This window comes from Polypterus senegalus, chromosome 12, assembly GCF_016835505.1.
Source record: "Polypterus senegalus isolate Bchr_013 chromosome 12, ASM1683550v1, whole genome shotgun sequence".
Taxonomy (NCBI): Eukaryota; Metazoa; Chordata; class Cladistia; order Polypteriformes; family Polypteridae; genus Polypterus; species Polypterus senegalus.
The window spans coordinates 152,107,814-152,179,902 of NC_053165.1; positions in this window are offsets into that span (position 1 = coordinate 152,107,814).

Below are 72,089 nucleotides of genomic sequence, written 5' to 3' on the forward strand. Positions count from 1 at the left end.
CAGAAAAGAGAGTAGGGGTCAGTACGGATTTTAGAGCCACCATGAATAGTTATAATGATGAACTGAACATACAGAGTATCAGGATTAGGTTAAATTAAGTTAAATTGAAGTTATAGAAAGGCCATGTTAAAGTCATGTGTTTTCAGCAGTGTTTTAAACTGCTCCACCGTATCAGCCTGGCGAATTCCTATTGGCAGGCTATTCCAGATTTTAGGTGCATAGCAGCAGAAGGCCGCCCGCCTCACCACTTCTTTTAAGTTTTGTTCTTGGAATTCTAAGGAGACACTCATTTGAGGATCTGAGGTTACGATTTGGAATATAATTTGGAAGATAGATAGATAGATAGATAGATAGATAGATAGATAGATAGATAGATAGATAGATAGATAGATACTTTAATAATCCCAAGGGGAAATTCACATAATCCAGCAGCAGTATACTGATAAAAGAAACAATATTAAATTAATAATAATAAAAATGCATGTAAAAACAGACAATAACTTTGAATAATGTTAGCATTTACTCCCCCGGGTGGAATTGAAGAGTCGCATAGTGTGGGGTCTCCTCAGTCTGTCACTGAAGCTACTCCTCTGTCTGGAGATGATCCTGTTAAGTGGATGCAGTGAATTCTCCATGATTGACAGGAGTCTGCTCAGTGCCCGTCGTTCTGCTACAGATGTTAAACTGTCCAGCTTTATTCCTACAATAGAGCCTGCCTTCTTAACAAGTTTGTCCAGGCGTGAGACGTCCTTCTTCTTTATGCTGCCTCCCCAGCACACCACCGTGTAGAAGAGGGTAGGTCTTGTAGAAGAATAATTTTAGGGTAACATAGTATTCATCTTAAAGAAATCGCATAAAGGGTTAATAAATGTGGGAAACCAAATAAAGGTCAAGTGAACAACAAAACGTACACTGAAATCTAAGAATTGGTTTGGTAAAAATACTGAGATGGTCAAGTAAATAAAGAATGTACCGGAAGAAAGGCTGATGTAATATACAAAATGTACGGAAGGATGACTAAGAGATGACTGAGAAGTCGGCACATGCCTTCTAAACGAGAATGGACAGTTGTTATATGCAGTGAAATTTCAAGGGTGGTGGCTCATCTCAAAGGTATAAGAAGAACCAGAATATCATATAACAGACTTTTATTTTCTATAAATGATTCATTCATTACTGAGCACAGTCAACTCATTTCAAGGTCATGATGGGTGGCAACAGAATCGAGTACAAGTCACGAGCCATCGCCAGTCTACCTTTAGGCATACATCCACTTGGAGCCAATTCAGACTCACCAGTTAACCTGTCCTGCTTGACACTGAGATGTAAGAAGAAAACCAAATTACATGCAGAAAGTCTATGGAGAGGTGGCACAGTGGTAGAGCTGCTGCCTCACAGCTAGGAGACCCGGGTTCACTTCCCGGGTCCTCCCTCTGTGGAGTTTGCATGTTCTCCCCGTGTCTGCGTGGGTTTCCTCCCACAGTCCAAAGATATGCAGGTTAGGTGGATTGGTGATTCTAAATTGTGCTATGTGTGCCCTGCGTTGGGCTGGCACCCTGCCTGGGGTTTGTTTCCTGCCTTGCACCCTGTGTTTGCTGGGATTGGCTCCCGTGATCCTGTAGTTAGGATATAGTGGGTTGGGTAGTGACTGACTAAATCATTTGGGTGCAAACCAACAAACTAACCAGAGTAAAATGTATCCATTGATTGGCACTGTATTCAAATTCAACAGTTTATAAAATGAACCCTCTATTCTGTGTTTCTCTGACCAGATTTTAATGGACTGCTTTTGATAAATGCTCCCTCCAAGGCATTTTGCTGAGGTGTAATTAAAAGATACAATGAATGGCTTTTCTCCTGCCTGGTTACTGAGGTGTCCTGTTAGAGGATGTTTCTTTCTTTAATAAGATGTTCAATTTCGACCACAGTCTTCATTTTACTAAGTTAATTTTCAGCATAAGTCAGAGAGTGACTACGTATTAACAGGATCATCTATCCATCCATCCATTATCCAACCCGCTATATCCTAACTACAGGGTCACGGGGGTCTGCTGTAGCCAATCCCAGCAAACACAGGGCACAAGGCAGGAAACAAACCCAGGGCAGGGCACGCACACACACCAAACACACACTAAGGACAATTTAGAATCGCCAATCCACCTAACCTGCATGTCTTTGGACTGTGGGAGGAAACCCACGCAGACACGGGAAGAGATCATGCAAACTCCACGCAGGGAGGAACTGGGAAGTAAACCCAGGTCTCCTAACTGTGAGGCAAGGATCATTCATCCATCCATCCATCCATTCTCTAACCTGCTGAATCCGAATACAGGGTCACGGGGGTCTGCTGGAGCCAATTCCAGCCAACACAGGGCACAAGGCAGGAACCAATCCTGGGCAGGGTGCCAACCCACCACAGGACACACACAAACACACCAAGCACACACTAGGGCCAATTTAGAATCGCCAATCCACCTAACCTGCATGTCTTTGGATTGTGGGAGGAAATCGGAGCGCCCGGAGGAAACCCACGCAGACACGGGGAGAACATGCAAACTCCACACAGGGAGGACCCGGGAAGCGAACCCTGATTTGGCTTAGGTAAAAAAATTGGACTGATTTTTGGTTGTGAACTTTAAATTCTGTGGAACAGAGTGACTTGCAAAATCCCAAAATTAGTTGTAGTGCCAGCTGGGCAACCCCGTTTAGTTGCAAATAACAAAAAGTATAGAGCATCCATGAAATAAATGGGCATCCTTGGGCAATCAAAACATAAAGCATGTTGTGAATAAGGAGGGGGGGGTCTAACTCAGAGCTCCAATCTGCAGAGAGTTTGTGTTACAAGTGAGACGCCATCTTCTGGGGTCAGCCAGCTTTATATGCTCCACACCAGAAGAGGCATGACTTGTGGAGATGATGGGGCATAGTCATTCAGTTTAAACGTAGTAAAGAGACAAGACAGTTAGCAACAGTGCCCCCTCTCTTCCTGGGGTGTATAGGATACGAATGGGCATCCCTGCTGGGGAGGAGCATGGCTTGGTACCGGGACAGGAGACCCAATTGCCCATCTGGACAAATAGATATAATACAATAAAATACAATTTATTTTTGTAAAGCCCAAAATCACACAAGAAGTGCTGCAATGGGCTTTAACTGCCCCTGCCTCTTGACAGCCCCCCAGCTCCGACTCTCTAAGAAGACAAGAAAAAACTCCCAAATAAACCTTGTAGGGAAAAAATGGAAGAAAACTTGGAAAAGGCAGTTCAAAGAGAGACCCCTTTCCAGGTAGGTTGGGCGTGCAGTGGGTGTCAAAAAGAAGAGGGTCAATACACAGAACAGAACAAATCCTCAATACAGTATAGAATAAAAAAAATGTACAAGTATGAAGCAGAATTCAACAGTAGATGATATCCCATAATATGATTTGGATTTGTTTAGAGTCCTGGAGTCCTCAGCCATCAAGCTGCCTCCCCCTATTGGCCATTCCACACCTGAGACAGCGCTGGGCCAGCCAATCAATGAAAGGACCCCTCTACCCGACGATTCCTGCGATCCTCCATCAGAGATGACTTTACCTTAGGCAGGCATTACAACTTGGCAGGTGGGCCGTGGCACCAAGTGCCACATTTGAGTACCGAGAAGAGAAACAGAATCAGTGAGGGATAGTAACAAATTAGAACTATCATGTTACTTATGGTCTGCGGTGGGCTGGCTCCCTGCCAAGGGTTTGTTTCCTGCCTTGTGCCGTGTGTTGGCTGGGATTGGCTCCAGTAGACCTCTGTGACCCTGTAGTTAGGATATAGCGGGTTGGATAATGGAAGGATGTTACTTATGTTTTAGTGCTAATTACTAACAATAGAGATGCAGTCTGTACAGTTAATCAGCAGCTCTAGTCAGGGTGTGCTAAATTGAAGTAGCGAGTCTTCAGCAGGGATTTGAATGCTGACCAGGCAAAACAACTTGGCAGGTTGCCCAGCTGGTACAAAATAATAGATCGACCAGAGGAAGAGGGAACTTGGGAACAATTTAATCCCCCATACTGCAGGTGGCAGTGGTCCTCTTACGGTAGTCCGGTCGGGACACCCACAGGGGTACATGGGAGTTGGAGTGCGGAAGTGCAGCCGTGTTGGAGTCCCAGAGTGTCAACAGAGGCTTCACCATGACTGCTCTGTAGGCAAGCATCAGGAATTTGAACTTTACGCATGCTGCTAACCTGAAGAGGGGAGTGACATGTAGCAGTCTCAGCTGGTTAAGTCCATGACAGGCTGCTGAATTCTGGACCATCTGCAGTGGCTTGATAGCACATGTGGGTCCTCCTGCCAGAAACGAGTTGCAGTAGTCCAGACGTGACAAGACCAAAGCCTGGACCAGAAGTTGTGCTGCATACTCTATCAGATCAGGTCTGACCTTTACGTCATTGTACAGCGTGAACCTGCAGTACTGAGAAACAGTAGAAATGTGGTCAGAAAAAGCTGCTGATCGATCACCATCCCAAGGTTGCGAAATGACTTGGCCGGTGTTAGTGACAGTGAGCCAAACTGTACATAGATGGGGAGTTGAATGGACCGGCTTGCCAGAATCGCAGAAAGCTCTGTTTTTGCCAGGTTGAGCTGTCCTTGGTGGTCCATTATCCAGGTTGAGATATCAGTAACACATGCCGAGACCCTGGTTGACTCCATATTGTCCTCAATGTCATCTCTGATCATACAGATTACGTTACTTTTTGTTTGATTTTGAACATATGACACTCCCTTTGAGTCGATGCCCATGTTGCGTTTCTGTGAGCCTGACAGTAGTAAGGGGTCACCTGTGCTTTTTCATGCTTTACCTGTGCAGGGCTTATTTGGCAGCAACTTGCTCCCCATTGAGATTTCTGCTTGCATTTCTGCCGGCTGGAAGGACACATTGGGATTAATTGACAAACTATTAAAGAAGAAATGCGGCAGGATCTTCTTCCCCAGTGCAATTAGATCAAATCTGGTGATGTCACTGCTGGCAGGGCTTCTGGATTAGTTGAAATCCTACAAGAAACAACTGATTTGCTTGAGAGAATCCTGACCAATTAGTCACGTATTAGCTGTGAAGAAAGGGAAAAACAAGAGGAAGGTTTGTTTGCTGCCAGCTGACATCTGTTTGATTAAATGAAGACAAAATCAATGGAACGTTGCATCTTTATTAAAATAATTTTGACATATGTAAAACACAAAACCAACAGCGTTCTTTGTGAATTTGGAAAATTAAATAAATGAATGAATAAATAAATACTTCTCTCCTGATCTTTTCCAAGCATTTTCTGTGAACATCACGACTATCTGCTCATCCATTGATTCTTTTTTAGAACTTTTTTAGTCCTTTCCAGGGTCATGGGGAGCGAGAATCTGTCATTTCAAAGACAAGAATGAAGCCAATACAAAGCAAAGTGTACATGACTTTGTTAGGGCAGCCATTCCACCAACTTTACACATTGAAATGAATGAAAGCAGGATGTGGAGAAAAGCCTCGGTAGTTTTATATTTGGGTTTGTTGTCTTGTGTACATAGATTCATACTTGCAAGTCTTTCACAAAACTGGATTAATGTAAAATAACAGACAAGAACATCATAGGCCCCCGGGCAAAGTAGTGCGCCGGGACCCCAGTTTTGATAGCAAAGCAGAAACATACATGGGCATCAGAAACATTGTGGGTCTCTATGCTCCTGGGGCCCCCAGACAGTGCCTATTGTCACCATACGTTAAGACGGATGGATAGTGCATTGTTAAAAATGTGATGTGCTAGCTATTTTCCACACAAAGACGCCACAGCACCCAGTCATGTTTGGTATTGTGTTTTCAGTCAGTCATGTCCAACCCGCTATATCCTAACACAGGGTCATGTGGGGTCTGCTGGAGTCAGTCCCACCCAGCACAGGGCGCAAGACAGGAACAAATCCCTGGGAAGGGCACCAGCCCACCACAGGGCACACACACACCTACACACCAAGCACACATCTAACCTGCATGTCTTTGGACTGTGGGAGGAAACCCACGCAGACATGGGGAGAACATGCAAACTCCACGCAGGGAGGACCCGGGAAGCAAACCCAGGTGTCCTTATTGTGTGGCAGCAGCGCTATCCCTGTGCCACCGTGCCACCCAATGAATAATTATTGCTAAAATGAAAATGCGGTAATATCTTAGTGAAGTCAAAATCCCTTGGCACGGGACCTGAAATGATCTCTCACGTGAGTTGAAATTATCTCAGAGAAAGTCAGTCAGTGTCCAACCTGCTATATTCTAACACAGGGTCACAGGGGTCTGCTGGAGTCAATCCCAACCAGCACAGGGCACAAGGCAGGAACAAATCCCAGGCAGGGCACCAACCCACCGCAGGGCACACACACACACACACACACTAGGGACAATTTAGGATGGCCAATGCACCGAACCTGCATGTCTTTGGATGGTGGGAGGAATTCCACACAGACACAGGGAGAACATGGAAACTCCACGCAGAGAGCACCTGGGAAGTGAACCACTGCGCCACCGTGCCGCCCTACTGTGTTTTCTCCACAGGGAAATCTCACTACATAGAAATCCACCCACTAAAGCCCCTACCTACCAACCGCTATTTCTTGAATTCTGCCGAAGAGGTTCAGAATAGTGACGGGCATTTCAATTCAATGTACTGAACAGATTCTTTTGGACTACCCATTTAAGTGAATCGATTCTTTTGATTCATTTTTAGAGATAGTTTATACTGTGTGATGGACAGCCGGAACACACCCAGGACGCTAGATTGAGACTTCTCTGTAGCATAATAGTGCCCTGGATTCCCACAGGGCACTATGGGATATGGAGTTCGGCTTCAAAGCCCTGCTGGGTACCGTGGGTGCCGCCAGGTGACGCTGCAGGGAGAAACTGGGATTTCTGCTTCCCATATAGCCCGGAAGTACTCCCAAGTCATGGGGACAGAAGGACAGAAGTACTGCCGGGCCGAAGAGAAATGCAGCTCTCCATCTGACCCGGTAATGCTAACGAGCCACATGGACGAAAGGACAGAAGCACTTCCTGGTCAAGGACTATATAATGAACTGGTGGAGACCCAGCTGGTGAGCCGGAGTTGGGAGGGAGTGTGACAGAGCTTGCTGGGAGGAGTGGAGGAGAGAATTATTGATATTGTGTTTATTGTGGATGTGGTGCTTGGAAGGCACTATTTTTGCAGAAGAAAGAATTAAAAGTCTTTTAATTTGTGTCCAGAGCATCTCTGTGTTGAGTTTCATGGAGCAACAGCACCCCCAAGTGTCCACAACTGTTGTTCAGGGGTGTTCGCACCATCGCATCATAAATATATAATGAAATTTGTACATTTGTACAATCTGGAATAGCCTGCCAATAGGAATTCGCCAGGCAAATACAGTAGAGCACTTTAAAACACTGCTGAAAACACATGACTTTAACATGGCCTTCTCCTAACTTCACTTTAACTTAATCCTGATGCTCTGTATGTTCAATTCTTCATAATAACTATTCATAGTGGCTCCAAAATCCATACTGACCCCTACTCTCTCTTCTGTTTCTTTTCCGGTTTCTTTGTGGTGGCGGCCTGCGCCACCACCTACTCAAAGCATCATGATGCACCAACATTGATGGACTGAAAGCCAGAAGTCTACGTGACCATCATCATCAGGTCCTTCCATGAAAACCCTAAATACAAAGAGGACTGTTTGACTTATGTTAGGTAGATTGCCCAGAGGGGACTGGGGGGTCTCTTGGTCTGGAACCCCCACAGATTTTATTTTTTTCTCCAACCTTTGGAGTTTTTTTTGTTTTTTCTGTCCACCCTGGCCATCGGACCTTACTAATTCTATGTTAATTAATGTTGACTTATGTTTATCTTTTATTGTGTCTTCTATTTCTCTATTCATTTTGTAAAGCACTTTGAGCTACATTTTTTTGTATGAATATGTGCTATATAAAAAAATGTTGATTGATTGATTGATTGATTAGTTTAATTTCTATTTACATATGTACATAAATATACAATTGATATTATTGCTTATTATTGCTTGTTAATTTGTATTTAATTCCTTATTTATAAATGTATGATTGATTAAACATCTTTGTATATAATACGCTACCCTGGCTGTCCATTTGTCTGTCCAGGATTTTAAATCACCCGTAGTTCGCAAACCGTTTGACCGATTGACCTGAAATTTGGTACACATATACTACGTGACGTCTACTATCCACTTTCAGGGTGATGATTGACCTCCAAGGTTATTCCTCTTTTTATTTTTATTTTATTTTATTGTAGAATCAGCTCGCAGCAGTGCGGCACATGTGTACGGGCGCCGTTCTCATCCCTACCCTAACCCTAACACTAGCCCTAACCCTACCACCTTCACCACCACTTCCCCTAACTCTTCATATCTTAACTCATTCTTGAGGCAGATTGAAGACTTAAGTGTCAGCTTAAGTGAAAAATTAAAGAAAGCGTACTAAGTAATTGCAACACAAACACTGACTTAATCAGTTTTAACACTAAGAGATTCCCGACGAAAGAAGAGATGAAGCGAGCCGCTAGGGTGGAGAAAAGAAGAGCTGCTCAGGAAGCAGCAAGAGCATCAGCCTCTGAGCAAACGAATGGTCAACGTACAGAGAAAGAGGAGGAAAACTAGGAACGCTCAAGTCAAGTGTATTCGTGCAGGGCGCCGTTACTGGCAAATATATATTTTATTATAAAATTAAAATGATAATACATAATGCATAATTAAAATAAGATGTTACATTACAGAATCACAAGGAACTGAGTACCATGCATCTCGCAATGATTTGTTCACAAATCAAATGAGCGAGAATCGTCAGAATGATTGTAGGGTAGTGACTTGTTCACAAATCAAATGAGCTCTTCCTCATGCGCCTTACACATCCACTAGCGGGCAGTGGCAGCAAAACAGAAGATGATGACGACGATGTCACGCAGGACATGCATCTGCTTTAGCTCTAGTCCCCCTACGAGTTCCACTGAAGCAATTTGTTCATGCTCATGATTTATTATCATTCAATGAAAAGCGTCGTTCAAAAAGAAAGAATAATTCACAAATCGTCCATCACTAGTTGAGGATATGCACTCTCCAAGTATCACAAAGCTTCAGGATTCTTTTCTGTCTCTGATGCAATCACTAATACTGTCATCATGATAGACGAAGTGGGAATCTTACGATCAGAACAGTTCAACAAATGTCTCCGTGTCACAGGAGTTGTTTCTTCACTAGAGATCTCTATTTAAACACTAAATAACAGGCAGACACATGCAGAATTACTGCAAACACCCCCAGACTGGAACAAAATGCCACTCTTCTGGTGTACACTGAAAGTTTCACAGTTTATTTGTGAAATGAACATTCACTTACAGTGCAACAAACAATTGCCAACATCAGCAGATAGCTGAGCAAACAGGCTGGATGATTATTGTGGCAGACAGCTGGGTCCCATGCCGGTGCCCCACGGCTCTACACAGTCCCCAAAACCACACCAAACTAAAAACACCCAAAACACACTCTTCTTCTCCTTCTCCTTCTTCTTCTTCATCTTCCTCTTCATCTTCCTCTTCATCCTCCTCCTGCCGACTCTGGCGCGCTTCGAGTAGTGGCTACAGGCTCTTCTTATAGCCCACCCGGAAGTGCTTCAGGTGATAACCTAATTAGACTGCACTTCCGGGTGTGGCTGCATTCCTGCCCACAGGGACTCATTAAGCCGTGCAGCTCCACGCGGAGGTGGGCATGGAGCCCAACAGGGATGAGCCATTATGTCGATGAATGTGACCCAGGAGGATTGCCACCACGCATTCAAGGGGACGTAGTGTGCATCTCATGGCTGCTCCCCCAGGTACAGTGCCAAAGGGGGCGTCAAGGCCGGGTCGATGACACTATAAATGAAGAAGAGGGGGCCTCCATCCAATGAATTGCTATAATCAGGTGTGCCAGATGACGTTTTCTGATGCGACGATGCCCACAGCTGCTAACTCATAAGGATGTCTTCAGGTGGTGGTCAGAGGAATGCTCGAGGTGGTCATGTCACCAGTATAGTCTCCAGTGGGACGTGCATGGTATGTTAGTTCAACATCTTGTGTGCATCATTGTGTTCCTCAAGGAGTAGTTGTACAACACTCGGTTCTTTGTGCCACCTGTGTGACTCTGTATGATTATTTAGAGATACTTCTATCGCCAGCAATAAGACTAATAATAATAACCACAGGACCAATACATAGACTCATAGCACTGACTAATCATTCCTCCCTTACCCACTTACCACCTGTTCTATATGCCAGGTTTAATGCAAATTTCCCCACTGCTTCTGGACAAATCACTTTATTGGCACATTTATATATACAGTAATACCTCCGTTAATTAATCCTTTGAGAGTGAAGCTTCTTTTAAACAAAGTCTACAGAAAACTTGCTCTAATGCATGTGCAAATTGAAATACCAGTCCACTAGAGTACTACAGAGCACAAAATGATTGTATGTGAGCGCATGGTTATTGTAATATGTTTAGAAAGTAAGAAATATAATTTGGCCAGTATGTCACAAAAACATAAAGCATTATCTTTAGAAAATAAACTATAGATTATAAAAAGGGTGGCAAATTCATTGGGGCGAACAAGTGGTCATGAAATAAGTTGGTGCAAAATGTGAAAGAAGGGCCATGGATAGAGAGCACTTATCTGTAAGCGCTTTGGAGGTGCTTCTTTGCTGGTGAAGTCCAATAGCCTGGTTACATGGACATTGGCAAGCCTCCTTAAAGATGCTGGCATGGATGGTCACACAGAGTTAGAAGAAGTAAGGCCGATGGTGTTGTAGCTGAGGTGAGAAGCAGAGCCAGCGACGAGAATGTCTAGGCAGAGAACAAGGTCAATGAGAGTATGTGGACCAGCATGGAAGGAGATGCCGGTGTCCACACATGGCACCTGCATTGAAGGCAGACTCCTTGAGATTCACCATATCTGCAAAACAGAAGCACACACCTTCCACCCAGGATTGTTACAAAACATATTCATATTCCTCCTATGCTGTATCCACCTGCAATAATGAAGTTTTTTTTACAACAAACTAACATACCCTGCGGTGGGCTGGCGTCCTGCCCAAGGATTTGTTCCTGCCTTGAGCCCTGTGTTGGCTGGGATTGGCTCCAGCAGACCCCTGTGACCCTGTGTTAGGATATAGCGGGTTGGAAAATGACTGACATATCGGAATCCATCTACTTTATTAACTGAGTTATTACCGCTCATAAGGCATATATCAATATATATACTTTACATGCTTCCACTGGGATCTCTCATTAGGAAACATAATGTTAATTTTCACTCGTACGCAGATGCCACCCAGTTATATCTTTCTTTTAGATCAAATGAAGTTTCTCTGATGTTGTCTTTAATTAGTTGTCTTAGTGAATTAAAGGAGTGGATGGATGAGAACGACTTGTCTTTAAACAGCAATAAAACAGAGATGTTAATTATTGGAGGGGATAACTCTGATCACAACAGTATTCTGTCATCATTTAACTCAGTTGGAATCACCATTTATTTTACTGAATCAGCCCACAATCTAGGAGTTATTTTTGACTCATAGTTGTCTAAATCATGTTTCTTCCATCTGAAAAATGTTGGGAAATTAAGGCGTATTCTAAATAAACAGGATTCTGAGAAATGAATTCATACATTTATTTCCAGTAGGATTGACTAAGGCAGTGCGGTGTTCACTGGATGTTCAAACTGTTCTTTATACAGCGTCCAGTTAATCCAAAATGCTGCCGCAAGAATTATTACAAGAACAAGAAAATACGAACACATAACCCCAGTTCTAGAGTCGTTACACTGGCTACCGGTTAAGTTTAGGGCAGATTTCAAAATCCTCCTTTTAGAAGGAGAAAAGAATTGGAAGCAGACACCCCCCAACTGGAGGGTGGAATGGTGGCGCAGTGGGTAGCGCTGCTCCCTGGCAGTTAGGTTCGCTTCCCGGGTCCTCCCTGTGTGGAGTTTGCATGTTCTCCCCTTGTCCTCCCACAGTCCAAAGACATGCAGGTTAGGTGCATTACCGATTCTAAATTGTCCCTAGTGTGTGTGGGTGTGTGCCCTGCCTGTTTGTTTCCTGCCTTGTGCCCTGTCCTGGCACGGATTAGCTACAGTAGACCCCTGTGACCCTGTAGTTAGGATATAGCGGGTTGGAAAATGACTGACAGACCCCCCACACACACACTGGAATGCCCCGATTTAAGTAATCAAACACAGGCAGGAGAAAGCGCCGATCATTATGCTTTATCTAAATCTCTAAAGAGGCAAAAACTTGTCATATTAGTGTTTCTGCAAAGTAAAAAGTGCCCTCTGTGCTCTTTTTATACAATCCATTGATTAGGTCACTACTCCTAAAAAGGAATTCATTACATAATCAGAAAACTTTTAACATGATTGGTTACGCCTAACTGCTAACGGGACATGACAACGCTGATACCTTAAATGACCACAATTTGATTGATAGTCCCGTTAGCTTAGGATGTACGTGACATTTTAAATGTATTCTTTTTATTCTTATTTTAGGAGACATGTGAGTTCATCCTGTTTTTAAAGAGGAAGAAGATTTAACTTGTTTATGATTCAGCTGGGTTCAAAAACAGGTAACTTAGTACTAAGCAGAAATATAGAAAAATGATTATGCCATTAAATGTCACATTTTTCTCTTAAGAGGCTATATAAAATAACAAGAAATGCATTTATCATAGTGAATAATAAAATTACAGCATCAGCTTTTAAGCACAAGCTCTGAAGGATATGAGACTCAGACGCATCCCAGAATTCAAATTCAACTCTTACAACAGCAACAGACATTTTAATCAAGAGGGCCCACACTTTTGCCTGCCACTGTATATGCAGACAGTAAAACCTTGGATTGCGAGTAACTTGGTCTGCGAGTGTTTTGCAAGATGAGCTGAAATTTGTAATAAATTTTAACGGGTCTTGTTCAGAAAGCGGAGGCCACTTGAGACGGCCTTCCCCTCGCCCTAACACTAACCTTAAGGTCAATAAAATAGGTGCGTGATGTCAAGTCACTATTTTAGGGCTAAAATGATAACAGAACTGTGGTGGGCTGGTGCCATGCCTTGCACCCTGTGTTGGCTGGGATTGGCTCCAGTAGACCCTCGTGACCCAGTGTTAGGATATAGCGGGCTGGATAATGGATGGATGGATGGATGGATGATAACAGAAATGTGAAACCTACTTATATACCTAATCTTAGTTATTGTGAAACAACCAAGTGGCGTCTGCTTTCTGAACAAGAGCCATTTTAACTTGATAAACGAGTGAGCTCTTGCAATACAAGTAGTGCGTATGCGCTTTACCTGCGTCACGTGTCACGTGATCACAGCTGAGCCGACGGTTCTTCTCTCTCGCTGTGGGATTGTGGGTAATCGTCTCCCATGCTCGGTCTCAGTCGGCGTGCCTAACTCATACAGTCAACATCCGTTCGAGCGGATACTGTTTACTAGAGCACAGTGACCACATGTGTGTGTGCACATAAAGCATTTTTTTATTTTGTGTGTGAGCGATGAATCTGTTTAACAATGCAAAGTCACATTTCTACGAAATCCTCAAAAGGAGGCAAAAGCAGATGTCATTGGATTAGTTTCTCGTTAAAAGTCGCCAAAAAAGAAAAAGATTCCAGTGAGCCAACAGACAGCAGGGATTGCTTTAGTTAGAGTGAAAGTCGCCCTACATGATAACCCTAACCCTCCTCCTCCTCCTCTCGTCTCCCTCACATCAGCCACGATTCTTTTCTAAGGTAAAGTGCAGGTTAATTTGTTTTACGTATTTTTACTTTATATTTTGTATTAATCATTTTTATATGAATATTTTTGAGTTGTGGAACAAATCATCTGAGTTTACATTATTTCTTATGGGGAAATTTGCTTTGATGTACGAGTGCTTTGGATTACAAGTACGTTTCCGGAACAAATTATGCTTGCAAACCAAGGTACCACTGCATCTATATATATATATATATATATATATTGTGAACGATTGGGGGCACTCTCGCTCCCTTGAACCCCTGTCCACGACTCCAGACACCAGGTAAAAGTCCTCAAGTTGACTTTATTTTCTTGCCACAGTGCACAAAGCACACTCTCCACCACAATTCTCATTAAACTCACAATAATACAATAATAAACAATCCTCCAGCTCCCAGACGCGTTGCCACCCTTCCACCCAGCTCAGCTCGCCGTCTGGGAGCTCCCACAGTCCTTTTATATCTCCTGACCCGGAAGTGTTCCCAATCCCCAGTCCACAAGTCCTTTTTCCTTCCGGGTCAGGGTAAATAGTCCCTTTCTTCAACCCGGAAGTCCGTCGCTCTTCCTGTGACGAACCTCCGGGTCACAGGGCACGAAGAAGCCCTCGGTCCTCCCTGCAGCTCCCTCCTGTGGCCCCACGGCATCCAGCAGGGCTTTGCATAAAACTCCAATGTCCATGATGCCCTGCTGGTCTTCTGGGGACCTCCATGCTGCAAGGAGGGCTCCACCTGGCGCTTGGGGTATTGGCGGGATAAATGGCGCCATCCATCACATATATATATATATATATATATATATATATATATATATTTATATACTGTATATATATATATATATATATATATATATACACATATATAAATATATATATTGTGGTAGATAGGGGGCACTCTCGCTCCCTTGAACCCCTGTCCACGACTCCAAACACCAGGTAAAAGTCCAACAGTTGACTTTATTAATTCGCCACAGTGCACAAAGCACACTCTCCACCACTATACTCATAAATCACAAATCACTAACAATAAGCAATCCTCCACTCCCAGACGCGTTGCCCTCCTACCACCCAGCTCAGCTCGCCGTCTGGGAGCTCCCACAGTCCTTTTATATTCCCTGACCCGGAAGTGTTCCCAATCCCCAGTCCATGTGATCCTCAATCACTTCCGGGTCAGGTAAAAGTTCTTTTCTTCACCCTGGAAGCCCGTCACTCTTCCCTCGACGAACTTCCAGGTCATAGGGCACAAATAAGTCTTTGGTCCTCCCTGCAGCTCCCTCTTGCAGCCCCTGAGGTATCCAGCAGGGCTGAGGATAAAAACTTCATTGTCCATGATTCCTTGCTGGTCTTCGGGGCACCTCCATACTGCAGGGAGGGCTCCATCTGGCGGCCTGGGGCTATTGGCCGGGATGATAAGCCGGCCAAATATCACAATATATATATATATATATATATAACAACTCTGTGACTGTTCTTGAATGGCCCAGTCAGAGCCCTGACTTAAACCCAATTGAGCATCTCTGGAGAGACCTACAAATGGCTGTCTACCAACGTTTACCATCCAACCTGACAGAACTGGAGAGGATCTGCAAGGAGGAATGGCAGAGGATCCCCAAATCCAGGTGTGAAAAACTTGTTGCATATTTCCCAAGAAGACTCATGGCTGTATTAGCTCAAAAGGGGGCTTCTACTAAATACTGAGCAAAGGGTCTGAATACTTTAGGACCATGTGATATTTCAGTTTTTCTTTTTTAATAAATCTGCAACAATTTAAAAAATTCTTTTTTGTCTGTCAATATGGGGTGCTGTGTGTACATTAATGAGGAAAAAAATTAATTTAAATGATTTTAGCAAATGGCTGCAATATAACAAAGAGTGAAAAATTGACGGGGGTCTGAATACTTTCCGTACCCACTGTAGTATATATGTATATTGTCACAAGAACAGCAAAGAGTCATTGGAAAGGTTTGGGGGAGCCACCTGTATAATATTTCCCAGCTGCAAATTTGATCAAAAAGAACAGACATGTTAACACGACTGAGTCCAAAACAGAACTGACACTTGCTGCCTTAAAATGGCGACCTTTAAATACAAGTAGAGGAAGTGATGTCATCAGGGCCAGAACCGGAAGTGGCGTCGTTGGCAGAGCCTGAGCAGATGTGACGTGATTGGCTGCCACCGGAACCGGGCGGGATTTCACGAGAATGATCTGTAAGGAATTGAGAGAGAGAATCAGTGCACTTCGTCGTCCCCTGGTCAGGTGATGGAATTACTTTTATTCAGGCCCTTTAGTTGTCTCCTAATCGCACGTATGTGTGACAATATATATATATATATATATAGAGAGAGAGAGAGAGCGGGAAAGGACAGGAAGGTGCAGGTCAGGGAGGCCAGACACCGGAAGTGACTTCAGCGATGGCAGGGTCAGCAGTCTTCCAGTTGGCAGAGGAAGAAAAAGAGAAGGCATTAGTACCCAGTGCCGACCCCTTGTTTGCTGAGTAATTAGCCCTTAAGCTGTCTCAATATAAAGGCTGGTGCATGAAAAACTGAACCGTCTCTGACCGGCTGGCGCGAGCTATTATACAGGCGGGTGCCGTCGCAATCACAGAGCCCTATTGTCACGACGGGGTCAGCAGCCCCAACTGAAGCTGTGAGCCAGTGGGTACAGATGTGCGTGAAAGAGATCCAGAAGTTATATTCTCTGCATCAGAGGACTGGAATAATGGAGGCATATGTGTCTATTGGTTCTTTTAAGAAAACGCGGGACATTTTCATACAGAAGTTTCTTGGAATAAACCTACCAGCAAAGAGCAGTATTCACGAGTTGGTGAAGAAGTGATGTAAGATTGGGCCAGCTGCAAACTGCAAAACGAATCGGGCTCCGTCCATTCATACACCTGCAGTCGTAGCAGATATTCAGGAACGTATGGCCAGAAGCCCTAGGAAATCGACACGTAAATTGGCACAAGCAAATGTTTCACGCAGGTCTTGTCAACGTGTGTTGCACTCACTACAAATGAAGCCATACAGAATGACTTGTGTACAAGAACTGAAGGACAACGACAAGGAAAAACGTGTATTTTATTGTACGTGTATCCTTCAAACAATTGCAATTGGATTTTTATATAGCATTTCTTTTGTTTCATGTATGGGCTAAGAAACGTACATCAACATTGGAGTCGGAGATGGTTTGGTTTTTCATGCACCACCCTGAATATACATATATATATATATTGTGAACGCTGGCCCAGACACAGACAGACGGACATCGTAATCTCACCCAACACACGTTTATTTACAAGTATAATTATATTTTTAAAGTTCAGTGCACGTCCCAGTGCCTCTTGCACCGTTCCCCCAAAGTCTAGGCCACACAGTCAAAATGCCTCTCTGGCCGCCTCCAGTCCTCTCTCCAGCTTCGTCTCTCTTCCACCCGACTTCCGCTCCTGAATGAAGGGAGGTGGCCCCTTAAATAGGAACCCGGATGGGCTCCAGCTGCTCCCTGGCACTCCTCCGCAGACACGCCCCAGTGTGGCGGAAGTGCCGGCTGCGCACCCGGAAGCCCTCCGGGTGTCCCTGTCTTCTTCCCCTCAGCACTTCCTGGTGTGGCGGAAGTGCTGGGCTCCAGGGTTGTTCAGGCGCCGGGGCGTCGCCTGGCAGTGGCCACGGGTCCCTACAGGGCTGGGCTTCCAAGCCCTTTACCCATGGCCCCCAACATAACCAGGGCGGTCGCCCCCTCGCAGTCTGGAGGAGGTACAAGCCCTCCTCCGGTCCTCCTGGGCATCCTGGCCGGGGCTATATACATACAGTATACCCCCAAAATTCGCGGGGGTTACGTTCCTAGAGCACCCGCGAATTGTGAAAAACCACGACTTTTGGATGTGGTTAAAAAACGTCTTTTAAATGCCTATTTTTATAGTTTAAACCCTAAATACAGTATGCCCCCAAAGCATTTTAATTTTATTGCAAACTCAGCTTAATACATTCATATATTACCTAAAAAATTACCTTAATACATTACCTAAAAACAGAATGTAAAGGTAAACCCGTATACTGTACAGTACTGTACTGCTATGTCTTCCTCGGTGCTAGAATGTTAAATACCGATGTTAATGCTATACGTACTGTACTGTAATTCATGGAAGCGTGTTTTCTTTGGTATGCGCTGTCGTTTTCTTTGTTTTAAGTAGAGTAAATACACGATAATTTAATTTAATTAAAATACAGTAAAATGTATGGGTACTCACCAATGATGGATGATATTGATGATTATGAAAATGATCCAACCATCCCTTACTGGCTTGAAAATCTTCAGGCTCCGGTACTGTTGATGGTCCTGGTTGCGGTTCTTCGGTATCTTCTACATTGTCTCCTGGAGTAAACTGCTGGTACAATTTCCGTGCTTTCTCACGGATGATGTTACCATCCAAGGGGATGTTCTTCTTCCTGCAGTCGGTGATCTACAATTCCAAGGCAGATTCCCTTCTGACGATATTTTTATTCCATACGGTCTTTACCTTTTTGACGCTATCACAGAAACTTACAGATAAGGTACTCCGGATTGCTGCTTCGTTCTTCTTTATGTAACGTACGGTGCATTCATTAATGCCATAGTGGCGCACTACTGCAGCATAACTTTTTAGTTCCCAGAGCAAATCCAGTAGTCCAACCTTCTCCTGGAGTGTTTTAAACTTCTTCTGGCGCTTAGCCTCAGTGCCAGAAGCCTTAGGAGGTGCAGGGCGATTCAACGACATCTTCTGCGTTTAAGAATAACAAAATGGAAAACACGAGGACACTAAGCTGGAGATGCGTCACAGGGCAGCAGTCAATCAGCAGCAAGGAGAAATGAATAATGCTCTTGGATTGGCTACTTTCACGATCCCAAACTGTGTTTCCTTTAGCGGTTGTTTCCTGTTCTCTTTATAGCACAGTATTGCCACGAAAAAAGCCATAAAAAATTGCAGAGGATATTTGCACTTTCCGCTAACATTTAATAGTTAGGTTCTAAGGAAAAATCCGCGAACGACTGAGTCCACGAACTCTGAACCATGTCTTCACGGGGGTCTACTGTATATCTGTTATTGCACACATGTGAGTAGGTAGCATCGATTTAACACTGTTAAGGTAAGGAGTCACGCCGCAGCATCTGGGGATGAGCCATCAATAACAGCTGCTTTCCTTACGTCTGCAGCCCGGAAAGTCTGCCTCTTCTGCCCTGCAGGCTGCTTTAAAAAATGAAGCCACCAGATGCTGGCGTTCTTTCCTGGACCAGATACTAAATAGCACGACGCTCCTAGAATTGTTGAGGAGAACCCCTGAGAGAAAAAGCATCACCAGACAAGAATATCTGCGATCATTAACTCATTTTCTCTGACATTAATTTTCTTTTCGTTTGCCAGCATTAAACGGGATACAGGCTGGTCTCTAAACTGTTGCCATCTCCTTCATGTTTTTTTATATATTACACCATTCAGCATGCTACATTGTCTCCACTCTCTCGTTCCTACATTTTGATAAATGCAGTCTTCTGCTGTGTCACTCACAATAAAGCAGAACGCCTCTCTTCATGAAGACAGTCCATTTTGTTGTCATCCCTCTGACTGACATATGGTCACTTTTCATTGGCTGCCCCCCGCTTGAATTACTAAGCCATTGGTAGCCACGTTGCTCCAAAATAGGGTGCTCACCAGGCACCTGTCAGAATATTTAGTGCGGTGTCCGTCTTTTCATATCTACCTCCATCTCCAAAGACGTCTCCAAAACGAGGCCTCAAGCAGATGAGTGATGGATCAATCTTGTCTGTTTGCTCTCGTCCAATTTCTTTGTCTCTTAGTGGTCTGATGCCTCTGTCCTTGCGGATGGCTTACATGCTAAATTCAGCTAAGAAAGACCTTGGAGATCTTTTGTCTGCTCTTGGCATATTCATTGAGGTAATTATCCCGTGGATGACTCCCAGTAGAGTCATCACAACAATCCTTGTTATTGAAACTGTCCTACGGTGGGGGATTCTCTGGGGAGGTGATGAAAACTGGGGGTGCTTTTCCTATCTTCTGATTTAATTGTGTCTGCAAAATCACCCTTAACTGACTTCATGATCTTTTGATGGCACATCAGCTCCTGTATACGGGTAGTCCCCAAGTTACAGGCATCCGACATACCAACGGGGCAGCAGCTGCTCCTTCATCCGTCAGGGGGACGCGACGCAGGCTCCTCAGTAATTGCTGCTCCGTCATCTTCAGCCTGCAAGCAGTGGCTTGAGGGGACGATTTCACTGCTCACACTGTGTAGTGTCCTTCAGGTGGCTCCGGTTGATGAATGGGGCGGTGGGAGCCGCACCCATTCATTCTTAGTGGGCAGTAAGTCGTGACCCGGGGCCCATAGTCGCCGCGGCCACAGCTATCGCTCGTGTGCAGGACCGAGGCTTGATGGGGCAGTTCGCTGCCCGCCTACCACGCCACCGCAGCTACTGCTCCTGACTGGGTGGAGGCTGGATGGGGCGAAGGGGGGCATTTCACTGCCCGCCCACCACGCAGTCTTGCAGTGATTCTAGAATCCTAGAACGGCTGCCCTGTTCGTTCTCGGTGGGCAGCTGGTGATGCTGCAAGTGGTGACCCGGTTGTGGCAGAACAGAGGCCATTGAGGGTGAATCGGGCGGTGGGGGGGGTAGCATCGTAGTGTGCCTCGAATGGCTGCCTGTTTAATTGGGGTTGGGCGATTCACTACCCGCCTTTGGCCACACCATGTTCGTTCTCGGTGGGTGGACGCTGCAGGCAGCATATTGTAGTGGAGGTGACTGTGTGGTGGGTGAGTGATGAACCCCCCATCGCCGCCCCCATTCATTCTCAATAGCAAGCCTGCTTGTACCGTTACACACATAGCAGGAAGTTGTGTCTCATCAGTACATCAGACGTGTTGACGACGGGTGCCTTCCTGCTGTGATCGCATGTACAGTGCTGTGCAGAAGAGCTCAACTTAACCTTTTGTCTTCACCCTTCAAGAATGTCTCTGAAACACAAATCTGATGCAAGTGCTGGTTATACAGTAAAGAAGAGAAAAAACATCATCATTGAAAATAAAATAGAAATAATAAAAAAGGTCAGAGAGAGGTGACACTCCATCATTCATTGGCAGAGCACTTGGTTACAGTCGGTCAACAATAGCATTTATTAAAATAATGTATCAGTTTGGACTTACATACAAATTAAACTTAAGTACAAACCTACAGTCCCTATCTCGTATGTAACCCGGGGACTGCTTGTATTGTGAGGAACAGCCAGACGTTAGGGAGGCATATGCCACCATGAACTAAAGATGAAAATACCGTTAACTAGAGAACAGATTAACCAAAGCTTTGATTAGAGTCTGATGCTCATTTTGACTGACGTAACAAATAAACTTGTCTTCATCAGACATTGGACTGAGCCATTGGACAGCATGCTGTGGCACCAGTGTTGGGTAACATTCCTTTTAAAAGTAACAAAAACAAATAACTAAATACTCTATGTTTGATAGTTACTTATTATATAAAGTGCTCCAAAGAGGCAGTTTGAGTGATGCCACATAGGACAGGTGATTTTTACAGGGGTCTGCACTCGGTGGCCTCAGTATATAAGTTTCCACATCGTGGGTGAGCTGTTGTAGTTCCTTAGCACTTCCAATTCCCAATAAACAGGAGCGCCGCAGGGGACTGGACTTTCTCCTGTCCTGTTCAGCCAACATACATCGGACTTCCAATATAACTCGGAGTCCTGCCACGTGCAAATGTTCGCTGACGCCACCGCTATCGTGGGCTCCATCAGGAATGACCAGGAGGAGGAGTATAGGAACCTAATCAAGGACTTTGTTAAATGGTGCGTCTCAACCCACTTACACCTGAACACCAGCAAAACCAAGGAGCTGGTGGTGGATTTTAGGAGGCCCAGGCCTCTCATGGATCCCGTGATCATCAGAGGTGACTGTGTGAAGAGGGTACAGACTTATAAATACCTGGGAATGCAGCTGGATGATAAACTGGACTGGACTGCCAACACTGATGCCCTGTGTAAGAGAAGACAGAGCCGACTATACTTCCTTAGAAGGCTGGCATCTTTCAACATCTACAATAAGATTCTGCAGATGGTCTACCAGACGGTTGTGGCGAGCGCCCTCTTCTACGTGGTGGTGTGCTGGGGAGGCAACACAAAGAAGAGGGACGCCTCACACCTGGACACACTGGTGAGGAAGGCAGGCTCTATTGTAGGCACGGAGCTGGACAGTTTGACATCCGTGGCAGAGCGACGGGCGCTGAGCAGACTCCTGTCAGTCATGGAGAATCCACTGCATCCACTGAACAGGATCATCTCCAGACAGAGGAGCAGCTTCAGAGACAGACTGCTGTCACCATTCTGCTCCACTGACAGACTGAGGAGACCCCACACTATGCGACTCTTTAATTCCACTCGGGGGAGTAAACGTTAATATTATACAAAGTTATTGTCTTATACCTGCATTGTTATCACTCTTTAATTTAATATTGTTCTTTATCAGTATGCTGCTACTGGAGTATGGGAATTTCCCCTTGGGATTAATAAACTATCTATCTATCTATCTATCTATCTATCTATCTATCTATCTATCTATCTATCTATCTATCTATCTATCTATCTATCTATCTATCTATCTATCTATCTATCTATCTATCTATCTATCTAACGACACTTACAGTTGACTAGCAGATCTAGAAGCACTGAAAGTTGACACAAACCTGAACAAAAAGCAATGGGTAGGCTGTAGAGCCATAAAAAAAAAAGGTAAAGATTCTCTGGAGCACGATTAGGTTAGGTAGTGTGATCTCTACATATTAAAGGCAAACCCCTCACTGACTCATCACTAATTCTCCCATTTTCCATTGTGAGAACCGGACTCGACGGGGACAGACACCAAGATATCTTATGTCCAAAATACGTTTTATTGTCCTCTAAGATTACAGTGCGCCAGTCACTCACAGTCCTCCCTTTTCTCTTTTTATTTTCTTGCCGCCTGCACTCCTCTCTCGTAAGCTTCATCTCGCTCCCTCCCAACTCTGGCTCCTCCATCAGGTGTATTTGCCTCCTGGCCTAGCAGCACTCCCTTTTGTTCCGGAAGTGCTGCCATCCATGACTCTGGGAACATCTGGGCAGACCCTGGTGGTGGCCACATGCCCCAACCGGGTGGAGCTTTCCAGGTCCAAATGTGTGGCCCACCTACAAACCAGGGCAGTTGCCCTCTCGTGTCCCGGGGGAGGTATTGGTCCTCTCCCAGTCCTTCCAGCTTCCAGGCATTCCAGGGGTGCAGACACCACATAGGTGGGAAGCTGAAATTTCACATGCTTATTCCTTGCAGTGTACTTACAAAAGTTAAGTATGTTTCATTTCCTATTGCAACACCCAAGGGGGGCAAACGGGTGTACCTCCTAAACTGTATATATGGATAGGGGAAAGCCCTCCTCACTATTTCTGCGCCTTCCAATATACGTAGGAAGCCCAAATTTCTCATGCTCATCCTTTATACTGTACTTACAAACGTTATGTATGTTTCATTTCGTGCTGTGCCCCACAGCAAACTTTCGAAAATAATGTCTTCTTTTCTGGCGGTTCTTCCCATTATGCCATATATGACAACGCGGGTCCGCTCCACGCTCCCATCAGTCTTTACGGGAGCCATTGTACCCGACACCGTCGGTAATGTCACCGAGATGAGCTGACAAGTGAGGACAATTCTCAAACATGAAGCCAGGAGATATATCCAAAAAGTGCTAAGTGCTTTTAATAAATCAATAATCAAAACAAAACAAAGTGCAGTGTCCAAAGTTCCAATAAATATTCCACAAAACCAGTGGAGATTAAAATCAAATAAATCCTTTAAAATCCGAGGTTAAAATAAAATGCAGAAGTTAATGCAGTTTCTCTCATCACTCTCCTCTCCGGCCCACCTCCATCTCTCTTTCTCCCCGGCTCACCCATTGCTTTCTCAGCCGGTGGTGACCCAACAGCCACGAGCTCCTTCAGCCAACTTCCATCCTGGCCCCCTTACGGATGTCACTGCCACACCGACGAGGTCGGCTCTCCTCCCTTCATCCTTCGTGCACCCGTAGTCACTCCTTGGAAGGACACCTGCATTGCTCACCCCGCTCTTTCAAACTTTCAGTGGGGCAAGCTAGCCCCTCGAGTGCAACCGACAAATGCTCCTTCGCGGAGCCCCAGCTCGTTCTGTCTCCTCTTCCTAGGTGGCCAGATCATCCTTCTCGGACTGCTCTTTCCTGTCAATTAACCTCTTTTCTCTCCATTTTTCCATTTCTCCCCCTCAATCGATCTCTCTATTCATCTTCCCCCTTTTTCTGGTGTTAACCCGTATATATATACCCTCATGTGTCTCTGTGGGCGCAACGCCTTAATTACACGCCACAGGAAGCCAATGAGGCAATCAAGAATGACTGCACCCACACGTGTAGGTGCGACTCACTCCCGCTACCTCATTAACTCCCCGCAGTCATGTAATTGCGCCCACGGAGATCAGCATGGCTACATGAATTTAAAACCCGGGCTTTTTATTGAAAGTCACGGACCCGCTATACCACACCGTAAGGAACTTTCGGAACTGATCTTTCATTTTGGCGGTTTCATTCCTTATTTCTGTTAACAGATGATTTATTTCACGGCAGAGACGCACAAGGACCACCCCTGGTCCCCCTTCCTGTCCGCGCCCCTACCACGTGGTTGGCTCCCTGCCTAAATACATTAACGACATCCCGCGCTCATGTGCCTCCTCACTCGCTTCCTTACTTTCCTCAGCTGTTCGTCGTGCTCTCTGCTCTCTTCTTCTTTACTCCACCACCTCAAGCCTGTTATTGTTTGACTTGCTTCACGTCTTCCTGCTGGTGATGCCTGCCTTTTCGTTTAGTTTCTTCACACTCTTAATCCTCCGGGAAGGCCTCTGCAATCTCTCCTTTTGTTACTACCAATTATGTTACTACGAAACTTACAACCACCAAAACTTTGTAATGCCACTAGGCTTCAGATCAAACCTCATTGTGGCAACTGTCTTCACTGGCACTGGCTCAGGGGGCACTGGATTTATTCCTCGCATCCCTCTCATACCCTCTGACCTCCCATTCCAATTCAAACGCCTGCAGTTTCCAGTAAGGGTCTGCTTCGCTATGACAATAAATAAGTCAGAGGGCCAGACTCGACAAAAGGTCACCATCGACTTGACACAATATTGCTTCTCACTTGGCCAACATGCTCAAGAGTGAGCTCAGCAGACAGCCTGGTCATTTTACAGCCTGAGGTCCTAAAAAATGTTCATTTCTCATACACGACATTTACAATCATAAATGAAACTCTTTACAATCATCAAATTCACTCTCATTACTAAAATAAGCCTTCGACAATTACATTGACAATCACGTTACGTTATCTTTAAAATGTTTCCTTTCCTTTTTCATAACTAGCGATACGCGGGTATTTTGCTAATCAGAATATAAGTTTAATATTAAGTCACTGTGCTCTGTGCAAATATTTTAAATCTGCTTTTCTTTTTTTCTCACATGTACAAAGCCAGGGGCTCATCATTTAGAACTGCTAGGCAAGCATCTTAAGACAAAACAAGTTAAGGACAACTGCGAAATGGGCGACGTGTACTATCTCTGTGTGTCAGAGTCCGCATGGCATTGGATCCTCTCTTTGCCCTGCTTGGAATGCCATGATTTACCTAAGTGGGGGGCCTGCACATGGAGAAAGAGTATAAAGCCTTGGAACATTGCCCAGCACACCTTTGAAGACGACGGATGGATGGGAGATAACGTCATCTGATCCTGAAAATCCTTCCAACGCAGCGACAAAAATGGCAGAATGTATACATGGCTTCCTCATCTGTTATGCCGCATAAATCGTCATTAAATAAAGCTAACTTATTTCTTACCTCGCCTTTTAATATTACAGTACACCTCTGGTCATAAACGTTTCCGAACACTTACAAATCGGGTTACGATCAAAAAAGTTTGTCAGACTTTCGCATCTGTGCATGACCACACGCTCTGGGGGCGAACAAAAACACTGGTGGCCAGATTCCCTTCCAGTTTGTGCGCGCCGATGATTTCCGCACGTGTTCAGTCTCTCCCTGTACATCGTTCTCGGTCAGACGTGCGTGCATTTGCTGTGAACTCTTTGTGCTCTATTTCATGTGCTTTTGCATTCATTTTGCAATTAACTATGGCCTCTAGGCAAGTGAAGAGTGGTAGTGTTGGTGAGAAGAAAGGCTCGAAGAAAACTGAAATCCAATTAAAGAAAGAAATCATTGAAAAGTATGAGCATGGCGTCTGTGTTACCGATCTTGCCGTCGAGTACAAGAAGTCGAAATCTATGATTTCAACTATTCTAAAGCAGAAGAAGGCCATTAAAGCAGCTGATGTTGCAAAAGGAGTTACAATGCTAACCAAGCAGAGGCCTGAAGTGCTGGAGGAGGTGAAAAAACTGTTTCTAGTGTGGTGGAACGAGAAGCAACTTGCAGGGGATAGCGTAAGCGACTCATGCAAGGTTAGTTTTCTTGGGTGTTTATGGTTAGTTTTTGTATAAATTAAGGATTTTTCAAACTTTCATTTTTTTCCCGATGTTTATCCAACCTGCTATATCCTAACTACAGGGTCACGGGAGTCTGCTAGAGCCAATCTCAGTGCGTAAGGCAGGAAACAAACCCCAGTCAGGGCGCCAACCCACCGCAGGACACACACACACCAAGCAGGGACAATTTAGGATCGCCAACGCACCTAACCTGCATGTTTTTTGGACTGTGGGAGGAAACCCACGCAGACACGGGGAGAACAATCAGACTCCACACAGGGAGGACTTGGGAAGTGAACCAAGGTGTCCTTACTGCGAAGCAACAGCGCTACCCACTGCACCACCCTCCCTATGTTTAAAACTCTTAAAAAAGTGTTTAAGGGTGTAGCACGAACTCTTGCAATGTTAGTTTTCTCTGTTGTTCAAGGTTTTCTCAGTGTTATTCAATGTTTTTACATTTAGTTTACTATTACGCTGTGCATTCTATGGTATAATTAACTATTTTTGTGCTTAAAAATCGTCAAAAAAAATCCATACAGTTCGTACGGTCTGGAACGGATTAATTGTACAGTAATCCCTCGCTATATCGCGCTTTGACTTTTGCGGTTTCGCTCTATCGCAGATTTTATATGAAAGCATAACTAAATATATAATGTGGATTTTTCGCTGCTTCGCGGGTTCTGTGGACAATGTGTCTTTTTACTTCCTGTACATGCTTCCTCAGTTGGTTTGCCCAGTTGATTTCATACAAGGGACGCTATTGGCGGATGACTGAGAAGCTAACCAATCAGAGCACGCAGTTAAGTTCTCCTGACTGAGAAGCTAACCAATCAGAGCACGCAGTTAAGTTCCTGCGTGCTGAATGCAGTGTTAACCAGGAAGTCTCGTCTCGCTCATTCAGCATCAACGTGTTTCGCTGTGTAAAGAGTTGTGCTCTTTTGTGTTTATCTTTGTGCATAGTCAAGCCCTTCATTATGGCTCCAAAACGATCTGCTACTGCTTCAGGGGCCGTGCCCAAGCGCAAACGGAAGATGTTAACGACTGCCGAAAAGGTAAACGTTTTGGATTTGTTGAAGGCTACGATTCTTTTTATTTAAAAAGTAGGAAAGGAATATAAGATCTACGGCCGCAGTGTCCTTTTAACCAGGGTGCAAAACGAGTTGTAAGTGGATATATTAAGGCAGTAGTCTGGATGGAATCTGCTTTAGGGATTTGGATTGAAGACTGCCAGAAGAACAACAGCGGTGCTACACACTCGCCTGAAGTGGCTCCTTTAAGGGCTGTAACGCTCTCCTTTGTTGTGCAGTAAAATTAAACTCATTGTTATCGGACAAGTCATCGTGTCATTGTTGGTGAGTAACCATAATTAATTTTCTACTTACAGTACTTAGTACATGTACGTACGTTTAGTGTCACTGTACACACATTTACTGTATGCTATTTTTCTTTAATTGTATGTATTTATTGTTGGTGGCCTGTCTGTCGTAATGGCTGTAACATATGTGATATCGGAGACACGTAATATCTTTAAAATAATATTTAGGTTTTACTATATATAAACAGTGTGTTTATATACATAATTTCAATGAATCTTACCTAATATCTAAGAGAATACAAAGGGATTATGCTGTATAACTCTGCTGGGAAAATTTATAAACAGTGTGGGAGAGTTTATAAGGGCTTAAAATATATAAAAATAACCATAGAAACATATGGTTTCTACTTCGCGGATTTTCACCTATCGCGGGGGGGTCTGGAACGCAACCCCCACGATCAAGGAGGGATTACTGTATTTACGTACAATCTTATGGAGAAATTACATTCAGGTCACAACCAAATCGGTTTTGGAACGAATTACGGTCGTGACCAGAGGTACCACTGTATACTGTATCTATATAGTTTCGGGTTATGTAACATGCCGCAATTACAAATGAACTTATTCCAACAAGGGAACTAGCGCCCCCTGCTGGATGCAGGTAGATGCTCTTTCCCAAATATGATGACACCTTCCTGGAACATCTCAGTGTTAAAGTCCTCGGACCATAGGGGCGGAGTCCGTTGCCCTCAATGGCTCCCAGAACTGAGAGTGGAGAAAAAAAAACAATATTGTTAGTGACAGCGCCTCCTGGTGTCCTGGGGTGGTAGTGCTACCTCTAAAGAGCCTGGAAGGTGACCCTCTGATGCACATATGTGACAGTGGAAAATATATAACGTGTCACAATTATATAAAACATTCTGTGCTCTTCCATAGTGATGTGCATTAGAGGCATAAAGAGAATTGATTTTACCAGTGTGGTGTGGATTTCATGCTTCACACATCTACAGAAAAGAACACAGGTGAACACAACACTGTAAATGAGGCTTTAATGAGCAGTATTCCGAGTTTTTCAACCCAAAGGAAGCCATTAAAACTCCCACAAACCCTTCAGCGGAGTGTTCCAATTGCCGGCAACTTTAGAGTCAGTTTCTCAAAACTGTCCATGGATTGAAACTTGGCTGATTTGCTTAGCACTAAATGGCGAGTCTATCAGATGTAGGGCTACAACGACGGGAAGGAAAAAGAGGGATGTCGAGAAGGAAAAGGAGCCAAGAACTTCATCACAAATGAAATAATAAAAGGAATGGCTTGCGTCCTTGTGTGTGATCAGCAATCTCGTAACCTTAAAACCTGACAGTTGTGGCATCTTGTACAGTATAAGTGAAGTGTGGGCTCTTCTTTAAGGTGCCTCACGTCCTGACCACAAAGACAAGGTCTGTAACAGATGTACGGTTCAGCAGCAAGCAAGAGTGACCTGCATTAGCAATCCCAGCATTCTTTAATGTCTTATCGTCAAGACTCAGCTTGTAGTTCCTGCTTCCTGAACTGAAAATTTGGCACAATGCAAATTGTGATCTGAGAAACATTTTGTGACTGCCACCTCCGCACATAAGAGCTTGTGAAGCCAATGTTCCATTCATTCATTCATTACTGAACACAGTCAACTCATTTCAAGGTCATGATGGGTGGCAACAGAATCGAGTACAAGTCAGGAGCCATCTTTAAGTCCCACTTGGAGCCAATTCAGACTCACCAGTTAACCTGACCTGCTTGACACTGGGATGTAAGAAGAAAATCAAATTACATGCAGAAAGTCTATGGAGAAGTGGCACAGTGGGTAGCGCTGCTGCCTCGCAGTTAGGAGACCCGGGTTCACTTCCCGGGTCCTCCCTGTATGGAGTTTGCATGTTCTCCCCGTGTCTACATGGGTTTCCTCCCACCATCCAAAGACATGCAGGTTAGGTGGATTGGCAATTCTAAATTGACCTTGGTGTGCGTGCCCTGTGGTGGGCTGGCACCCTGCCTGGGGATTGTTTCCTGCCTTGTGCCCTGGGATTAGCTCCAACAGACCCCCGTGACCCTGTAGTTAGAATATTGCAGGTTGGATAATGAATGGATGGAAGTCTATGGAGAGATATGGACACCTGGCAAACTGCAAGCATCTCAAGACTAAGACAGTGACCTGCTGCACCACTGGCCATATTTTAATTGTTGGTTTTCTTATATTCCATTAAGCTGAGGAACGTGTTAATAGATGCTTTTATTGTTTCAATCATACATCTTTTACTGTTTTTTTTTTTCTCCACTTACACGTTTCTGTGTAAAGTGCTTTCAGATTACTTTGATATAAAAAGGCTTCAGAAATTTCAATTGCCGCCTATTGTTCAGTATGTGACCTGATGGCGTCTTTTAGATCCTCTGTATCTGGACATGTATCTTAAAAATTGGCACATTATTAGACCTGAACAATCCATCTTTGGTTGCACTGATGAAGTGCGTTTTAAGTCAGGCTAGAGCTCCCGGGGGTGAGGAGTGCTGATATGGATGTTACTCTTCTTGCAATCAGAGGTGCATTGAACGGGACCATTAGAGCCCTTGTACTCAGCAACCAGCCATTACAAAACTTGACAACTTAGAGTGCTCAATTGGAGATGCAGGCAAAAAAATGAAGAAAAAAAAAAAATATATATATATTGTAAAAGATTAGCCCGGCTACAGACAGACACACAGACCAACAATGTCCAGAACACACACGTTTATTGTTCTTTGGCACAGCACAATGCACAAACCCCAATAAATCTCCGTCCTTTCTTCTTTACTCCGACCGCCTCTATTCCTCTCCCACAAGCTTTGTCTTCTTCCTCTTGACTCCAGCCCCTTTGCTGGAGTGAGGCGGCCTCTTTTATACCTCACCCGGAAGTGCTCAAGGATGTGGTGGAATTTCTGCATGGGAATCTGGCTCCTCTTCTGGCAGTACTTGCGGGTGTGGCGGAAGTGCTGTAGACCACGGTTCCGGTCTACAGGCGTCCTCTGGTGGTGGCGACAAGCCCACGCAGGGTTGAGCTTCTAAGCTCCAGTCCCATGGGCCCCGATGTAAACCAGGGGGGCTGCCCTCTCTTGTCCCGGGGGAGGTACTGCTGGTGATGTGTCCACTACCCCCGGTCCTCTCCTCAAAAGTCATCCCGGTCGGGGACTTTCCTAGGTCTATCACAATATATCTATTGTCACACACGTGTGCATGGGAGGCAGCTGAAGGGCTTAGAGAGGACTGATGATACATCTGCCCTATATGCTAACGCTCTTTCTGAGTTCTCTACAGGTCTTTCCCAGGAAATCCCACCAGGAGCCGACACCTCGAAGCGTGACACATCACTTCCGGTTCCGGCACAGAGGACGACATCACTTCTGCCCTCCGTCCTATAAAGCCTCCTTCCTTTGCTCTGGCAGGCAGTTCTGTTTTGGACTCGGATTAAACGGGTGGCTGCCCCAAACCTTGCCATGCCTCAAGTCTCTTCTTTCTACACTATCTGTTATATAAAAAAATCTTGGGTCGAGATGTGATCATCTCAGAGAGACACCTTGACGTCACACGAGACTAGACATTACAGCCTTAGGAAGCACGTCATGCCCTACTTGCAAACAATTTAAAACAAGATGACAGACATCTAACCTCGCAGTTGTTGGAATGCTTTTGGCAGACACACTTCATGTACTCCCAGGTCTTAAAAATGTTATACGTTCTAGATGGCACGTGAATGACTAAGCGAAGAAGAAAGAAACACGAAAGAGATGGAGAGAAAAGAAGGAAAAAAAGGATGCACAAGAGAACAAGAATAATCTGTGTGTAAATTCAGAAAATAAGGAAAGTAATAATCAGCCGGGACATCCCACGAGAGACACTTTAACATCCCGCAAGACAAAGCAGTGAGACCAAAGGACAGGGTTTTAAATGAACATGCAGCTCGGCAGCAGCAAGCAGAAAGAGAGCAGCTGATCCAACCGCATCTCCAAAGCATGCTTTCAGCTCCCCCCTTCACAACGTGAGCGGCAGAGACGTGAAGTGGCAGGTGCTTAGCGCACCCTGGGGTTTTGGGTTAGCGAGTGAAGCGAGGACAGCTGCTGTACAGGCTTTGAAATGATCGACGCGCAGCGTGAGTAGCAGAACACGCAGCAAAGCAGGAGCAGCAGTAAGTAACAGGTAATCAGGCCACATCTCCAAAGCGTGCGTTCAGCCCCATTACAACGTGAGCGGCAGAGATGTGAAGTGGCAGGCATTTAGCATGCCCTGGGGATGATTGGGTAAGCGAGGACAGCTGCTGTACAGGCTTTGAAATGATCGACGCACTGCGCGAGAAGCAGAACACGCACTACGGCAGAAGGAACAGTAAGCAAGCAGGTAATCCGTCCACATCTCGAAAGCGTGCGTTCAGCCCCCTATTCACAACGTGAACGGCAGAGACGTGAAGTGGCTGGCACGTGGCGTGCCACCGGGATGGGGGGAGGGGTGGACTCACAAAGCTAGCAGGGGGCAAAGCCCCCTAGTATATATATATATATATATATATATATATATATATCCATCCATCCATCCATCCATTATCCAACCCGCTATATCCTAATTACAGGGTCACGGGGGTCTGCTGGAGCCAATCCCAGCCAACACAGGGCGCAAGGCAGGAAATATACCCTGGGTAGGGCGCCAGCCCACCGCAGTATATATATATATATATATATATATATATATATATATATATATATATATATATATATATATATGTATAGTGAGAATTTTTAAGACCCTCCCCAATGGGGTGGCACACCGAAACGTGATTGACACATCTGTCGAGGGCTGCTTGTGAATCGCCGAGGCAACTGCAGGTTCGCAGCGCCACAGAGGCTCACTGCCTCCTCGAGCGACGAGTCTGTCATCCGATAGGTGATGCGGAGAACACTCTGACCACTGACCTGGCCCTGGCACTGCCCGCTTGCTGTATTTGTATGTAGTAGAGTGGTTGCTCCTGCTGTAATACATAACATTGCTGTTCCTGTTTCAAGTTGAATAAAGCTGATTTTCCTGAAATCCTTAGACTCAACCTCGTCTTTAGGGTGCAAGGCAGTGACTCACATGTCACAATATACTGTATATATTGACCAGTAGGGGGGGCAATGCAGCACCCCAAACATAACCATAACTACACAAGTCCCAGGTTCAAACAAATGATTTATTTTGCACAAATACCTTTAGCAATACTTCTAAAGGTTGCACAAGCATAATTAACAGCAAACGTCTGTCTCTTCCCTCTCCTTCACTCCTCCTCAGTGAGCTTTGTCCTCCTCCACCTGACTCTGACCCAACCAAAGTGAGTAGGAGTGGCTTCCTTTATACAGGACAAGGGGGTACGTCCGGCACCTCCACATCACATCCAGGAAGCCCTTCCAGTTTAGGCAGAACCTTCCTAACAGGAGGAAACCCTCCTCCGTAACCTCCACGAGACCCTCCATGAATCCCTGAGAGAGTGTAAATGGGAGAGCCACTAGAGAGCTGCTACTACCTGTTGGATTTGAAGAGCACATGTCTCCAGGAAGTAAACCTGGATGTATAAGATTGGATCCCCTCTGAAGGGTCACAGGCCAGGGTTGGTTTGTGCCCTTCCGGCTGGTGACTCTGTAACCTGTTATTGGTTTAGGCAAGTTTGATTATTTGTGAATGGTTAAAAAAAAGTGAATTAGTTATTATATGACTGGGAAGATGGCAGACACTCACGGGTTCAATTACCTGCTCAGTTGCTGTGTTGAGTTTTCATGTTCTTCCTGTGTTTGTGTGTTTTTTTTTCCCCTCTGGGCATTCTGGTTTCCTCACATGTCCTGAACACAAGGTTATGGGCCTTGCTCAAGGGCCCAGCAGAGTAGGATCAGTGACAGGGATTCGAACTGGCAACCTTCGGGATACCAACGCAGATCCTTAGCCTCAGAGCCACCACTCCGCCCTAGTGTATGCATTTGTCCTTTTTCTAAACACTCTCATCCACCACAGGGTTGCACTTTGAGGGGCTCTTGCACAAATGTATCCAGAAACAATACCAGATGGGATGGCAGCCTATTGCAGGGTACACCTGCTCCTACTGTGGCAATTCAGAGTTAATAATTCATCTAACACATGTCCTCAGGAAATAGAAGACAACTGTGCTGCTGGACGACAGTAGCCCTGGGAGAACATGCAGATTCCACACAGGTAGTGAACAGTCTGGGATCTGAATGCAGTCTCCATGGGCTATGAGGCAGCAGTGCGGACCACATCAGCGATCACAGCATAAGACAGCATTGTTCTCTATTAGACTTATTAATGGCATATTGATTTTTTTCCAGCCAGTTCAAGTTCAGCAGCCGACATTCAAGAACTGTTTTGTCTGCCTTGTTGCTTTTTAATTGTGTGGGCCAAAAGCTCCATGTTTATAAGAGGCGTGTGTAAGGAGAACACAACCGGTTCCTGATTTCCTCCTTAATCTTTGTGAAAACAGTGGTCATTTTCTTGGCCGTCTCCAAGGCAGACAGATTGTTGTCACTAATTGGAGCTGAAAAGCAACCAAAAAATATGGAAAGTACAGTGAGAAGGAAGCAAGGAGCAGATGGTTGTCATAAGGAGAATAAATCCGTTGGAACATCAAAAAGCTTGCCTAGCGTATTGAGACAAGTCCGGCTCCGTGAGCCAGTGGCAGAACGCCGCTTCGCTGCCTGGAAGGGAGAACTGCTGGGGGGAAAAAGGAGGAGGAATTAATGGGTGGGTAACGTCAAGACGCTGAGGATGTTCATTGGCATTTGTTTCATAGTCATTCTTGAAGGAAGTCATTCAAATTCTGTCATCGTGAGCAAGGCCCGGCCAACCCTGCCATCCCGTTCAGGTCACTAAAAAGTAACTTGGCTATACAAGCAGATCCAATTAAGAGGACAATGTCACTCTCTTGATTCCTCATGTGGAGTATCTTGACAACCTAAGTTGCCAGTGACGTGCAGTGAGGTTCATGGCTGGTGACTCCTTCAGAGTCAGATTTACAAATATATGAACACCAAAGAGTCGTTTATTCACTGTTCAGTTGGCACACTGACTACTGGTGATGTTTCATATCTCATCAACATTCTTTACACACACACATAGGTGAGGTTCATATTGGGCTAAGAAAGAACGTTACATTTATAGCGGCGAGAGAGAGCGCATTTGCTCCTCACCCTCCATGTGTTCTAAATTTGAATTGTGAAATTCCACAATTCACACTCATTCATGCCTCGCAGTTAGGAGACCCGGGTTCGCTTCCCGGGTCCTCCCTGTGTAGAGTTTGCATGTTCTCCCCGTGTCTGCATGGGTTTCCCCCCACAGTCCAAAGACATGCAGGTTAGGTGCATTGGCGATTCGAAATTGTCCCTAGTGGGTATGTGTGCCCTGCGGTGGGCTGCAATATAAATGAAAGCATAAAGTGATGTACAGAAAACGGATTTCAATTTGACCTTAATTGAAATATTCACTTGTTTTTAAAATCATTCAATCCTGAGCTTTAATCAATTTTAATAGAGGCTGTTCCACAAAAGGATGACAAGAAAAACAAAAGAATATTTTATTTAAGGACAAATTCCATCCATCCATTATCCAACCCACAGTATATCTTAACTACAGGGTCAGGGGGATCCGCTGGATCCAATCCCACCCAACACAGTGCAAAAGGCAGGAAACAAACCCCGGGCAGGGCGCCAACCCACCGCAGGGCACACACACCAAGGACAATTTAGGATCGCCAATGCACATAACCTGCAAGGCTTTGGATTGTGGGAGGAAGCCCACGCAGACAACATGCAAACTCGGGACACGAACTCAGGTCTCCTTACTGCGAGGCAGCAGCGCTACCCACTGCGCCACCGTGCCACCCCCTAAGGACAAAATGTAGTTTTTAAATATTGGATGTTTTTTTTTCTTAGTCTGATCCCATTTTTTATAAAATTGAAAACCATTTATGATCTTACCTTTATTTGTAAATGAAGTCCATGCGCCTATCCTTCTCCACAAAAATCTCTCTTTCTGGTAAAAGTCCCTCCTTATTTTCCTTTAGTTTTTAAAATCTTTATCTTCCATTTTGACAGTCAGTCGGAACAAAAAATAAATAAAAAATAGACCACTGCAGTGCCCTTGACTTTCTGATATCACTGACTTCTTGGTGCCTTTGTGGAGAAGAACAGCAGCAACGAGCACCTGTTGGGCTCAGATGTGTCTCCTTCAGGGCGGCACGGTACTGTCTGCCTCACCTTGTGCTTTTTCAATGCGATCAGCAAGACTAAATATGTCTCAGACATTCATTAAAGATATTAGCCAGACTGTGGAAAGTCAGGGTGTATAATAGACATGTCTGCAAACCTTTTATTGGCGACATACAGAGAGACAGCGAGCAGGCACTTGCCAATCGCACACATCAGCCCTGTGTGTGAGGGAGAGCGCAGTCCAAGGTGAGGTGAGGCTCGTTGCTGCCGCACCTCACGTTTCTGTTCTCTATTTGAACAGGAAATGTGCAAATTCAGTGATCTTGACTATAAAAATCATTAAAATTATTGGAATCATACTGAAAACAAATTTATAGCGCGGACCAGTGGACACATTTATTTTATGTTAGCTCTGTCTCACCTGCCTCCCCTGACCGCACGGCCCTGCAAGTTGCTCACCATAACTGCATTGTCCTACATGGCATCAAGTATATTTTGCTTTTTTAAAGTTTTTAGCAAAATAAATTTAGATTAGGTTAGATGGGATAAACTTTATTGATCCCAAAGGGAAGTGTATATGCAGGCAGCAGCACAAACATCCAAAAAAACAGGACAAATAATACAATATCTGCTCTTTAAAAGTAAAGTTGGGGTGGTCAGCGCTGCTGCCCACAGGTCCAGTGCCCCCCAGTCATTGTGTGTGTGGAGTTTATATGCCAGCCCTGGCTCTGGATGGGCTTTCTGCTCGCGTCCCCAAAGACATGCTTGTCTGTTTAATTAGCAGTTCTAAACTGGCCCTACGTGGGTATGCAGAAGTGGGCTCTGTGACGGATTACAACCCTGTGTTGCGCTAAGGGAGAATTTAATACGCTTCAGTTCCCGATGTCCAGATCGCCTGCACCAAAACTGGAGTCTGACAAGTCACAGTCCAATTTAAAATAATAAAATATACATTGTAATAATAATACGCCAAAGACATCATAAAGGTTTGGGGCAGCCACCCATATATTGTTTTTCCCAGCTGCAAAAGGGTTTGTTGTATCATAAATCTCAAGTTCATTTCACAGAGTCCAAACTAGAACTGGCTATAGTAGCCCAAGATGGAGGCTTTAAAGGCCTGGACAGGAACTGATGTCATCAAAATGGCCGGAACCAGAAGTGACGTCAGCCAAGAGGCCGGCTTTGTAAGCAACGTCAGCAAAGGGGCCGGCTTCGTAGGTGACGTCAGCAAAGGGGCCGGCTTTGGAGGCGATGTCAGCAAAGGGGCTGGCTTCGGAGGTGACGTCAGCAAAGGGGCCGGCTTTGGAAGCGATGTCTTCTGAGGCGCCGGAGCCTTGCAGGATTTCCCGGGAAAGGTCTGTAGGGAACTGAGAAAAACAGTCAGCGCACTCCGCTACCCCCTGGTCAGATGTTTCATTACACTTACTCAGGCCCTTTAGCTGCCTCCTTCTCGCACGTGTGTGACAACATAAAACATCATTCACTGAATATTTTGCTTTGCTTATTCACTTTGCTCTCTCGCCAGATGTTGATGCCATTCTTGGCATTGTTGACGCTATTCACGCACATGCAGGGATTCAACATTCGTCCTAGCAAGGACGGCCTACCTATAAATTAAGGGTGAGTTTTGTCAACGTCTACAGCTGATTATCACCCTCTGACTTTAGTCATCACCTGCCCTCAACCCTGTTGTCGGTTGTAGTGCCTTTTCACTATTTTAAGTCATTCGTTGCATTTCTGCTGATTAAACTTGAAGAAAAACTGGAAAAACTGAAGTGTTCTAAAACTTTTGACCGGTAGTGTATGTGAGGTGCCTGAGTCATATTCCATGTGTTTTGTGGGTGGTCCCCCGAGAGGTGGGGCCACCTGCCAATCACTTCCTTGAATTGCTCTCCACCTTATAAATCTGGAGGGTCTCCCACAGTTCCTGGTGGTTCATATTAAATGCCCTTTGTAGTGTTAGTGAGTTCTGTGCCTTTGCTTTGCACTTTTGTGATCTCATGGATTTTTTTTTGACATTTCTCTGTGTTTCGACTGTTCTTGGTTTTTTGTTTTGGGACTTGTTCTCTTGGATTGCCGAGTGTTTCAGGCAAATCCTTTATGTCTTTTGTGCTCTCACTGTATGACAGAACATTTTGTGAAAAATATTTGTTTTTGTTTTTATAACACGTTTTGTGATTGCACTTTTGTCTACCTGGGGTTTGGCGGTACATCCCCAAACGATTTTGGAAGAATGTTTTGGGACTTAGAATTCCAATTTCATAACTTTATGAGCCAGGGGTGCTAATGACTCACCATACTGCCCATTCTGCATATCATACACGGTAAAAAATTCCAATCATCCATCTATCGAACAGCTACTCCCGGTGAGACTCGATGGGGAAATAGTTCACTCTTTGCAACAAGTTTGGCTCCTGTTCATATATAATGTATTTGTGAAATTTTAAAGTTTGTTGCCTAAAGTGAATTTTTGATTAACAGAAGAACAGAACATCCTAAATAGACCTGAGAGGCTTGCTTCCTGGGTGATTATACATCCGCTCGCATCATTTCAAAGAGGAGGAAATCAATACCTAGACACTTGACTGTAAAAAAATAAGAAATAAAGGCAAAGAGACGAAACCCACCACCAGAAACAATCAATACCTGCTAGTTTTGCCGATCATAAGCCTCCAGGAAAGCAGGCCTTAAACAGCGGCGCGTCCTAAATAATGTGTAATAAACCGCTAGCCGCTCTGTGTCTGGGATTAGCAGTTCTATTGACGGTGGATTAAGTGAAATTTAGAGATTTTGACCTTCCACCCGTGACCTCATTCAGATACTTGACAGTTTTTACTTCGTTTTTTTTTTCTTAGTTAAGGCCCAGTAACTTTTATTAAAAATTATAATGGAGGACAGAGTTCCTGCTTCAGCTGATGATGCCTGCCATTAATTTCAAATGCAGACCCCTCTTACTTGGAATCTTCTGCCAAGACAGTCCGTGGCATCAGGCCACCACTCTGTGATCTACGTAAATATAACCTGACGGCATTTTAGAATAATCAGATAAGGAATTCTCCTGTTATATAGTGCCATCCATCCATCCATTATCCATCCCGCTGTATCCTAACTATAGGGTCACGGGGGTCTGATGGAGCCAATCCCAGCCGATACAGGGCACAAGGCAGGAAGCAAACCCCAGGCAGGGTGCCAGCCCACCGCAGTTATATAGTGCCTTTCATTCTTATTGTCGATTGAGCAACTACAACCCAATCACCTTTCACAGTAAATGCAAAATACGAGAATAAGCTGTGTGACTGAGATAGAGACCCACATAACAAAACAGAAATGTTGGGGCACCAAATTGGATCACCCATTTTAATCAGCCCGTAAAATGAAAGCAAGATTAGTGCTGCTGGCACAACTGAAAATTCATCAGTGACAGCTTCTTGATATCTTGTTGGGAGCTCTGTGCTTGGCGATGCTGCGTCGTATTCTGACCCCATTCTTTGGGTCGTGTCCATTTTTATGGTAGCTTCTTCTTCTGGGCAAATCTTGGGAAGCTCTAGGATCTGGACTGAGGCAAAAGAGACAGCATCGTTAGCAACAGTGCCCCCTCTTGTCCCGGGATGGCATTGTCTACTTTGTCTGAGCTTGGAAGGTGATCACCAAGCACACATGCGTAACAGTTTCTTCCTGATTTTGACAACAAGAGCACTAGAAGGTCCACTCAAAGATACACAACATGAGAGCCCACCCACTTCCTCATTGGGAATATTTAAACGTTGTCTTTCCTCGTTGTGAACTCCAGTACACGTTTGGGATGGTTTACAACCGAGTATGAAGCATCAGGGATGAGAATCAGCACTTCCAAAACTGAGGCTATGGTCTTCAATAGGAAAAAGGTGGACCATCCTCTCCAAGTGGGAGATGAGTTACTGCCTCTGGTTGGAGAAGTTTAAGGACCTCGAGGCCTTGTTCACGAGTGAGGAGGTAAAGGGATGGTGAGAACGACAGATGGTTGGGGGGTGGCATAGTGAAATTTCTTAGGGCATAGGGAGAGAAACCTGCTGAAATTAACTGAAGGACATTGGCTTGTGCAGACCAGTAAGCTGTTTGGGTAGCCATTTTGCGCAAACTTTACTGCACCACAAGCCATCATGCACTATGGTGTGTGCAGATCCATAGCTGATATCCTAATGTGCAGCAACAGTGGACAATATAATCCGTTAGACTTTTCGGAAGAAGGCATTCGCCATGCCAATGTGGATCAACCAGATTAAGCTTTGTTGGTCACACTCCTTCTTCCACCTTTAAACCTTCCTGCCCTTTCATATACCGTATACACTCACGGATGAGTTCTCCCACGGATAAGTCGGGACTTGATTTTACAGTATCATTTCTGGTATTGGGTGCTGAGCAGGCTCCTGTCAATCATGGAGAATCCACGGCATCCACTGAACAGGATCATCTCCAGACAGAGGAGCAGCTTCAGCGACAGACTGCTGTCACCATCCTGCTCCACTGACAGACTGAGGAGACCCCACACTATGCGACTCTTCAATTCCACCCGGAAAACGTTAACATTATACAAAGTTATTGTCTGTTATACCTGCATTGTTATCACTCTTTAATTTAATATTGTTTTATATCAGTATGCTGCTGCTGGAGTATGGGAATTTCCCCTTGGGGATTAATAAAGTATCTGTTGTGACAGATGGCCACCCCTTCACCACAACTGTCAGGGGGACAAGGGTGGGAAGCCCAGTATCTCCACCAGAACGGTAGATGGGTTGCAGTGGTGCCTCGGACTCCCCCAGGGCTTCATGGGGGTTGGAGTTTGGTGTAGCTCTGTGGGGTCCAACAGGCACCGCCAGGGGGTGCTGCAACAGGAGTGGCTCGCCCCTTTTGGGCACTGGTTTGCAGCCGAATGTCAGCAATCAACCACCTGGAGCACTTCGGGGTGCCTGATAAAAGGGAGTCAGCAACCACCACTGGGCGGCCAGAGTCGGGAGGAGGAGGACTAAGCTTGTGGAGGAGTGGTGGTGGAAGAGAGGATAGTGCTTTTGTGGTTTATTTGTGCTTGGGACTGTGTTGTGGCTGGAGGGATTACGGGGAAGTTGTGCCCTCCAGCTGAAGAACAATAAATGTCTTTTCATTTTATACGTGCCTCCCGTGTCAAGTCTGTTCCAGGTCGGGCACAATATAGTGCCTATATTACACTATCTATCTATCTATCTATCTATCTATCTATCTATCTATCTATCTATCTATCTATCTATCTATCTATCTATTATATAGTGCCTTTCCTATCTATCTATCTATCTATCTATCTATCTATCTATCTATCTATCTATCTATCTATTATATAGTGCCTTTCCTATCTATCTATCTATCTATCTATCTATCTATCTATCTATCTATCTATCTATCTATCTATCTATCTATCTATCTAAGTCGAATGCGGAGAACTCACGCTATTGGTCCAAGAGATTACAATATGCTAACCCCAACCTGTGAGATGAAGTGACCATGGAGCACATGGCCTTTTTTTTCTATGTGGGTGCGACAGTGCGTATGCTGTATCAGCGTGTGCTCCTAACCTCTCTCTCCAGAAGAAAATATGAAGCTGGTTTTAAATTAAATGTCGCTGAAGTGGCAGAAGAAATTGGTAACTGCGCTGCTGCAACAAAATTTGATGCGTCAGAGAAACTGATATGAGATTGGAGGAGGCAGAAGATGTTAAAAAAAAAACATTAAGGGTCACATTTTTGAACGGGCATACAAGTCGGAGACTGATTTTATGGTCGATTTTTCAAGTTTCAAGACCTGGCTTATATGTGAGTATATACGGTACTTTTCATTGAGTCCTGCTGTTTTCGATTCTGCACCAAGCCCACACCCTTCATAGAATTCCAACAGGTTTCACTCCCTCTGCCCAAAGAAATCTTACATTCGCCAATGGTATAATCCTGCAGTGGACCGTCCATGTTCATTTGACTTTGGCGTCAACTAGACTAAGTCAACTGGACTAACTACCCATAAGCCATCATGAACGTATTGGGTCAGCTTCTGTGGAAAAAATTTAAAAATGAGCTGCAGTGTGAACTACACAATAAACCTGAAAAAAAAACCTGGAGATTCTGCAATGTCTCATGAATCCTCATCTCTTCCCAGTTTATTTGCATAATTTCGCAAAATCCATTAAGTGGCCCACATATTAGGCTGTTGTTACAGAAGCCGAGAGAAAACGTGCAATATTATTATTTTTTTAAATTGTTTCCTCGAGATAACGGACTAATTTTATCGAAATCACGAGAAAACGAACGTTGTTTTCTTAAGATAACAGAATAATTTTATCAACATCTCGATAAAACAAAAGATCTTTTTTTCTCGAAATTATGAAATAATTGTATCTAACGTTTAATGTTTAGTACGGAAGCCGAGAGAGGATGTGCAATATCGTTATTTTTTTAAATTGTTTTCTTGAGATCTCGATAAAATTAGTCTGCTATCTCAAGGAGACAATTTAAAAAAGTACCGATATTGCATGTTCTCTCTCGGCTTTCGTAGTTTAGCTTATTGAAACCACGTCCTGTTTGAAATGGCAGAAGAGCAGAACTGTATTGATCAGCGCGTCACATTTTTGTTCAATCAAGGGCTGACGCAGGCTGAAATATGTTTATGCCTTAGTTTAGAAAATAATAACGTTAGTGTCCGTCATTTAAGAGGACGGTTAGCAAGGCTTCAGCTGTACAGTCTAATCTAAGTGAGCCTGATGCCCAGAGCAAAGGTTAAGTTTCATTTTCTCGAGATTGCGATAAAATGATTCCGTTATCTCAAGGAGACAATTTAAAAAAATAGTGATATTGCACGTCCTCTCTCGGCTTCAGTACTTTGTGAAACATCTCAACGCATTAAACGTAAACCACCTCTAGACCACGAGAGTCCAGCCTTGTCGAGCTCTGCTGAAGTGAGGCTGCTGGCTTTGCTGTTTGCACCAAGCGTCCCACATGCAAAGGGGTGAGGAGGGTGTGATAGTGACATGTAATTGAGATTTGCACAAAGCCCCCGCATGCTGCCCCTTGATGTCTCTCTCACTCTCTTTGAAGCCAGTGGCAGCCATCCCTGGCTGTAGAGCCACGCTGACAGCTGAGGCTTAGCTCTTATCCACCCAGAGCAGGCAAAACGCCACAGGAGGCGAATCTCTCGGGATGACGAGATTCTCACTGCCTGCAGCTAGAAGCTCTCTGCTGCACTAACCTTCTCAGCCAGCCAGCCAGCCAGCCTGCCCGTCAGGTCGAGACTGAATGTCTGATTTGAGTTACGTGGCGGCTGCTTCTCTGGAAGTCTACGTAACTGTCCACTTGGGTATCCATGGATTGGATTGCATTTATGCCTTTCAGCTTGACTCTGACACATAAAAGAAAGACTAAAGAAGATTGCTTGACCTAATGTTAGCACGCTAGTTTTAATGCAGAACAGCTACTTGCGTTCCAAGTTTATTATTTTGAGTGAAAAAAGGCAAAGTGACTGTCAGTTTTTTTTTAACTCTGAGAAAAGCTGTTCCAGTACTGACACCATACAGAGCACACTCTGTCATTTATTAGTAGCTCCTGTGAGGCTCCTGTCCACACACACACACACACACACATACACTGTCACTGATAAAGGGGCCAACAAGAGCCTGGCAGTAAACACACATTTCTGAAGGTGTGGGAGAACAAAACGAGTGGGAAGTCCACCAATTCATCAGGAGGTCCAGTGATAGGCCAGTGCAGCGTACTACATAGGAGTTGTGTGGCTCTGCAAACAAGAGCAGAGACCCAGGGTGGCAGGAGCACCTAAGGCCCTAGAGGGGATGCCTGGAAAGATGATACGAGGGCTTCCAAAGTACAATTCTGGGCCGTGGGGGCAGTTCTGGGTTTGCACCACATGTAATCCTAGGTAGACATTTAAAGACAGCTGTATAGCAGAAGACAGTTGACTCAAGTGCCAGGAGGGCAGCATGACAAGGGTTCAACTAGACGGAGAGAAGAGAGGCCAGAGAGAAAGAGAGAGAGAGAGTGAAAGTGAATGAAAGTGTGTGAGTGTGAAAGAGAGAGAGAGAGAAGTGCCAGTCACTGAAATACTTATTTAGTTTAAAATTTCATTTTGTGCACACAATTTTCAAATCTCCATCTGCTTATAATCTCACTGGGGTGTGCTATACTAGGTTTGGGGATGACCAGAGAGATCCTCGTATCTATCTATCTATCTATCTATCTATCTATCTATCTATCTATCTATCTATCTATCTATCATATAGTGCCTATCTATCTATCTATCTATCTATCTATCTATCTATCTATCTATCTATCTATTATATAGTGCCTATCATGTCTATCTATCTATCTATCTATCTATCTATCTATCTATCTATCTATTATATAGTGCCTTTCATGTCTGTCTATCTATCTATCTATCTATCTATCTATCTATCTATCTATCTATCTATCTATCTATTATATAGTGCCTTTCATGTCTATCTATCTATCTATCTATCTATCTATCTATCTATCTATCTATCTATCTATCTATCTATCTATCTATTATATAGTGCCTTTCATGTCTATCTATCTATCTATCTATTGTCACACACGTTCGAGTAGGAGGCAGCTAAAGGGCTCGAGTAATTGTAATAAAACATCCGACCAGGGGGCGGCGGAGTGCGCTGACTGTCTTTCTCAGTTCCCTACAGACCTTTCCCGGGAAATCCTGCAAGGTTCTGGCGCCTCTGAAGACGTCATTTCCGAAGCCGGCCCCTTTGATGATGTCACTTCCAAAGCCAGCCCCTTTGATGACGTCACTTCTGAAGCCAGCCCCTTTGATGACGTCACTTCTGGTTCCGGCCCTTTTATTGACATCAGTTCCTCTCAAGACCTTTAACTTCTCCATCTTAGGCTACTATAGCCAGTTCTGTTGTGGACTCTGTGATATGCACATCGTGTATGTGATTCAGAAAACTCTTTTGCAGCTGGGAAGAACAATATATGGGTGGCTGCCCCAAACCTTTATAATGTCTTGGACTCATTTATTTGACACTATCTATTATTTAGTGCCTTTCATTCCTATCTATCTATCTATCTATCATCACAGAGGACAACTTCTAGGCTCTTTGAAGTTAAGAAATACCACCCAAATTCAAGTGGGGGTGCTGTTGCTAATTCCATTCTGTCAACAGTTCTGAAAGCCAAGTCCCAGAACATGCCTGACTTCATTTCCTCCCCAGACCCAGAAGTCCTGCTTCTTCTGAGGAAACCCTTCATATATATATATTGGCCACCAGCTGGAAATGGCCATTTATTTGGCACATAAGCACATAAGTGGGGAAATACAAGTTGTTATAAATTGGATGTCTTGAATATTTACAGAATGGAGCAAGAATTTGTATATTAGATGGGTAAGAAGCATTTGTATATATATATACAAGAGCATTGAAAACCAAAGCATCTAAAAGCAAAGCATATATATATATATATATATATATATATATATATATATATATATATATATATATGCTTTGCTTTTAGATGCTTTGGTTTTCAATGCTCTAGTTATTTAAGCTATTATTTACTAGTAAGCACCCAAGTGGGTAAGCATAAAAATGGCTGCCCTTTAGCATTCTGTGTTGTTTGCAGTGCTCTTTGCTCTGCTGGTCATTAATTGTTATTAGTTGAATAAATTTAAGAGGGCAAACTCCACATAAAAAGTGAATTCTAAAGAAAAAAAGTTAAGCATTGAAAGATAAAGCAAAGAATGCATTTATTTATCAAAGTAAATTTCATGCTGTACTTTTCAGAAAGCAAAATAACAGAAGGAAAAAAAGGGCAGCTAATTAAACAAGAATAATTAAAAGGAAAACAACTTACTGATTGTGAAATAAAAAAATCTGCAGACATCGGGGGTCCCAAAAACTCAGCTTATCTATTTATTAAATAGTGCATTTCTCATCTATCTATCTATCTATCTATCTATCTATCTATCAATCATATAGTGCCTTTCATATCTATCTATCTATCTATCTATCTATCTATCTATCTATCTATCTATCTATCTATCAATCATATAGTGCCTTTCATATCTATCTATCTATCTATCTATCTATCTATCTATCTATCTATCTATCAATCATATAGTGCCTTTCATATCTATCTATCTATCCATAGCAGCTGCCGTTCAGTTTACTTTTTGTTTTCTGACTTTTTGTAAACCGATGATTTATTCTCCTTGCCTGTTAATTCGTCTTAGTGGTTTTGCGTTTATTGTGCCTTGTGCTAATGTGCAGTAACACATTAGAATTCCACACAATACATTCTAAATAAACATTTTTCACTGCCGTATCATAATTTTAGCAGCTAGTTTGATTAATATTGCCCTTCATTAGCAGTAATAATTTAACAATGTGCATGAACAGAAAAATTTGCATTCCTCTCCCCGAGCCCATAAATGTGATGTGCTTCTGCTGTGTCGACGGTGTGCAAATAAGGAATGAAAAATGACTTTGCTGATGACATCTGGTTGGAGCCTGTTCATGTATGATACTAAAATTACGTTACCACGGATTGAATACAAATGTTAGCGGTGCATTGATACTCCACATGCATACACAAGGCGGCTGTATTCAGGCATCCATGCTTGGACTAATTGGATTTTGCAATATGTATTACTTCATTGAGGAACTTTTTCAGGCTTTGGGGATTCAGACTAATGAAAGTGCTATAATAACACAAGATTGCCTTTTGTAAATGACTTAATTCTGGACTCAATGTAATTTCTTCCCATAAAGAACTTGTAGTATCATTCATCAAAAATATAATATAACATAAGAATGTCTTAAACATAGTCAATCAAAATGGCAGTGTGACCTTTCAAGAAGCAGAGAAATATGAAACTTAAAGTCTAATCCCACCCTTGATGTAATTTTCCTTACTTTGTTGACAGGGCATCAGGTCACCTGATGCTTTCGGCTACTGTGCATTTGTTTAAATATCTCTTGTAATTCTGGAGGAAATGCAGAAATATTTTTGACATTTACCTTTTCTTCTTTCACATTTTGCAGATTCATCTCATTGAATTTATGTATCTGCGTGGCGTCTCACTAGCGAATAAACGCTGAGGTGAGAATTGATGCTGTGAGAAATGGCAGCTCACCATTAAGCACTGAATGACAGGATGAAGATTCATGAACACATCTCTTCTAATACCGTAAGTGATACTAACAGAAGATGGGGGGGCTTATTATTATTATTGAGGAATTTAAGACAAACGCAAGCACACAGCGCTATGCAGTAATATTTAAGAAGTAGACACCAGCAGAGGACACTACTTTCACAATTCACTTAATCCAATTCAGGGAGCCCAGGTAAGCCATTTTTGGATGATCTCCATTGTGTCAGACACACAACACATGGCTGATCAACCAAAGCAGGGATGTGAAAACCTAACATAGTAGACATGGGGAGAACACGGAGCATACAAGTGGTCAGTGCTTCAGAAGAAGAACATTCAGTCATTTGAACTGTACATAAAATATACAGAGACAAAGCAAAATAATGAAAAACCTGGGAGAGAACAGAATCAAGTTACGAACACTGAAGGGCAAAAAATAACAACGGAAACGGCCTAAGAAACAGCGGGACAGAGCAGGAGAAGAGCACGTGGACGCCGTGAAATTAAAATGTGCTCTCAGAGACGCTCTCCCTGCTGTTTGATAATTCAAAAATGCTGTGGAGGACACCACTGCTTCCCTCTTTTGTATGTCTGGATGAGTTTTTAAAATGTTTTTCTATATTATATGAACAGCATACTGAGGTACTGAGGCAACCATAATGCAACAATTATGAATACTGTAAATATTAGAGTTTAATTAAGGGGACAACTAGACATCAAATAGTTAGTATATATTGGCTCCAGCAGACCGCCGTGACCCTGTAGTTAGGATATAGTCTGTTGGATAATGGATGGATAGTTAGTATATATATATACAGTAGCATAATTTACATCTATCTATCTATTTATTATAAAGTGCATTTCACATCTATCTATCTATCTATCTATCTATCTATCTATCTCTCTATATATCTATCTATCTATCTATCATATATTGCCTTTCACATCTATCTATCTATCTATCTATCTATCTATCTATCTATCTATCTATCTATCTATCTATCTATCTATGTTACTGACCCTCACATATTCTGTTTCTCTCATCAGTACTCAAATGTGGCACTCGGTGCCACGGCCACCTGCCAAGTTGTTTTGCCTGCTCAGCTTTCAAATCCCAGCTGAAGACTCACTACTTCAGTTTAGCACACCCTGCCTAGAACTGCTGATTAACTGTACAGGCTGCATCTCAGTTGTCAGTCATTAGCACTAAAACATAAGTAACATGATAGTTAGAATTTGTTACTAAGCCTCACCGATTCTGTTTCTCTTCTCGGTTCTCAAATGTGGCACTTGGTGCCGCTGCCAACCTGCCAAGTTGTTCTGCCTGCCTAGGGTGAAGTCATCGCTGATGGAGGATCGCAGGAAACATCGGGTAGAGGGGTCCTTTCATCAGATTGGCTGGCCCAGCACTGACTCAGCTGTGGAATGGCCAATAGGGGGAGGCAGCTTGATGGCTGAGGTCTCCAGGACTCTGAACAAATCCAAATCATGTTATGTGATTCATCTACTGTTAAATTCTGCTCCATGCTTGTAATATTTTTATTTTTATACTGTATTGAGGATTTGTTCTGTTCTGTGTATTGTATTGTATTGTATTGACCCCCTTCGTTTTGACATTCACTGCACTTCCAACCTACCTGGAAAGGGGTCTCTCTTTGAACTGCTTTTCCCGAGGTTTCTTCCATTTTTTCCCTACAAGAGTTTTATCCTTATCTTCTTAGAGAGTCAAGGCTGGGGCGGCTGTCAAGAGGCAGGGTCTGTTAAAGCCCATTGCGGCACTTCCTGTGTGATTTTGGGTTATACAAAAATTAATTGTTTTGTATTGTATTGTATTATATCTATCAATCTATCTATTATATAGTACCTTTCACATCCATCCATCCATCCATCTATCTATCTATCTATCTATCTATCTATCTATCTATCTATCTATCTATCTATCTATCTATCTATCTATCTATCTATCAGTTATATAGTGCCTTTCATTTCTTATCTATCTATCTATCTATCTATCTATCTATCTATCTATCTATCTATCTATCTATCTATCTATCTATCTATCTATCTATCAATTAAAGGAAAACAAAGTAAAATATGTCTATGATAATATGACATAACACCCCTAGTAAATCAGGGAAAGTTAAAAGGTCTGTGGTTTACCCTTTTACCTCACAGTCCAGCGCCCTGGTTTCAACTTCTGTGAATAGTCATTAACTACATGAAGTTTGCTTGCCCTTTCCATGTCTCTGTTTTCCTCTAACCTCCATTGCTGCCTGTATAGTTTGCTTGTTCTCCCTGTGTTCGTATTTTCCTTTCTCATATTGTTTCTGTCTCTGTTGAATTTGTTTGTTCTCTCCATGTCCTTGTTTCCCTCTCACATCCATTTTTTGGGAGGATCGAGTTTGCTTGTTCTCCCCGTGGTCGTATTTTCCTTTCTCATATGATGTTGCTGTCTGTGTGGATTTTGCTTGTTTTCTCCGTGTCTGTGTTTTCCATTGTTGTCCATGTTTAGTTTGATTGCTCTCTCCGTTTCCATTGTTGTCTGTGTGGATTTTGCATGTTCTCGTCGTGTTCGTGTTTTCCTCTCACGTCCACGCCTGGCTGTGTGGAGTTTGCTTGTTCTCCCCGTGTCTGTATTTTCCACTCACATCTCCAAAGGCATGCAGGTTAGCTTGACAGGTGATTCCAAGTTGTGCCCCCAGATGTGTGTTTCAGGAGATCCTGTGAAGAACTGGGGTCCTGTCCTCGGTTTGTTCCTGCTTCAAGTAAAGGTTTGCTGAGTTGCCTCTCTCAATAATGATTTAATGGAAGCAAGTCTGAGCATGTCGTTTTATGTTAAATCTCTAATACCAAACCATTTTTGGATTGCGTTTCTTGTTGTGATGTGGTCTGCTGTTAAAGCTCTGAAGGTGTTTCCCATGGCAACTTCATCTGTTGGCTCACAATTCTTCATTTTTCGTTTTGACTCCTATTGTACTGGGCTCAGACGTAACTTTGCGAGTTTAAACACCTACCAATTTGGAAACAATCGAAAAGGATTTCTAAACAAGACAAGAAAAATAAAGAAATTAATTCTAGCCCTCCGATGGTTCCCCCCCAGAGAATGAACACGTCCTTATTGAAATCTGGGATGTTCCACCAACATGGAAAATGGAGAGGAAAATAAAGAGAGGAGCAAAGAAGGAGACAAGCGTGCGAGGGCCTGGACACCCAGTGATGTTTCTCCTCGCTTAACTTCTCAATTGTTAAAATGCCAGGCAGGGATGCCAAAAAAAAATCTGACATTACAACCTCCCAGGAAAAATGAAGAATTATAAAAATAAGATGCGGTGGGCTGGCACCCTGCCCAGGGGTTTATTTCCTGCCTTGCTCCCTGTGTTGGCCAGGATTGGCTCCAGCAGACCCCCGTGACCCTGTAGTTAGGATATAGCAGGTTGGATAATGGATAGATGGATGGATTTGAAAATGTGATACTGTGTTAAATTAAAATAATAATAATAATTATAGACACAGGTGGCGCAGTGGTAGCGCTGCTGCCTCGCAGTTAGGAGACTTGGGTTCGCTTCCCGGGTTCTCCCCGTGTCTGCGTGGGTTTCCTCTCGCAGTCCAAAGACATGCAGGTTAGGTGCATTGGCGATTCTAAATTGTCCCCAGTAGGTGTGTGTGTGTGTGTCCTGAGGTGGGCTGGCACCCTGCCCAGGGGTTTGTTTCCTGCTTTGTGCCCTGTGTTTGCTGGGATTGGCTGCAGCAGAACCCCGTGACCCTGTTGTTAGGATTAAAGCGGGATAAAAATCAGAATAATAGCCAATGCTGACTGGACTTGCCCACTATAACCACTTATTGATTGAGCAAATGATTACGTTCTACTAATACTATCCTTTCAAATGACCCCTGGTGATATAAGGTGCCCGCTGCTCTTCATTTTCCATCGAGAGATTCATCACTGGAGGATTTCTTTTATTAAACACGTACTTAGTGATTTAGAAATTGTAGAGCGAGACGAGTACCGCTTAAATTAACAAAGCAGAAATCAAACAAATCAAAGGGACAAGATGCCGTTTAAAGACCGCTTATGGAGGTTGGTGAATACACACATTGGAAATGCAGCCAGGTAAGCAGACCATGGTTGGCAGGGAAAAGGATGAGGGGGTGCCAACCAGGCCACCACTTTTATTCTGAATAAACAAGCGAAAAAGAGCTGCTTGGCTAGCAAAGCCTTCAAAGAGCCAACAATTAAACAAAGGATTTGAGTCAGAATGAGATGGAGCTCCGTCCTGCACTAAGACTGTGGTCCAGAGGAGACGCCTCCTTCCGGAAGCGTCCCTTTTAGCATCACCTGGACCGGAAGGGATGGAGCCTCGTCGGGTCAACGTCCTGTGAGGAGACTGTTAGTGTCCCGAAATGGAGGTGCTTACCTCTCCAGAGCCACAAAGATGGTCTCTAGGCGCACATGTGTGACTATATATATATGGATATAAATATGATGGCCATGTTGAAATTCTAATAATGAAAGTAGATCTCAGGATTCACATTTGCAGTGTACCATCTAATCTATAAGAATGTATTTTGTAGTGAATAGTAATAAAATGCATTGTATTTGTCATTGCAACAGATGGCACCTCCATTAGTGTATATGGGATTCATAAAAGCAATGCTAATGTTTGTTACGTACCATCTGTTGGAATGACAGAAACATATCAACCAGACAAACACACAGATAAGGAGCCATAAAAACCATTGTCCTTTTATTAATATTGTATGTGTGTGTGTGTATTGTAAGAAAAGAAATACTCTCCAGACATAAAATAAATATATATATATAAATAAAGATTTGGGGCAGCCGTATATCATATCCTGGCTGCAAACGTTTGAAAATAATTGAACAGAGATATTCACAAGACTGAGTCCAAAACAGAACTGCCAGACTGGAGGTAAGATGGCGGCTTTAAAGGACCAGAGAGGAAGTGACGTCATCGTGGCCGGAGTGGTCATCCAAAGCCCCGAGACCAGAAATGACGTCGTCCAGGGCGCAGGAAATGGAAGTGATGTCATCCAAGGCACCGCAACCTGGTGGGATTTCCTGGGAATCGCATGCAAGGAACTGAAAAAGACAGTCAGGACACCCTGGCACCCCGTGGTCTGATATGGTATGATCAATACTCAAGCCCTTTAGCTGTCTCCTATTCGCACATTTGTGACTATATATATATATATATATATATATATACTGTATATATTCATAGCATTCGTAGTCTGAATCACAATCTGATTGTATGGGTGGTTACCTGCCAGGTAAAAGCGAGGGGGAGGCCGTCTTGGGTGGCTGGAGTGGGTGACGTCAAAAACAGTGGACAATGGGATCATTCACACTGGATGTGGTTCAACAGGTGGGCATGCGGTTAATTTGATTTTTGCAAATTTTTAATTTTTGTATTTTTTGTGTAATTTAATATTTTCAAACAACTGCGTAGACGGGGGGGGGGACACGGTGAATACCTTTAGTAGAAGGTGTTAACTGCTGCTGCCACACAGATCTTGAGGCCAATCTTGACCCAGTCTGTGTCGAGTTTTCATGTTCACATCCCAAATACACAAATGCTAGGCCGACATGGGCGCTCCATCTCAAGTGCCACCCGATACATGACTATTGATTGAAGTAAGCAGGTTTAACAATGGATGGACAGATTCTTGTTAGTTGTCAGAAGCTGGTCATTCATCTTAAACGGTCAACTCCTTCAATCTCACCAAAAACAAGAAAGAAAAATAATTATTAGGGTAGCTTTAAACCAGTCAGTCTTTATCCAACCCGCTATATCCTAAGTACAGGCTCACGGGGCTGCCAGCCAACACAGGGTGCAAGGCAGGAAACAAACCCCGGGCAGGACGCAACACACACACACACACACACACACACACCAAGCACAATATAGGATCGCCAATTCACCTGACCTGCATGTCTTTGGACTGTGAGAGGAAGCCCACGCAGACACGGGGAGGACATGCAAACTCCACGCAGGGAGGATCCAGGAAGTGAACCACAGGACTCCTTACTGCCAGGCAGCAGCGCTACCACTGCGCCACCCGTTGCTTAAAATAGAGAAATCAAATAACAGTGCATCAGATATGGACGGAGTGGCGGATGGCTGGGTCCCATGCCCGGCCGGGATGCCCCTTCACTGCATATTCAGGGGGAGCAGCCCAGGACAGTGCGATACCTCCCCCTGGATGCTGGATGGCTGCCCCCCTGGGTTGGAGCGGTGCCTCAGCCTCCCGCAGGGCTCCATGAGAGATGGAGTTCTCTACAGCCATGTTGGGTTTAGCAGGTGGCACCAGGAGTTGCTGGACCCTTCTGGGCATTAGTTTCACCACACCCGGACGTGCAGCCGGATGTTGGCAATCAAACACCTGGAGCACTTCTCGTGCCCAATAAAAGAGGCCAGCAACCACCACTCAGAGGCCAGAGCCGGGTGGAGGAGGACGAGGTTGCCTGGGAGGAGTGGTGGTGGTGGTGGTGCAGGAGAAGAAGTGTGTGGTGTACTTGGTGTTTTGAGACTGTGTTGTGGCTGCGGGACACGGGGAAGATGTGCCCTCCAGCTGAAGAAAAACAAAAGTCTTTTTATTTTATACGTGTGCCTCCGTGTCCATCTGTGCCGGGTCAGGCGCCTATATAGCGCCTTTTGTTACAACGGATAGACCTCCAAGATTGGTGACAATGCACACAACTTGCATTGTAACTCTCATCCATCTCTTCTCTTCTCTTCTCTTCTCTTCTCTTCTCTTCACATTAGCAGCACTGGTTGCCGTGCCCGGCAGGCCGATGTCGTTTCTCACGACACGCCTGCTGCAGCCGTTGGCACCACGTGTAAAGCCATGTGCTGAAGTTTAAGAGCTTGCACAGGCTTGAGGATTATATGTTGAGAAAACATCAAGCGTCCACCTGGACTTTTATTAGAGTGTGTTTGCTCAGCCAGTCTCTTTACGTTACGAGGAGCTCAAGTTGTTGAATAAATCAAATCAAAATCTCCAGCCGGGAGAGCAAAGACTCGAAAATTCAACAGAAGACAGGGGACATTGCACTTGTGTAGCAATAACACAGAGAGTAGTGGCCGCCCACGACCCTCGGCTTTTTGATTCTTGCCTTTTTGATATTTTTTTCTAGTACAGCACGGAGTTAGTATGGCACGCACAGGCAATTACTATTCCTGTCATTTCTTTCCACGGAACAGCAAAGCAAAAAACCAAGCCACACAAATAAAAAACAAGCAGCTGGACGCAACGCATTCAAAACATGAAACAAAGTTGATCAAAAAAAGGAGACTGGAGAGGAACGTGGAGGAGCGGGTTTTGTTTTGTTTTTGTGGTGTTTTTATCTTTTTCCATTTGCCCACCAAAGTCCTTCATCAAAATGCAACAGAGAAGGTGCAGTGAAGATGCTGGAGCTGCCATAAAATTAAACACACATAGAAAACGTGTGCAGGAGGAGAAGGTTGCACTTCTGTCCACTCTTGCCTGTAGCTGATGAGTTTTGCAACCGTAGAAGTTGAGTTTGAACCCTGGATCGACGTGCTGGGTTTGTGCTCGACTTTCATATTCATCTTATCAGCTTGTGCTTAAAGGCTAGGGTTGAAAGACGTCCCTTATATACGGGACATGTCCCATATTTGAGCATTTTAGCCCCTGTCCCGTACTGACATTTCAGGGACACCCAAATGTCCCGTATTTAGTTCATTTTCAAATTCCATCTGTAAGAGCCATTTCCTAGTTATATAAGATTCATAAATATTTCACTAAGATGACAATGTGTAATCTATAAGAGGGTCCTAGAACCCCCATAAGTAGAACTGCATTGGTATATTCTAGCCATTTCTAACATCCATCCATCCATCCCGCTGTATCCTAACTACAGGGTCACGGGGGTCTGCTGCAGCTAATCCCAGCCAACACAGGGTGCAAGGCAGGAAACAAACCCCGGGCAGGGTGCCAGCCCACCGCAGGGCACACACACGCCAAGCACACACTAGGAACAATTTAGGATCGCCAATCCACCTAACCTGCATGTCTTTGGATTGTGGGAGGAAACCGACGCAGATACGGGGAGAACATGCAAACTCCACACAGGGAGGACCCGGGAAGCAAACCTGGGTCTCCTAGCTGTGAGGCAGCAGCGCTACCCACTGCGCCACCATGCCGCCCCCATTTCCAACAGCTCTGACTAAATATTATTCTCAGTGATCAGCCTTGCCATGTGTAAGGTGTAGAGGGCATATGGTTTTAAACCGGGCCTAAGGGCCTTTTGAGTGTGTGAAGTAACTCGTAAAACAGCATTTTTTAGTGCATAGCCATACGTTTAAAGCATACAGAAGACGCTAAGAATCTTTAAGTATATAAGAAGAAGTAAAGAACTTTTTTAGTACAGAAATAACTAAAGGTTCTCAAGAAAAACTAAGTTTAGAGATGATATATTTTTCCTTTTTTTGCCTTTTATTACACACTGAAAAAAGTATAACATTGATGTTGTTCATTCAATGTAAATTTTTTCTTTCAAGCAACTTAAGATTAGTCTTTTATTGTTGCAGCTTGAAATATTTGGTTTCAGATCTTAATCAAAGTAAAAAAAAAAATTGTTTGTACCAAATTAAGTTATGGTGGAGGGAATAAACGTAAAAATCCTATTTCATTTAACTTAATATTTTAGATTGTTCATGTGCTGTGTTTGTATATTCTTTCGGTCGAACTTTCCAGCTTGATGGCTTTCCAACTGCCAAAAAAGACGAACAACTTAAAAAATTGATTTACCTCAGTAAAAAGAACAAGTGAATCACACCCAATCACTCGAAATGATTTGCCTCAACTTAAATATTGAGGGATCAATAAGCTAAAAAGAATTATATTGGTTCAGATTGAAAATATTAAGTGTGAATCTACTTTTTTCTTTATTCTTGTGTGGATTATTTCCTCTTAACTTTCACTAAATATTTTTAAAACAAACTTTTGGACTGAGAGATTTCTTTCGGCATGCGTTTTACCCGTGCTTGAACTCGCCTTATACTTCGGTGGCTACACCATCCGTCCATTATCCAACCTGCTATATCCTAACACAGGGTCACGGGGGTCTGCTGGAGTCAATCCCAGCCAGCACAGGGTGCAAGGCAGGAAACAAACACCATGCAGGGTGCCAACCCACCGCAGGGCACACACACCCACACACCAAGCACACACTGGGGACAATTTCGAATCGCCAATCCACCTAACCTGCATGTCTTTGAACTGTGGGAGGAAACCGACGCAGACACGGGGAGAACATGCCAACTCCACACAGGGAGGACCGGGGAAGCAAACCTGGGTCTCCTAGCTGTGAGGCAGCAGCGCTACCCACTGCGCCACTATGCCGCCCCCATTTTCAACAGCTCTGACTAAATATTATTCTCAGTTAGTGATCAGCCTTGTCATGTGTAAGGTGTAGAGGGCACATGGTTTTAAACCGGGCCTAAGGGCCTTTTGAGTGTGTGAAGTAACTCGTAAAACAGCACTCATTTAAGTGCATAGCCATACGTTTAAAGCATACAGAAGACGCTAAGAATCTTTAAGTCTATAAGGAGAAGTAAAGAACTAACTAAAGTACAGAAATAACTAAAGGTTCTGAAGAAAAACTAAGTTTAAAGATGATATATTTTTCCTTTTTTTGTCTTTTATTCCACACTGAAAAAAGTATAACATTGATGTTGTTCATTCAATGTAAATTTTCTCTTTCAAGCAGCTTAAGATTAGTCATTTAGTGTTGCAGCTTGAAATATTTGGTTTCAGATCTTAATCAAAGTAAAAAAAAAATTGTTTGTACCAAATTTAGTTATGGTGGAGGGAATAAACGTAAAAATCCGCAGGGCACACACACCCACACACCAAGCACACACTAGGAACAATTTAGGATCGCAAATCCACCTAAAGTGCAAGTCATTGGACTGTGGGAGGAAACCGACGCAGACACGGGGAGAACATGCAAACTCCACGCAGGAAGGACCCAGGAAGCAAACACAGGTCTCCTAGCTGTGAGGCAGCAGCACTACCCACTGTGCCACCATGCCGCCCCCATTTCCAACAGCTCTGACTAAATATTATTCTCAGTTAGTGATCAGCCTTGTCATGTGTAAGGTGTAGAGGGCATATGGTTTTAAACCGGGCCTAAGGGCCTTTTGAGTGTGTGAAGTAACTCGTAAAACAGCACTCATTTAAGTGCATAGCCATACGTTTAAAGCATACAGAAGACGCTAAGAATCTTTAAGTCTATAAGGAGAAGTAAAGAACTAACTAAAGTACAGAAATAACTAAAGTACCTCAAGAAAAGCTAAGTTTAGAGAAGATGCATTTTTCCTTTTTTTTTGCCTTTTATTCTACGTGTGTAACTACTTTTTTCTTTATTCTTGTGTGGATTATTTGCTTTTAACTTTCACTAAATAAAACTTTTGGACTGAGAGATTTCTTTCGGCACACGTTTTACCCGTACTTGAACTCGCCTTATACTTTGGCGGCTACACCATCCATCCATCCAACCTGCTATATCCTAAGTACAGGGTCACGGGGGTCCGCTGGAGTCAATCCCAGCCAGCACAGGGTGCAAGGCAGGAAACAAACACCGGGCAGGGTGCCAGCCCACCGCAGGGCACACACACCAAGCACACACTGGGGACAATTTAGAATCGCCAATCCACCTAACCTGCATGTCTTTGGACTGTGGGAGGAAACTCCATGCAGGGAGGACCGGGAAGCGAACTCAGGTCTCCTAACTGTGAGGCAGCAGCGCCATCCACTGCGCCAAAGGTTTACTGGAAAGCATAAAGAAAGAGAAAAAAAATGACTTCTTCACTAAGAGCGTCTGGGCTTGGACTCCAAACCCGATGCTCCAGAGCCCCCCACCATTGTGCTACCCTTCTGCATGATTCGCACATACTGTATTTTATGAATGTGTTATTGGCTCAGTGAACAAAGGAAAGGAAAAGGAAAAGCTCACACCTATTAATGGCGTTGTCTCTTGCGTTTTTTCTGACTTGGGGAGATAACATCTTGCTTCACTGAGGTGCCTGCCCTTGCACTGATCCTTCCTTCTGGATGTTGCTCTTATGAGTTTCCCAGAGGACTTGCTTTACTCTACTAATCAACACCCAGCGGTCTGCTGTTTTTTAATCTTGTTTGCCTTCTGGGGGTCTGTAAAGGAAAAGCTACTCAGTTAATTTCATCCTGTTGCCAGTCTCCCTGTGGGATGGCTCACCGGAGACAAGATACCAGGCTCATCTGCCATGTTTACAATGACACACTCTTTCTTTCTTTCTTTCCCCCCATCTCTTATTGTATGGGAAGTAATCAAGAGAGAATGTGCGATGTAAACACGCGTGAGGGTGAGCGCTGACAGATTTCTGCCTTTGTTACAGAACTGTGTATGGCAGATGTTTCAGGCTGTGGTCTGATTGTTCCTTACACAGGCATATTTCCTCGGTAGAAAAGCGAGGTCCCTCTTGAAGGCTAACCTCATAAACGTCAGGTTCTACAGCCAGTTGAGCTCATTTTAATGCTAATTTCCGGTCATCTTTGCTTTTTCTGTGTTGTTTTGTTTGGAGGACATTACCCTGGAAGTCAGGTGCTGAGTTTGGTCACACAACATGGTGGGCATCAACATAACGCCTCAGGGTATGGCATCACCTCAGCCATTACTTAAATAAAAAAGGAAGGATGGTGGCACCGATAAAATGATTAGTGTTAAAGATGCTAAAAGTTATCATTTTTATATCTGAGGTTATCCTTTCTTAGTGCTGTGTTCCTAGCTTTGCTTCCCGTGGGATTGAAATGGTTGATCTAATCTAATCGAATGTAATCGAATTTAGCATTTTGTAAATTATTTTCGAGCATGTGTATTGTTCTTCTCTATATGTGTCCTAAGTGAGGCAGTTTGGATTTGATTGAGAAACAGAAGATAAAATGTTCTCAGATAAATAAGGTTGTGATTAAGCATACAAAGTAGCCAAAGTAGAGTGAGGCCTACAAAAATTTCCACCAGCCAGCCCAGAGGAGATCCACCGGCAGGCAGCCGAGCTTTCACCTGATTAGTGGGCTTTTGTCTACGCTGGGCTAGAAGTACAGTCATATGAAAAAGTTTGGGAATCAGCCTGCATAATAATTGACTCTCCTTTCAACGTAAAAGATAACAGTGGTACGTCTTTCATTTCCTAGGAACATCTGAGCACTGCGGTGTTTTCTGATCAAAGATTTTTAGTGAAGCAGCATTTAGTCGTATGAAATTAAATCAAATGTGAAAAACTGGCTGTGCACAAATGTGAGTCCCCTTGTCATTGTGCTGATTTGAATGCCTGTCACTGCTCAATGCTGATTACTTGCAACACCAAGTTGGTTGGATGAGCTCGTGAAGCCTTGAACTTCATAGACAGGAGTGTTCAATCATGAGTGGTCAAAGGTATTTAAGGTGGTCCATTGCAAGTTGTGCTCCCCTTTGACTCTCCTCTGAAGAGTGACAGACAGCATGGGATCCTCAAAGCAACTCTCAAAAGATCTGAAAACAAAGATTGTTCAGTCTCATGGTTTAGGTGAAGACTACAAAAAGCTATCTGAGAGGTTTAAACTGTCAGTTTCAACTGTAAGGAAGGGAATCAGGAAATGGAAGGCCACAGGCACAGTTGCTGTTAAACCCAGCAGGTCTGGCAGGCCAAGGATTGTGAGAATGGCTACAGACAACCCACAGATCACCTCCAAAGACCTGCAAGAACATCTCGCTGCAGATGGTGTGTCTGTACATCGTTCTACAATTCAGCACAATTTGTACAAAGAACATCAGTATGGCAGGGTGATGAGAAAGAAGCCCTTTCTGTACTCACGTCACAAACAGAGTCGCTTGTTGTATCCAAATGCTCATTTAGACAAGCCAGAGTCATTTAGGAACAAAGTGCTTTGGACTGATGAGACAAAAATTCAGTTAATTGGTCAGAACAAAAAGCGATTTGCATGGCGGAAGATGAACACTGCATTTCAAGAAGAACACCGGCTACCAACACTCAAAAATGGTGGAGGTTCCATCAAGCTGTGTGGCTGTGTGGCGAGTTCAGAGACTGAGGCCCTTGTTAAAGTCGAGGGTCGGGTGAATTCAACCCAATATCAACAAATTCTTCAGGATAATGTTCAAGCATCAGTCACAAAGTTGAAGTTACGCAGGGGTTGGATATTCCAACAAGACAAGGACCCTAAACACAGTTCGAAATCTACAAAGGCATTCATGCAGAGGGAGAAGTCCAATGTTCTGGAATGGCCGTCACAGTCCTCTGATTTGAATATCATTGAAAATCTATGGGATGATTTGAAGCAGGCTGTCTATGCTTGGCAGCCATCAAATTGAACTGAACTGGAGAGATTTTGTATGAAGAATAGTCAGAAATACCTCCATCCAGAATCCAGACACTCATCAAAGGCTATAGGAGGACAGCGTCCAGAGGCTGTTAGATTAGCAAAAGGAGGCTCAGCTACGTATTGATGTCATATCTCTGTTGGGTGCCCACATTTATGCACCTGTCTGATTTTGTTATGATGCATATTGCATATTATCTGTTAATTCTATAAACTTAATGTTACTGCTGAAATCCTACTGTCTCCATAAGGCATGTCAGATATTAAAAAGGAAGTTGCTACTTTGAAAGCTCAGCCGATGATAAACAAAAATCCAAAAAATTAAGAGGGGCTCCCAAACTTATTCATATGACTGTGTAACTTTCAAAAAAATTTTAAGAGTACTCTGAAATATCCCAAAATACACTCAAAATACCCCACTATGAAGGGGGATTACCATCAACAAACCCTGGCTTATACAAAGCAAGGCAATTAAAAAATATTTATAAAAGAAGGGTTTATTTGAAGAACAGTATGTGGTAATAGAAATACAGGTAAAATTCCATTAAAACGAACTGCTAGGAGCGTAAAAACTTCTTTGTAAAGAAAATTTCAATATAAAGATCCGTTCGCTTGTAATGGAATTTTACCTGTAGTAACAGAAGCAAAAAAATAAGCAAATGCTAAATTTGCCCAAAAGGCAATCCAAAGAAAATCAACCCAAAACCAAATCACTAGAATAATCTAGACAAAGATGGGAACTGGAGCAAAAAAAACACAACTACTTAGGAGACACCCGACAATCCACCAGAGAACATTTAAATGAACCTCAAAGGTGGGACTTCAATTCCCAGCTTCCCTTTATTGGCTGGGGGCGGTGTCCTTAATGCTGATGAAAAGGTGGACACGCCTCCTGGGGAATCCACCCACAACATGTAAGGAACATCAGAGAGCGTAATTACACACATTGAAACTAAATTAACTGAAAATATTAATTAGATAAATAACAAATTAACTATAATATTATAAAAGATAATTATAAAAAATGAATAAAAAAGAACATAAGCCATGGGTAGGGTCAGATCCACTATGAAACTAATGACGCTTAAGCTTCAGGGCCCCTAATCTTGGAGGAACCCCAGAAGTAACTTTAGTACACATTGTTTAAAAAGTTTGGGTATGTACTGCAAGGGTTTGCCATCGGACCTCCTTACTCTTATTCGATGTTAATTAGTGTTGTCTTATTTTAATTCTTACTTTGTCTTTTTTTCTCTTTCCTTCATCATGTAAAGCACTTTGAGCTACGTTATTTGTATGAAAATGTGCTATAGAGATAAATGTTGTTGTTGTTGTTTAAAAAAAGTATTAATAATGTAGTGTAAATCTAAGGAAGCCGAGAGAGGATGTGCAATATCATTATTTTTTAAATTGTTTCCTCGAGATTTCATAATTTTGAGAAATCGAGATCTTTTGTTTTATCAAGATCTCGATTTCTCGAAATTATGAAATGATTGTATGACTGAAATGGCAGAAGAGCAGAACTGTATTGATCAGCGCATCACATTTTTGTTCAATCAAGGGCTGACGCAGGCTGAATTATGTTTATACAACAATAACGTTAGTGTCCGTCAGTTAAGAAGACGGTTAGCAAGACTTCAGTTTTATAGGCTTCGCAATCTAAGCCAGCCTGATGCCAGGAGCAAAGGTTAAATTTTAGTTTCTTGTGATCGCATAAAATAATTCCGTTATCTCAAGAAAACAAACAATAAAATTTGTCTGTTATCTTGAGGAGACCATTAAAAAAAATAACAATATTACACATCCTCTCTCGGCTTCCTTATAAATCAATACAAAGTAATAGTTACAATAAAAACCAATAGAGTATAAAAGTATAAAAATATAACATTTGAGGTGGTATGTTGTGGAATAACCCCATTGAAGAAGATAACAGTGGTTCCCCAGGCTTCATTTAAGAAGAATAATGAAGCCAAAACGCTAAGTCCAAAACAAAGCAGACAAAATAAAAGCAAAAACTGTTAAGCAATGAACTGCACACAAAAAAAGTAGGAAGTGTATGGCCCCAGCTTTTATACTGATGAGACTGGTGATATCACAGGTTGTGACCCCTGGTCATCCTGAGGTGGCAGCTGCTCTAGCAACTGTACACAAAGAACTTAGAAAATGGCAATACCCATGAAAAGAAAGTTATCAAAAAAAGACATCAATATGTTGCAAATAATAAAACAAACAATGGATATCAGATTGGAGTCAGCAATCCAAAAACCTAAGCAGGGAAACGATAGATTCTTAAAAAGATTCAGAACATTGAGAAAATAAAAGTAGTCTATGTTGGTGGTCTTTTTTTGCATGTGCTCATTAGGAACTAGTGGGCTTAGGCTGGTACTCATTTATAATAATAACAATAATACATTTTATGTGTGGTGGGCTGGCGCCCTCACCCGGGTTTGTTTCCTGCCTTGCACCCTGTGTTGGCTGGGATTGGCTCCAGCGGACCCCCGTGACCCTGTAGTTAGGATATAGCGGGTTGGATAATGGATGGATGGATACATTTTATGTATATAGTGCCTTTCCCATGCTCAAGGCACTTTTTCATTTTTTCATTTCAAGCACAGTTTAGTAAATAATTTCTTTCACACTCAATCTTTCAATTTCCTATCTTTCTCTCCAAAGTACTGTCAGATCAGTTTAGGGATCTTAAAACAATCAGCTTATTTCTTATTAAAATGTCCCTAAGTCTACCCATGTTTAAACTTCAGCTACTCAATCATACGATAGGCATCCTTTCAGCTATCATTTAATGTACTAACTTAACCTAGTCCAGGGTCTCAGTGTTCTGGAGCCAATCCTGGCAGCACTGGGAATAAAGCAGGGGAAGACTATTGGCAGGGTGCAAATTGCAACTCAGCACTGCCTTGTAAATTAAGGATGAGGAGTATGAATTGTGTGCCTGGACTTTGTCTATGTGGAGTCTACACATTCTCCTCATGTGTGTGAGGATTTCCTTCTTCATACTTGAGTTGTCCAAATCCACGATATATAACACTACTTAACAGATAGATAGATAGATAGATAGATAGATAGATAGATAGATAGATAGATAGATAGATAGATAGATAGATAGATAGATATGAAAGACTATATGATAGATAGATAGATAGATAGATAGATAGATAGATAGATAGATAGATAGATAGATAGATAGATAGATAGATAGATAGATAGATAGATAGATAGATAGATAGATAGATAGATAGATAGATAGATAGATAGATAGATAGGAAAGGCCCTATATGACAGGTTGGTAAAAAAAAAAAAACACTATGTAAAAGATGGATAGTGTCACACCTGTGTGTGTAGGGGGCTCTGTTAAGGCTCTGGTAATGTAATTCCTACTATCCCCACAAACAACCTTGCCTTTCTAGATGCAGCTTGGATAGATTGCAGGTAGATGTCCGATGACCACACCCCCAGGACCATCCCAAGCTCCACCTCCTTTATGCTTGGATCCATAAAAACACAACCGCAGCTGAACTCACTGTCTTTTGACCCAGGAGTGAGAGAGCGAAATCCTACAAAGCACATTTTGAAATGTAATTGTTAGTGTCTGAAAGTTTTTGCTTGTACTTGTACTTTTGCAGTTAAATAGGGATAACCATTTAAGTACCTCAACTTTTGATCCTGAGTTTGTTCATTACTTCCACTTTAGATAGATAGATAGATAGATAGATAGATAGATAGATAGATAGATAGATAGATAGATAGATAGATAGATAGATAGATAGATATGAAAGGCACTATATGATAGATAGATAGTGTGATGGATGGCCGGCCATTTATTCCGGCCAATAACCCCAAGCCGCCAGGTGGAGCCCTCCTTGCAGCGTGGAGGTCCCCAGAAGACCAGCAGGGCATCATGGACATTGGAGTTTTTATGCAAAGCCCGGCTGGATGCCGTGGGGGCCACAGGAGGGAGCTGCAGGGAGGACCGAGGGCTTCTTCGTGCCCTGTGACCCGGAGGTTCGTCACAGGAAGAGCGACGGACTTCCGGGTTGAAGAAAAGGACTATTTACCCTGACCCGGAAGGAATAAGGACTTGTGGACTATTGGGCAGAAACACTTCCGGGTCAGGAGGTATAAAAAGACTATGGGAACTCACAGACAATGAGCTGAGCTGGGTGGAAGGGTGGCAACGCGTCTGGGAGCTGGAGGATTGTTTAATATTGAGTATTTGTGAGTTTAATGAGAATTGTGGTAGAGAGTGTGCTTTGTGCACTGTGGAAGAAAAATAAAGTCAACATTTGGACTTTTACCTGGTGTCTGGAGTCGTGGACAGGGGTTCAAGGGAGCGAGAGTGCCCCCTATCGTTCACAATAGATAGATAGATAGATAGATATGAAAGGCACTATATGATAGATAGATAGTTTAAAGCTCTTTTTTGCTCTTCATAATGTAAACCCTGGTTGATGTTTTAGATTCCACTCATGGAGCAACAAAAAAAAAACTATTGAAAGAAATAAATAGGGAAGAATAATTGAGCCACAATCATATAAAGAAGGACTAAAGCAGAGATATTTCAAAAAGTTACCAGATCCTTCCCCGAGGCCATCCCTGTATTAGTCAGCCTCTCCGGGCCTTTCTGATTTCGTCCTTTAATGTCCCTATGACTTAGTGACCACTGTCCTCTTGATGCCATAATTGAGCCGCTCAGCACTGACAGGCCATGAGAGAGTTTTGCATGTAATAACAATCAGAAAAGCAAAATGAGAGAATTAAGCAAAAAATATATATATATATGTCCCAAAAGACAGTGAGTGCTTCTTCAAAGAGGTATGAATAAAAAGGCAGCAAATCCCATCTGAAAGGCTCAAAGGCCTCTGTCTGGCTCCATCGATTATCGTGAGTAGCGCCGGATGTCAATCAGTGAATCTTCTACAGCCGTTGAATTCCAGTAAGCCTTGGAGCATTTGAGAAAAGAAGAGAAAGGTTCCGATTTTGGATGATAAATTTGTCCTAATCTTAACTCGGGCTGCCCATCCGCTCATCTGTTTTCTGAACCCACTTAACGCTCTTGTAGGGTTGCAGGGCATCAGGTGCAAAGCCAGAACGCTGTTTGAGGAGTGCTGGTCCACCTCAGGTGGTGTTGCAATTTTGAGAGAGAAAACAAAAAAAATGAGAAAATGTTGGGTGGCAGGCTGGACAGCAGGTCAAGGAAAAGATAATCTGTTTTGGGGGCAAGCCACATGAATTGATTGCTCTTGTTTTTGTAATTTTTTTTTTTTGTTTAATCCATTTTGTTGTCTTCCAATACTCGGTTTGCACGGTTGGCATGGAGGGCCTTAGCTTGTCCTGGAAGCAGATGGCTTTGTCAATTGCGTTACAAGTTCCTTTCCTTATCAATGTAATTCAGAGCAGGGTCTTGATATCAACGGGTGCAGGACGTCGTGCTTACGCACTGACACAGAATTGAAATCAGTTCCCTTAACATCCACATTTTTGCAGTGGAAAACCAAAGCACTGAGCAAGAAGCTAACATGGGGGGAACAGGTAAATTCCACATGGACTTTGACTGCCCTTGAAGCTGAACTCAGTAGGACCCACATGTTGTTTGGCAGCAGTGCTGGCCAGTGCACCACATTTAGGTCTAACTAACTTTTGAATCTTGAGCCTCGTGATGCCCCATGTGCCCGGAACCCATGGGCACCTTCCATTTCCCTTTCCATTTCCAGTAATTTCAGAGTCAGAACCGGCTTTATGTCTTTCTAATCCCAGTGCAGCTCTCTGTCTTGTCTCCCCTGCTCACAGTAGGGCGGAGACGCCAGTGATTGCAATTACCGTATATATTCGCATTTAAGTTCTCCCGCGGATAAGTAGGGACTTGATTTTACCGTATAATTTCTGGTATTGTATAATGTCAATTAAGTCAAATTCGGAAAACTCGTGCTATTGGTCCAAGAGATTGTGACATGCTAACGCCCACCTGAGAGAGTAACCACGGAGCACACGGCCTTTTATTTCTATGTATTGTGCCTACGTGACCACACGGTGATACCCAAACTATTCCAAAGCGACTTTTGAAATGATTTGTGTTTTTGTGTCTCACACCCTCGTACACCTTTATCGTAAGAGCATCCCTTATCTCCAATGGAGCACTCGATCATAAGAAAATATGAAGCTGGTTTTAAATGAAAAGTCGATGAAGTGGCAGAAGAAATTGGCAACTGTGCTGCTACAACAAAATTTGATGCGTCTGAGAAACTGGTGCGAGATTGGAGGAGGCAAGAAGATGTTAAAAAAAATGTAAGTGTCGCATTTTTGAACGGGCGTATAAGTCGGGGTCTGATTTTATGATCGATTTTTAGGGTTTCAAGACCCATATACTCCAGCCATCACTTCCTGGCCTGTTTCCTTCCTTTCTCATGGTCGGCATGCCCGTCCAACCCCTATGGCATTTACAGTAGTATACGTGAGTGTGGACACTTTTTTTTGCTCTAGTGTCGTTTCTTGTGACTGAAGACAGAGAGATATAATTAAAGTTAGTAAAAAAAATCTTTTATTAATACACACCAGGCAAAGGTAAGAACGACAGAGAAGCACAGTCCTAGGACACCTGCCCTTCATCTGCCCTGAGAAGTCGGTGTCCTAAATCTTTTATAGGGCAAAGCTTTGTCTTATGACTTTAGTTGCACAAGAATTTTGAGACATTACATCTTTACAACAATTTGCTTGGATCAACATTTTTAAAGTTCATCAGTTGGTTTTAAAGTTCATCAGTTGGTCACTTGTGGTTTTTTGTCTGTTAGGAAAAACAGGAAGTTGCACTTGCACTTATAGGCAAAACAAGGCCTGTGTGGCTTTTGTTACATACACAGATTGATTGACTCATTAGAATGTACATTTTGCTTAGCACGCACTTCAGTTCTGATCATTAATTCCTATTTTCCAATCTCATACTTCGGTATCTGTATTTTTCTATTTCACATGAGTATATATGGTACCCTTTCACAGGCTTTTCCTTTAGGGTCACCCAAGCTCGAGTTGTAATTTGGTGTCCTTCACTTTTCCCTGGTGAGCTTCGTCCCACTCCCGCTCCTGACACTGTCTGGACCCCCATAGTACTTCAGGTGCACCACTGGCACATACAGGAAGCACTTTCAGGTTGGACAGTTTAGAGCAAGGAGGGAGAGAGCTGTCCCCCAAGAGGTTCTTTACGGTGGCACTAGCGGTCCCCAACTGAGCTGCATGCTCCAACTACAATACCCATGGTGCCCAGCAGGAATCCATACTGGAGCAGCACCGCAGGCAGGCTGCCACCCAACATACTCCAGAAGCATTTTGCTCCATCGCCTGTCCACTGATTTGGCGTCCTATCTGGGAAAGATGCCACCAGCCATCCCAGTTGGGTCACCCCCTTCAGCAATGATCTCCTTCACATTAGTCACATTGGCAATAACATGAAGTAAGATGTTCATTAATAAGGGAATGCTGTGCCCTCCATGATGTTTGGGACAAAGACACCTTTCTCCTTTGATTTGCCCCTCTGCTGTACAGTTTAAAATGACAAATCCAACAATTCAGACGTTGTGATTAAAGTGCCCATTGCAGACTTTCATTTATGAGGATTTACAGACGTTTCGGTCACACAACAATTTTTCTACTCATTCTCCCTCATTTCAGGGCACCATAATAGCAATGGCCGGTCTACTAAAGCCGTTGTGTTTAGTTCTTTGTCGTATATCCCTTGCATGTGATGACAGCTTGAAGGCTGCGATTCCCAGACATCACCAGGTACTGAGGGTCTTCTCTGGTGCCGGCCCTGCCAAGCCTCTCATGCAGCCATCTTCAGCTCCCGCTTGTTGTGGGTTGGCTTGTCTCCTTAAGTTTTGCCTTCGGCATATGGAAGGCCTGCTCAGTTAGATTTAAGTCAGGTGACTGGCTTGGCCATCCGGGAATATTCCATCTTTTTTTAGCTTTGAAAAATTCAGCCGTATGTTTGGAGTCCTTGTCTTGTTGTCAGATGAAGTGCTGTCCACTGAGTTTGGAGACGTTGACTGAACTTGAGCAGATCAGATGTTTCTACACACCTCAGAACTCATTGTGCCAATGCCGCCAGCAATTCCATCACCAATGAAGAGAAGTGTGCCAGGACCTGTGGCAGCCATATATAACAACAACAACAACAACAACAACATTTATTTCTATAGCACATTTTCATACAAACAGTAGCTCAAAGTGCTTTACATATTAAAGAATAGAAAAATGAAAGACACAATTATAAAACAAAATAAATCAACATTAACATCGAATAAGAGTAAGGTCCAATGGCCAGGGGGAACAGAAAAAACAAAAAAACTCCAGACGGCTGGAGAAAAAAATAAAATCTGTAGGAATTCCAGACCATGAGATCCCCCAGCACCACGTCTTGGGCAGATCCTTGTTGTCTCCACGCTTTGCTCTCTGCCGTCACTCTGATGAGGTTCTTCTCTATCTCTTCCATCCACAAAACCTTTTCCGAGAATACTGCAGGCTCTTTGAAGTCACAAACTGTCATCTGCCATCTTGTTTTTGTGGTGTTCATCTTGCAGTGTGTCCTCTGTGTTTCTGTTCATGGAGTCTTCTGCCCCCTCTGCCCCCTGAAGACTGTTTCTGGTCAGGTCAGACAGGAGTTTTGAGGCTTGTTCTTTACCATAGTGAAGAGGATTGTGGAGGTCATTCTTGGCTCAGCAGTCCCTTTGTGATTCCTGAGCCCACCAGTGCATTCCTTCTTCTTCATGATATTCCCGACAGGTCATCCTAAGTTGTTTCTGATGGTTTCAGTCTTATATTTCAGCCTCATAATGGCTTCTTTGACTTTCATTGGCACAGCTCTTGCCCCCATAGTGTACAATGGCAACTACAGACTTCAAAGGGTAGAAGCAGGCCGAGGTATCTAATAAAGCAATGAAACCCACAAACACCTGTGACGTCAATTGTCCCAAATATTACAGTGTAGAAAAAGTGTTGTCATTTCTACATGGCGGGACCCAAACGTCAGCAAACATCCTTTAAATGAAAGTCGGCACTTTAATCACAATGTCGGAATTGTTTGATTTGTCATTTTAATCTGTGGAGAAGAGGGGCAAATCGAGGAGAAACAGGTCTTTGTCTTCTCTGTCTTGTCTTTTGCACAATGTCTTGTCTTCTCTCTGTTTCAATTTTAATTTTAATTCTATTTTAAATTTCATTTTAATTTTTTATGAGCACTTCATGTTGTTACACCGTGGACCCTGAGCGTCGCAATTTCGTCTGTCTGTATACTTGTACAGTGTTTGGTTGAGGTGACAATAAAGTTCACTTTGACTTTTGACTTTGACTTTGTCCCAGAAATGATGGAGGGTCCCATATTTAAAAATGAAATCCGATTTCAACTCCGTGGATTTGATACAAAAAAAAAAAATCTCATCTGTCAAATATGAGCCAAGTTTTAGTCCATAATGTGAAGGCAGAGAAACATGTCGGCTGCATTTGGTTGAGTCTGCGCCGGTCATTACACAAACTACAGTTCTAATTACCGGTGACTTTTATGTGATCATAATCAGCCTGTCTTTGCGGGCAGAAATATTTCTATTTGGCAAAATGACATTTTTTATTCTTCTAATGAAGTGCATTAAATGCGAGGTGTGTGGAATTTGCTGCGAGTCCTCAGAGGCTCTCTGTTCATTATCCGGGGCGGCCGAGGCACTCCTGATCACTAAATGAGAGACAGACACGGGTGTAAATTCCCAGCAAACTCTGTCATTAACATTTGCAGCCTGTATCATGGAAACAAGGTAAATCAAAAGCGCCCTTTGTCGAGTCTAAATATTGTCCTTAATTGGGATTAATTTGCTGCCAAGGGAGACGAATCCTGAAAGAATAAAAACAACCTGCTCATTAATTTTTTTTTTTTCCTCTATGAGAATGAAATTCAGGGACAAAATGACTTGAAGGGGTTTGTGGCATTATAGATAGCAAAAATGAGTAAAAGCCTGAGTGGCTTGGGAATGAATCTTAAGCAAATGTTACATTATTAGGCCGTTCGCATTGTCAACGAGAAAGAAAGAAAGAAAGAAAGAAAGAAAGAAAGAAAGAAAGAAAGAAAGAAAGAAAGAAAGAAAAAGAAATTTAATGTCAAACATCAGGGGGCTACTCAGCTTAAACAAAATGGTCTTCAATGGTAGGTTTTAAATAAATGAAATGTGTTTGTCGCTTCTTGTGTCTCTTTAAAGTTCATTTTGTATGTTTTACTGTCTTTACGCAGCTCCCTGCTGTCACTTTGTCCCTCACTTTCTATACGGGTGCTTTTCTTGTCACTGGCTGTCAATCCATTAGGTGACTTTAAGGAGACCACCTAGTGTACCGTCATCTGAGGGGTGTCAGGTATGAAATCTCAGGAGCGTGAGACTCCCCTCCAGCAGGTCATCAAAACATAATAATGAAGATGAGTGGCTGCCTTTACCCACTGGGCGCCATTTATGAACGTAAAAGTGTGCACACTCCTTATGCACTATGTAAAGTACTTTGAGCTACTTTTTGTATGAAAATGTGCTATATAAATAAATGTTGTTGTTATGTACAAACGGCTGCCATTTGTGCTATTGAATGGATCTGCGCTCTGGGCTCTGTTATTGGTTTTAGTTTAGTATTCTCATGTTCTTAAATATTTTGTAAAGTGTCCTTTGGTTAGAAAAAAGCACAGTATAAAATTCACTATCTTTTTATTAGTAGTAGTATTACTCCCACAGTACTGTTATATATGTGCACTGTGTTATTATTGAATTACAGGGTTCGACTATGCAGCCATGTGCTGTTGGTCTGCTTTTTGTGAGATGAGCTTGATTGCTTTGGTCTGAGAACTGTAAAAGAAAAGAAGACAATAAAAAAGATTTTTAGGGTGTTGCACTTACCAGCTGTCAGTGTCTCTCTCATAGACATGAAAAGTACCTGTCAAAGAAAGGCAATAGAATAAAAAAATATCTGCTATCTCTTGTTCTACTTGTATCTTCAGCACCTTTCCTCAGTATTTGTGTGTGTAAACATCTCTTCACCGGTACTCTCTCTCGAGCACATTCCATTAAGCCCCATCTCTTTCTTTATGTCACCAAAGCCAAACTGACCAATCAGATTTCTCCGAGAGACTGCATACACATACTGTTTTATTATACTGTATAGTAGATTATCACTGCTGATAGATAGATAGATAGATAGATAGATAGATAGATAGATAGATAGATAGATAGATAGATAGATAGATAGATAGATAGATAGATAGATAGATAGATAGATAGATAGATAGATAGATACTTTATTAATCCCAAGGGGAAATTCACATAATCCAGCAGCAATATACTGATACAAAAAAAAATAATATTAAAGACAGGTATAACAGACAATAACTTTGGATAATGTTAACTTTTACCCCCCCCGGGTGGAACTGAAGAGTCACATAGTGTGGGGTCTCCTCAGACTGTCAGTGGAGCAGGACGGTGACAGCAGTCTGTCGCTGAAGCTGCTCCTCTGTCTGGAGATGATCCTGT